General features: G+C 41.9%; 4 protein-coding genes across 5 annotated transcripts; 1 reads left to right on the forward strand and 3 right to left on the reverse strand.

Annotated features, from left to right (window-relative positions):
• The first annotated feature begins 2,204 nt into the window (after positions 1–2,204).
• On the forward strand, positions 2,205–8,949 carry klc3 (kinesin light chain 3). Its single transcript, XM_027280687.1, has 15 exons — positions 2,205–2,305; positions 2,412–2,488; positions 4,118–4,366; positions 4,479–4,544; positions 4,897–5,061; positions 5,465–5,540; positions 6,236–6,381; positions 6,682–6,764; positions 7,044–7,131; positions 7,396–7,497; positions 7,655–7,828; positions 8,021–8,120; positions 8,271–8,451; positions 8,567–8,633; positions 8,757–8,949. The coding sequence occupies exons 3-15, from the start codon at positions 4,157–4,159 to the stop codon at positions 8,838–8,840; spliced, it is 1,542 nt and encodes a 513-aa protein (XP_027136488.1). The 5' UTR covers positions 2,205–2,305; positions 2,412–2,488; positions 4,118–4,156; the 3' UTR covers positions 8,841–8,949.
• Positions 8,950–11,031: 2,082 nt separating this feature from the next.
• Positions 11,032–18,490, reverse strand: ercc2 (excision repair cross-complementation group 2). Its single transcript, XM_027280686.1, has 23 exons — positions 18,339–18,490; positions 18,070–18,169; positions 17,081–17,158; positions 16,918–16,980; positions 16,719–16,832; positions 16,500–16,616; positions 16,238–16,354; positions 16,008–16,131; positions 15,802–15,898; positions 15,550–15,683; positions 15,301–15,469; positions 15,062–15,180; positions 14,721–14,790; positions 14,334–14,403; positions 14,132–14,233; positions 13,860–13,923; positions 13,557–13,678; positions 13,338–13,430; positions 13,129–13,201; positions 12,882–12,952; positions 12,468–12,611; positions 12,109–12,252; positions 11,032–11,689 (listed from the first exon to the last, which is right to left on the reverse strand). The coding sequence occupies exons 1-23, from the start codon at positions 18,341–18,343 to the stop codon at positions 11,597–11,599; spliced, it is 2,283 nt and encodes a 760-aa protein (XP_027136487.1). The 5' UTR covers positions 18,344–18,490; the 3' UTR covers positions 11,032–11,596.
• Positions 18,491–20,772: 2,282 nt separating this feature from the next.
• zgc:154093 (cdc42 effector protein 3) lies at positions 20,773–28,832 on the reverse strand. Its single transcript, XM_010746167.3, has 2 exons — positions 28,686–28,832; positions 20,773–23,040 (listed from the first exon to the last, which is right to left on the reverse strand). Exon 2 carries the CDS (start codon positions 22,609–22,611, stop codon positions 21,670–21,672), a length of 942 nt encoding a protein of 313 aa, XP_010744469.2. The 5' UTR covers positions 22,612–23,040; positions 28,686–28,832; the 3' UTR covers positions 20,773–21,669.
• A 14,683-nt stretch (positions 28,833–43,515) lies between these two features.
• Positions 43,516–57,784, reverse strand: zc3h4 (zinc finger CCCH-type containing 4). Of its 2 annotated transcripts, none has more exons than XM_019265570.2 (14): positions 57,472–57,784; positions 52,864–53,173; positions 52,650–52,757; positions 52,294–52,498; positions 51,575–51,744; positions 50,956–51,052; positions 50,653–50,789; positions 50,323–50,439; positions 49,840–49,951; positions 49,498–49,607; positions 48,842–49,326; positions 48,284–48,600; positions 47,919–48,164; positions 43,516–47,644 (listed from the first exon to the last, which is right to left on the reverse strand). In XM_019265570.2, the coding sequence occupies exons 1-14, from the start codon at positions 57,549–57,551 to the stop codon at positions 45,939–45,941; spliced, it is 4,200 nt and encodes a 1,399-aa protein (XP_019121115.2). In that variant the 5' UTR covers positions 57,552–57,784; the 3' UTR covers positions 43,516–45,938. The 2 variants fall into 2 exon arrangements, with proteins under 2 accessions (XP_019121115.2, XP_027135991.1); XM_027280190.1 differs by lacking the exon at positions 57,472–57,784 and adding an exon at positions 56,234–57,418.
• Between the last annotated feature and the right edge of the window lie 892 nt (positions 57,785–58,676).

The raw sequence follows: 58,676 nt of genomic DNA on the forward strand, positions 1-58,676 counted from the left end.
TGTGTCAGGAGTTGAGTAGCATGTTGACTTAATTAGGCCGATTTTTATCATGTTGTAAAGTGCAAAACAGCATGACCGGGCAACTGAGGCAACATGACTGGAGAAGGTTAGTTGGTCATCAATCATAACCCCAAAGTTTTTCACCACCCTGGTGGGGGCGAGACATAGGGAGTCAATTCTGCTCACTCGGACCTACTTGTTGTATAATGTGTATTAATGAACATAAATGAATCCAAATCAAATGTATTGTTCTTTCTTTTTGTGCTGATGTTTCACTCCACAATAAAATCCACAACTCTCAAACATTTGGCCACCACACTCATCTGCACTATAGATCCAGTTATATGAATATTAACAGCGCATCATTATTCTCCACAGAGTACCTGGATGAAAGTTTGATATTAATGTCAGCTGAGCAGACTAGCTGTCAGATAAGTTTTCTTGGCTTCACATGAACGTCTGGCAGTACGAAACAGCTAGCCGATATCTGTGTACAGGGGCGCCGCCAGGAATTTTGGGCCCCATGACAAAAAAATCAAATTGGGCCCCTCTGTGCAGCTGCTGTCCCCACATCTCTAGGACCTACTTCCCATCAAAAGCTTCACATAACTCTCATCAAAGGCTTGCAACTTTTTTGCGTCTTGTAGTTCAATACTAGTACTAGCACAATATTTACTGCTGGTGATTTGTACATGCATACAGTCTTGCAGTGCAGTTCACTATTTGATGCGAGATTAAAAGCCACCATAAAAATGTGCTAAAAGTCATTTTTTTTACAGTTTAATGTATTTTTATTGTAAAATTTCAAAATGGAATTCTCTACATTAATGAATGATTCAAAAAAACAAAAAGTGAATGAACTTAAAGATATATTTTTTCAATCATAAATTAACTCATCCTCTCAAAACAATGAAAACAGCTTTTTTTTTACAGAATTTTGAATTTAGCTGCAACTATGTCAACATGAAAATAAAGTCGACATGTAAATGGTATTTCCACACCAGGGTTATTATAGTTCTACAAAATAGATCAAGTGATCAATAAATCAACATTTCTGTGTGTCAGGATTTAGTGGGTGGGTCTGAAAATTGACAAGAGATTGACATCCAACTCTGTTTTCATCTCTCTCTTTCTCTCCTTTCCTTCTCTGAAAACCAGATTTTGGTTTACTAAGTGACATTTTGAACACTGCAGCTCTGCAGCATCTAACTGTCACTAAGCACCGTCACTGATAAGTGGCTCAGGCAGGACCATGGTCAATATGGATGAGTATTTTTGGTCATGGGGATATTTAACTTTTACTGCCCAAAACCGTAAAAACAAAGAGATAATTTATTTGAATAATATATATACTCAATGATGATGGTTTGATAATTTTATATTGGTGTTTACCTATTTTCTGGGGCCTGACAGGGGAAGTAAACAACTCCCACTCTATTTGATATGACTCCCACACCAAACTGTTAATAACTTGTCATTAATTGTCTGTGCATCCTGCAGGCAGTTCATCTCTCTGACAGATAGGTGGCCTCATCCCGGGCAGGACATGAAGGCCAGCCCGGGATGGATGAGGCCAGGCGGCCAGGCCAGCCCCGGTGCCGCGGTGTATGGTGGGAAATATGGGATCAGGTAAGCTCCTCAGCTTCATCAGCCTGAGCAGCATTAACTGACACATGGAGGAAGACAGGACACTGTGCCTTCAGAATAAAAGCACTGCTCAAAGGCGATAAACTTGAATTCTACTAAAGTTAGATCATTGTTCCATATTGTTGTCATACTGTAAGATAAACCTTCCATTCACATTGTCTACTGGCGGGAAGATGGAATTAAACCTTTGAAATGCAGCCCTGTTCAGTCAACTACAAATGAAATGATCATTTAATAATACAATCAACAAGTAAGTAAAATATAATAAATAGATAGATAAAAAGTACAATTAATAAAATCAATAAGTAAAATATAATAAATAAATAGATAAAAAGTACAATTAATAAAACCAATAAGTAAAAAACAAATATTAAAAGTACAGAAACTAAAATGTAAGAAGGGTGTCATGAAGGGAAAAGTCGAGCCTGTGGAGACAGAAGCATGGAGGATGTTTTAAATGTGCATTAAATCATGTGAATAACTGCGAGTCCTACACCTGAACATATCCTAAATCGGACTCTAAAGGGACACAATGTGACATGTTGCTGTTTGCAGCTTTACTTTGAAGGTGGGCTCCGGAGCTTGCATGTTCGTGCTGCAGGCTTGATGCTGATGGATCTGTGATGACAGGAGCTGCTGGGAGCCGAGGAGGCAGCAGGTGAATCATTACCAGCTCCTGTGTCTGTTTTTACCGCCTCACCTGTTCAACGTTACACAAACTCTCATCTTTGAGTTTGGCGGAAATGTTCCTCTGTGTGTGACAGGTTCCGCCCTTCACATTAAAAACAAAAACACCAGCTGGACAAAGAGACGGAACCACGCCGCAGACTGGACTTAGCAGGTAGGCTATAAATAACTTTGTGTGGCTCTGAAATGAAGCCTGCGTGTTCGTCTCTGTGCTCGGGTCGTGTTGGATGATATCTCCGAACAAGAAACAGAAACATCTCGTAATGTGACGCAGTCGTCATTAAATCAGCTGAGCGGTTTAAATTTGCATAAAAATACTTTATTCCTGACGTGGGGAAACTGACCTGAGGCCTGTAGCGCCGCCCACAGTAAACAAAGAGTCTTATGTGTGTTAGTCTGTTTGTTGTCATATAGATTAACCTCGTTTGCTTTAAAAGACTCAGAGAGATATCAAAACAGTTTGTTTGCTGATTGTTCTGATGCATTCCGTCACTGGATGATGGACGGATATATTCTGTTTTATTTAGTGTTTTCTTTTTCTGCATGCACTTTGCTGGATTGAGTTATGTTGAGCTTGTTTGACACAAACCAAATAGTTTGGATTAGTAAACGGTGCATGTGTCTTGCTGTCAGATCAGGACCAGAAAAGAGGAAACTGCAGATCAGTTTCAGTTATTTAGTGTTTTAAAGCTGCTGACAGTTTTTGCACCATGTTCTGTTAATGTGTTTTATTGCTGAGTTTCAATACTTGGGCAGAAGTCTTGACCAGCTTTATTACATCTTCAACTCAAGTTTCATCAAGAGTGTTTACTCAGTGAATCCCAGCTTTGTTGCATAATGATTTGATATTTGCTCAGTGTCTTTGATCCAGGTTCATTTTGTCTCCGGGGTCAGTCCACATTCACACATCTTCTCTTTTTCATCTTTTCTTTAAATATCTTCAGCGTTTTCTATTGAACTTCATTAAATGACCAAAGCTGATACAATAAAAACACTATAAAACATTTAAATACTGCTACTAATTATTATTTACACATACAGTATAAACTTTGCTTCCATGTCTTGTTAAACCAAGCTCATATGTTGGGAGATTAAGTTGGCAACTACTGCAGTACTGCTACTACTACAACTACTACAAGTACTACAACTAATGCTGCTGCTACTATTCACTTTTCCACAGCGTCTCCTATTACTGATCATTTTACTGTCACTACTCATACAGCTGCTTCTGCTGCTCTTCTAGTACTACCACTGCTATGTTAAAACTACCAATACTACAACTGCTTTAAGCACTGCTATTATATACTACTACAACTGAATATACCATATATACATATATCCAGTGATACGACAAGTGTCGACACTACTAAGACCACTACTCTTACTGCTACTATTAGCTACTGAATACTTGTACTACTGCTGCTGATTATATTATTGATAGGTGACCACTTCTACAACTGATATTACTATTAACACTTCTACTACTATTGTACTTATTTCCACTACTGCTCTTAAATGGTACTACTAATACTAAGATGTGACTACCACTAGTTTTGCTGTTACTACTGGCATTTCTGCTTCTCTTCCACTCACTTTGCTACTAATACTTTTATTGTATCATTATCTAGAGCCAGAAAAGACCTATCTACTATTTCTGTTACTGCTTTTAAATATTCTCATACTGATACCAGAAGCACTGCTTACTGCTTCTAGGAGCAGAAGTAGGAGGGCACTATAATGACTTATTCTTCTATTAATGTGTGCATCTTTGTGCTGTTCCCAGGTCAGTTGTTGTGAGAGAAGGAATCTCAGCGTTGGAGCCATGTTGTCGGCGGAGGAGATTCTGTGCAGCACGCAGCAGGTGATCGCAGGGCTCGAGGCACTGAGAGGAGAGAACCGCGGTCTGCTGGAGAGCCTTCAGGAGCCGCTGGAGAGTCAGCCGGCGTCGGAGAGCGGCAGCGTGGAGCAGGAGAAGAGCGGCATCATCCGCCAATCACTGGAGAGGATCGAGCTGGGGCTGAGCGAGGCACAGGTACAAATACAACAACGCCAAAATGATAATTTCCTCATACGTGTCTTCTCTTTTTTTCTATGGTGACTAGTAACTGAACACGGCTGTAACCAGTATTTTCATGTCCCTCCAGGTGATGATGGCATTGTCTGCACACCTGGGTTCACTGGAGGCGGAGAAACAGAAGCTGCGTGCTCAGGTAAGATTCTGCAGGAAATAAGAGAGACTAGCAGCTGAAGCGGTAAAAAGACGTTTGGAGGTTTTGATGCAACTTTTGAGTTTTTCAGGAACTTTTGTGGATTTTCTGAAATGTTTTCTTCTTCATGTCACTCCATTGTCCTCTTTTCCTCTCTTACTCCTCTTTTTATTTTTTCCTTCCACATCCACCCTCCTCTTCCTCCTTCCCTTCCTTTCCTTCTCCATCTTTCCTTTCCTTGTTACTGGATTCTTTCTGTATCTTTCCCACCTTCTCTCTTCTTTCCCTTTCTTATTCTTTTCCTCATCTTTCCTTGTCACTTCCTCCGTCTCTTTCTTCATGTCTTCCTCCTCAGGTACGTCGTCTCTGTCAGGAGAACCAGTGGTTGAGGGACGAGCTGGCTGGTGCTCAGCAGCGGCTGCAGGACAGGGAGCAGGAGTTGGTCACACTGGAGGAGCAGAACAAACACCTGCAGTTCATGTCCTCCATACGCAAATACGACCTGGAGGAGCCGCAGCTGGTGAGGAGACGACAATTAAACACAAATATGTGTGTGTATGTTCAGAGCAACAAGAGTTTGGTAGTACTACTTAAAGCTTACTACTGTCAGTGTTTAATTAACAATGTAGAAAAACAACAATGAAAGTGCTTCTTAAAGCTGCAGTAATTTTACCTTATAGCCTCTAGGAGGCAGAATTAGTCCTGACAGATATGTAATGTTATCCACAATGGCACATAGATTAACTATTTGTTATAAAAATTCAGCTTTAATAATTACAAACTGTTAGTCCATTAGTTTTGAAATAGAATTGGCATTCTTACTAACATCCACAATATATTTACACAATATGATGAGATAATTTATCTGCAGTTCCAGCCTGGATCGTGGCATCGTTTTCTGAACTGTTTGTTTCTCACTTCAGGACGACAAAGACACGTCTTCCACCAAAGAGTCTCTGGATGACCTCTTTCCTGCTGAAGACGAGGAACAGTCACAGAGTAAGACTTTCCTGGAGTTTGTGAACGTATTTGTTGCAGACTTTAATGACAGTTTAATAATAATGAACGGTATGTTTTTAATCAGCATAAATGTGACAGTGTTTCACACAGCTTGTTTTTGTCAGGATGGTGTGAGAAGTCTAAGTGGTTTCAAAAGCTAGTGAGAAAGTTTGTTTGTAATTTGGGTGAACTGATCCTTAATTAATATTTACGTGACGCTTCCTGTTTAGACAGTTATGATCATGCATATTGTTTATATGCTAATTTATGACAATTGATGTCTGATGTCTTTGTGTGCTGTTGTTTTCTTCCCCATAGATAAACTCAGGGTGTAACTGTATTGCTGCTGCTTATATTTTTACTCTTCATACACAGTAAAGACATTTCTAACTCTGATGTCAAATTTTGGCCTCTGCCTCACATGCAGTGATAATGAGTTTTCATGTGAGTCACACCATGCCTACAAAGATGGCACTTCTTTATTGCAGCTACAGAGCATGAGATCATTTAAAGCGGCTTTGAATCAAACCCTGACAAAAGTTTAAAGTGGAGAGATGAAAAGTTGATCAAACGTAACAGATTGATTTCATCTTCATCTAAAGTCATTTAGAGCCATCTTTGAAGAACTGCACCTTCCAGACTCGTATCATATTCCTCTTTGCATTTCTTGTATTTGCCTGTTTACTGCTGCTCAGTGTCCCAGCCTCATCACAGTAGTGCAGCGGCCGCAGCCCAGCAGGGCGGCTACGAGATTCCTGCCCGCCTTCGAACGCTTCACAACCTGGTAATCCAGTACGCGTCGCAGGGACGATACGAGGTCGCTGTACCACTTTGCAAGCAGGTGAGAAGGTTGTCCGTGTTGTTGTTATATAACAGCAACAATAACGAGATCTGAAGCATGCACCGGCTCTGGGTTCTTCCTCACCAGAGACATTAAAGCTCCGACATCTAGTTTTCCAAAGTTAGCTTTCTTCTCAACTACAAACACACTGGACCAAAGTGTCAAGTCAGTTTTATTCATATAGCATAATATCACAAATTACAAATTAGTCTCAAGCGACTAATATAATCTGTTTGATACTGTCTATACTACTGGCTCAACACAGGCTTTGTTTGGTGTCATTTCATTATTTTTCAACAGGCTTTGGAAGACCTGGAGAAGTCCTCTGGCCACACCCACCCAGATGTAGCCACCATGCTGAACATCCTAGCGCTGGTGTACAGGTGAGGCCAGTTACCATGGAAACAAATCTAAAAAGACTATTTCAGTTTCAGGCATTGATGACATTATTTCAGATTTTTTCCTGTATCAATGAGCCTGATTGGTTGGGAGCTGTCACATTGTGTATTCCTGTATAATCTATTGCACAATAATCTTTTTCTGAAATCTGAACTACAAATTTTTTTTTTAATATAATGTTAGAACTCTTTATAGGTATTTCCCAAAGTCAAGTGATTTTATATGAAAAGTTCAGAGGTGACCGTCAGTGTTTTTCTCTACAGAGACCAGAACAAATACAAAGAAGCAGCCAACCTGCTGAACGATGCTCTGGCAATCCGGGAGAAAACTCTTGGAATTGACCATCCGGCTGTAAGTTACCTTTCAATAAACTGCTTTAATAACTCCTGACACATCGTGAATTCAACTTGGACTAAAAAATTGATTTATTTGATTTTACTTTGTAAGTAAACAAACCTTTTTTGTCAGGGGCAGCAATGTTTTAGTGTCCTGGGAACATCTTCTTGGCAGGATCTATTAGACATTTGAGAATCTGTCTCATTTTGCTGCCGGGAGTGCTGCCTGTGTGTATATTACATTGTGTATTTGTGTGTGTGTGTGTGTGTGTGTGTGCAGGTGGCAGCAACACTCAACAACCTGGCAGTGCTTTATGGGAAAAGAGGAAAATACAAGGAAGCAGAGCCGCTGTGTAAAAGAGCTCTGGAAATCAGAGAGAAAGTGAGAAAAGACACTTTTATTTTGTTGTATTTCTATTTTCCTAAGAGTTTGAATCTTCCACAAAACACTGAACGTCAGGATTTTCCATGTTTTATCTATCAGACACTGTCATTGTTATGAAAAGAATCATGGATTTTGTGTCTGATCGTCCCCTCAGGTTCTCGGTACAGACCATCCTGATGTGGCCAAGCAGCTGAACAACCTGGCACTGCTGTGTCAGAACCAGGGGAAGTATCAGGAGGTGGAGCAGTACTATGAACGTGCTCTGCACATCTACCAGAGCAAACTGGGACCAGATGATGCCAACGTGGCCAAGACCAAAAACAACCTGGTGAGAAGGAACTGCAGTTCATTTTTACATTTCACGTTTAAAAACAGTAACATCACATAATTTCTGTCAAGATTTTAAATCCATAAAGATGTTAAATTTTAAACTGTTCCATTAGCAGCAATATTGTCAAATTACACAACATTTTGCTCTTTCTAAACTCATCACTTTTCCTGTTTCATGGTTCTTTCTCAGGCGTCATGCTATCTTAAACAGGGGAAATACAGGCAAGCTGAAGCTCTTTACAAAGAGATCCTGACCAGAGCACATGAAAAAGAGTTTGGATCTGTAGAAGGTACGAAACAACAGGAGATGTTATATATCTGACTGTAGTCTGTTAGGATGTAATGACTTTGAAACGCACAGTAAGACACTAGATCACAAAGAGAGCTGGTCTTTGCATAGGATATGTTCATATTGGTTTGTTACTGGTTCTGTCCTCTAGGCGATGGTCGTCCCAGTTGGTCTGGTGCTGAGGACAGCGGCTCCGGCCAGGATGGACTCAGTAACCTGAAGCGCAGCGGCTCCTTCACCAAACTCAGAGAGTCGATACGCCGAAGCAGTGAGAAACTGGTCCGCAAGCTGAAAGGAGTTGGAATGGAGGAAACAACCCCGAGGAATGCTGGGTAATACTCTGATATAAAGATGTTAACTGTGGCTCTTTAACTGTAGCTGAACCAGATCCCTCTGGCTTTTTTTTTAATATATAGATTTCATTATAATCTTCTGTCCTGTTTTCAGAATGAAGAGGGCAAACTCTTTAAATATGTTGAATGTTGGAGCCAGAGAGAGTCAGGACAGCACCCAGGTGAGGAGACGTACTTATTCAGAGCTAAATTCTGCAGAGTTTCTGCAATTACAATCCTAATACTTTACTCTTACCTTTAGCTTATTCTCTAACATCCATCATGTGGTTTGTTTTGTTCCTCAGTCAAGCCGTCTGACAGATATTCGAGGTCTAAGCGCCAGCACACAGAACCTGACAAGACGAAGTTCACTTGGTGGGACCAGCTAACACACACACACCTTCTACATACAACACCTGAACATAACTGGAAGGATGTTCACACGCTGACCATTGTGAGTAATAATCACTCTGTTCGGCCATATCGGATGTCCTACTGTTAAAAAAAAAAAAAAAAAAAAAATAACTGGAAACTTCATAAATCAGTAATATGTATGTATACTTTGACATGCGGGTCTCCAGTAATGACAAATGTTTCCCAAAAGTAATTAGAAAGATGTGGGTCACATGTTGACATATTGACATTGCACTAGAACGTTCCCTTCCTGCTCACTTGAAATCATTCCTTCCTGAATTTAGATTAGTAACAAGTTAAATATGAACTTAAAACAGAAACGGTTTTGGTGAACACAAAACTTAATAATAAATAATATTAAATAATACCAGCATTTATACTGTAAGAAAACAAAGTTTTCACAAATGTTTTGACATTTCTATGTTTGCGTAAATCAATCAGACACAGGTTTAAAAAAGTCTGTACTACAATTAATTTTACATTTGAGGTATTGGGTGTCTCCTACAGCTATTGTGCCCTTTTTAGGTACATTTGTTTAAAAACTGAGTTATTTATATTTTAAAGATGAAACTGGACCATTGACATTACGGATTGTCTCTTTAAAATGTTATGCATTCTCTCTGGAGAAGCACAGGGATGTAAAGTTGTTTGCACAATGATCAAAATGTAAATGTTACATTTGGTTTACAAGGGTGACGTTAAGCTATCAAGTTTGTAAAGTTAAGGAAGTTATTTAAATGTTTTGCCTTTTTAAAATGTGGACGTCATTGTGATTAAAAACAAACGTGTTTACTTCAGCTGTATTGCACCACAGCTTTAAGGACCAACTTAAAAAAAAAGATTAATATATTCCCAATCAATTGTAATGGGTGGTAATTCATCTTGACAGTCTGTTCAGAGGGTTTTCATCTATCTGAATACCCAACGTTATTGTGCCTGAGTCAATGTCGTCTGATGGCCTTCAACTGGCCTTGGACTGAAGTTAAGTAACTTGTCAGCACAGTACCGTTTACTCAAAATGTCACACAAACTGAACATAAAGGAAACTGCGTGACTGTATACAAAGAAGCGAAAATTAGGCAAATGGGCGTCTGTTTAAGTTCAACATGTTTCAACAAACAAGCTTAGACAAGCCAAATAGACGCAAACTGCCCAGAGCCAAAAACAGACATGCACACAGTTGGGGGCTAACCTGTGAAGACGAGCAGCTAAAGTGCAAACCAGAGACACAAGGAGTGAATACTGTTTATTTTAAGATTAGATGGATGGAAATTCAACTCCAGGGATGCACAAATACAAACTATTTGAGTCTATCTGCCCCATAGTGGTAAAATTAGCCTAATGTAGCTTACTTAAGTACATCTTTTTCAATCTGTAATCTTACATTCATGCTTATTCACTGAAATGCCTGAAAAACTCAATTATACAAAATCTTCTTTAAATGACTTAGATTTCTTCGTGCTTTCATTTATAATAGCTAAAATTACTTGAACTAGTTAAAACTTTGCTGCGTGAGTAAAATATATATCTACCTTCCTCCTTTTTATGTTGATACAAGACGGAACAAAACAAACACTCAGGAATGTTCAAAGTAAGATACAGAGTCAAATAAATGAAACTTTCTAGGAAATCTTGAGTCCCTCAAAATTACATTTACCACTCAACCCTCGTGGATTTTATTCCACAGATGTCCTCTGAGGACTGACTTCTATTTTTTTGCTCAAACATACTGTATATCCTATTTTTCCATGATGGAGAATGATTGTATATTTGCTGTGGTAGAAGAGGTCACTGTTTGTTTTAAGGGCTGAAATCGCACTATGTTAGTTACTGTAGCAACTACAGTCTGTTAATGAAATGTAGAAACTGGACTACATCTTTGATGCTGTGTTTATTCTGGTAAATATGAATGTTTGTATTTTATATTTGCAAACTTGAGCTGAAATAAATGACAATAAATTTAACATCCTTGTACACTTTTACTGCATGTTGCATGGAAATAGCTTTTGTTTTATGGCTTTATGCTTAGTTAGTTTTGTTTGAATAGCTGAGCTACATCTTTTTTCAAGTGCAGGTACTTACCCTTTACTTGTTTTTGTCAGGATGGAAAGGCCTCTTTAAAAAAATGATTAACGCTTTTCCAAGAAGAAACACAAAAGTCATCTGTTAAATACAAACATTTATATTCCCCCTCAAAAAAGTACAGAAATATTCATGTTCAGTATAAAATGACAATGTACAGTTGCAGTAGCAAAGGAAACAGTAGTCGTGCCTGTATGACAGACGCCATATGAAGCGATGTTACACTCACAGATGAAATGACATTTCTGTGGTTAATGCAACGTTTTGACCCACTGATGGTGACTGAACACATCTGTCATGTTTGGATCCAAAACTAACAAATGCATTTTTTCACAAAACTCTGGAAATGTTGCAAAACAGCTTGTTACTGTTGTTGATATTTGAGTTATATCCTCTTATTTTGCATCTGTGAGTAATCTGTAATACTGAATACATACACTGAGTATATAAAATGTTAAGACAGTCTCCATAAAGTCCTGAATTTGTTTGGATCTGATGGGATGTGAGTTGTCCTGGTGTGGTGAACTCCATACATCGCCTGCTGTTCGACCCAGTTCTAATCATCGTACAGTAATGACGTCATTGTAACGGCTGCTGACCCTGTCATGGGCGTTGCCATAGTGACGGCATTATGCAGCGAATGTCACCTTCAGGTCTGATGAGCAATCTGGGCGATTTTCTGCAGCATCTCCTCTGACTCCAGCTGCTCGAGAGTTAACAGAGACAGGCCCAGCTGGTCCTCCTGAAGGGAGGGAGAGGTTGTTAGACAGGTGAGTGGTTCATCATCCTGATCAATATACAGCTCTAAGTAACTCAAAATTAAATAGATGAAAGAGTGAAGCTGCTACATACTAAAAACAGACTATTGGCTTAATAAGAGTGAGAAGTCAAATGACTTCCAAACATTTGATGTGATCTCGCTGGGCAAGTTAAAGTACATAAAAAATTACTGATTCAAATCAAAATCCTTTACTCTCTCGTTTCATCGCACCCAATGTTAGAAATGATTGAATGCAGCAACTGCATGTCCTGTCTAGACAGGATGTCCTTTTGTATCTTTTATGATGAAATTGTGATCACAAGAAAATGGTTCAAACAGCTAAATATGCTGAAAATCAGATCTAAAGTGCAGATTTGACAAAGGTGTGCTGTGAGTCGTACCTGTCTAAACGGCTGAGCCATTTGCCGCAGGAAGTGCTTGGAGAGCTGGATGGTCTCGTCCACTGTGAGGTTCAGACTGCCGTCACTGATGTGCTCCTGGATCCAGCGAGGAAGCTTTCCACGTTTGTCTGCTCGGGCATAACGCTGTGGACAGGAGACACAGTCATCACTGATCTTCACTCGAGACAAATCACTCCAAACTTTAATGTCAGAAATCAGAAAACTGTGGTTAGTATAGGGCCTACCAGCAGTGAATCTAAAGCAAGGTGTGCCTAAGATAATATGTGTTTATAGGCATGTTGCAGTATGGTGGGATCAAAAGAAGAAAACGATGTAGACTAGGTAGAAACATTACACACCTTGTCAGCAAAAATCATGAGTCCGTAGTCTGTTTTGCCTCTGATGGCTCTGCCCACACACTGTGCCGCATGACGCATGGCATCAAACGTCAGGAAGTCGTTCTCTCTGATCTGAAACTGATCCCGAAGGTACTCCAGACGAGCCTGAAACACGAGAGTCCGTGAGGAACAAAGATCGTAACGCTGAGTGATGACAGTAAAACTGCCCAATCAGACTGAAGAGAGCAGGAAGAGGACATGAGATTTATATGAAGACATCTGTTCCTCTTTTGACCATGTGAACATCTTCACACACAATTCAGGCACTCAAACAAAATGGCAGAGGGTAAATGTAGTGCGCACGCACGCACGCACACGCACACGCACACACACACACACACACACACACACACACACACACACACACACACACACCTTTAGGATGCGGCTCTGCGTGTAAACATAAGGCACTCCAAACATGATGACTGCTCGGCCAAAGTGGTGCACTGAACAGAAAACAGAAGATTTACAGTTATGTAAAGAGAAAAAATGAACTCAACATGAACACATACACTTTTCCATATAAAACCATGAAGATCTAATTTCCTACTGAATCAACATTTCCCTATAGAAAGTTTCCTCTTGAGTCGTCTCAGTAATCTGCAGCATCCTGATCATTTACCGAAATCGATTCCTTCGGAGACCTTTCCCCTGGCTACAGACAGCAGGATGGCTCCTCTGCCGTTCTCACAGGCCTGAAGAGCAGAGACAGAACATGAAGACATTACCATGATAGCATCTTGTTTCTTTACAGCACTGCTAATGCTGAATTGATAAATGACAGGCACTTTTGATATCGTAGGTCAGTAAGATGACTGGTGACTCTCTGACCTCCTGGTATTTCTCCAGGGCCATGCTCGTCTCTGCAGCATCCGGAGTCTCTATGAAGATCAGCTTGTTTCTCTGGATATTCTCCAGGATACCCTGCAAACAAACAAGTACAAAAACTGAAACCTTTTCCAGATACATCAGTGAGATTCTCGTTATAAGTGAAGATACGTCCAGTCTCTCTCGTGTGTGTGTGTGTGTTGTGTCTGTCCGCACACTGACCTGTTCATACCAAGACGCCACTATGTTTTCCATGTAGACGTAGCTGGTGAAAAACGCCACAATGCCATCGGGAACGATCGCAGACATCTCCAGGAGAAGGTTACCATAGTTACGAATCACAGCTGGAAACAAAAAAAGAAAACACTTAAATTGATATTTATATTGAACAAAGAATAATATGTTTTATTTAACAACTGTTTTGAGATAATAAACATTTCTGTATGTAAATGTGAGATCATCACCAGTGATGCTGCCTTTGGGACATCATGCTCTAGTAAACAATGATGAGACATTTCTACTCACCAAAGTCTTCTCTGGTCTCAAACTTCGAGCTCAGGGCCACCTGATCGTTCCCCCTGCCAACGATCTGTGTGAGAAAAACACAAAAAATGGATTTAAAAAACTTCAAAGACAGTTTTAGTACAGGTGATCGAGGATGTGGCGTTCTGATACAATTTGTCAATCTTAGTCTTTGACCAGTTCCATAAATTGGAATCCAGACACCGTGAGTGTGTCTATGAAGGTGTGTGTGTGTGTGTGTGTGTGTGTGTGTGTGTGTGTGTGTAGTTACACACCAGAGGGCAGAGGCATGTCCGTGCCAGCGTCATGGTGAAAGATGCCATGGTAACTGGGCGGAAGTCGAGGATTTTGGGATAGATGTCCAGTGGAGAGAGAGTCTAAAGGGGTCAAACAGAAGGAGAAGAGAGTCTGCATGATTTCTCTGAAATATCAAACTGTAAACTGAGCAGAGAAAACAAAGAGTGATGACTAACTCACCCCAGAGGTGATAATGACTGACTGGAACCTTTGAAAAACAGGTTTGATGGCTATAGACGGGTCCATACAGCTGAAAGAAGAACAAAGACAGTTTATAATCACACAGGCTTCTGTGTCCTCTCACACATTTGATTATTTGTCTGCTACCTGCACGGTCAACAGGAGTTCAGCAGCTAGCTGAAGTGGGTTGGTGAAGTTTCATCCCAAAATGTGAAACAGATTTTTGAGGCCTCGACACTTTTCGACATGCAGCAACGGGCCGCAGGTCGGATTGGAACCCTGAGCCGCTGCAGCAAAGACTGAGCCTTCGTACATGAGGCAGATGCTCTACCAACTGAGCTAAACGACACCCCATGAGGTTTCTTCATATTTAACATGCTTCCCCACCTGAAGTGCAGCACAGGGTTGGCGATGGTTGGAGTTCTGTCTTCAAAGGGCTCGATGATGATGGTAAAACCTGCAGACAGAGAAAAATTAAATACAAGATACTGTTAAGAAGATTTCAAAGCCACGCATGTTTAAAACAAAATGGACAAACGTTTTGGAAAATATTTATTGAAACAAAAGTACATCGCAAAATGAAAATGAAGCAGAGGCAGAGACAGGAAACATCAACATAACACACAATAAACTTAAATCTGACTTCCAGCTCACATCTTACTGTAACTAATGTCTGCCAGAGTAATATTTCTTAACAGAGTCTGGCTTCAGTCAGAAGTGTTTCGTACCTTGGCTGTATGTGCTGACCAGGGTAGCAAAGTTGGAGATGAGTGTAACAGCTGAGAAGTCTGCGATGTCGGCAATCTCCAGAGTTCTTAGTAAGGACTGTAACCGCTCTGCACAAAACCTGGAGAGGGATGGATAAAAGATTATGAAGAGACAACGTGTCCAAATTGTTTGGTAAGAAGAGAGCAGATAACGTGTGTTTAAGAGGTGAACACACGATCGCTGTGAAGCAGACTCTGACCTGAGAGGCTTGCGGTCGATGCAGACTTTGTCAAATATGTCTTTGAGGAACTGCGGGGCGCTCTCCTGTACGACATGTTGAACCCTCAGACGAGACTTCAGGTACTCCATGAAACGTCTCAGGAAACCAACAAAGTGCTCTGCTGTGCGAATAGTGCCAGGGACGGCCTCTGAGGGAGCAGAAAGAAAAGCTGTGTCAGCTTTTTATCTGAACAAAATTCAACAAGTAAACAATGATGTCCAGTCCTACCTTGAAGAATTTCGTCTGGTAACACAGGATTGGCGAGGTAGACGTCCGTTTCCCTGGCAACATTGGCTTCCTTCAGCCCTTCCACCAATCGCCTGTACTCCTCCTTCAGTTTAGCAGCGTCTGTATCTTTTATCCTATCAGATGGCAGAGGAGGCGGGACAGAGATGACAAAGGGAAGTGAGCGCTGGAGGTAATAACAGGTACAGGTAACAGTTTCAGTGCACTTCCTGTCGACCTCTGCCAGGCTCTTACTTGTGAATGGTGTTCTGAAGTGTGTCCACGTTGTTCTGGCAGCGGTCGAGCGTTCGTCTGGTGATGTTCACACTCATGGAATCAATGCACACGTTGTCTGAAGAGGAAAGAGTCATCTTTACATTAGCTGATGTTAAGATCTCAGTTGACACTTACATAATATATAAATATATATTAAATATAATAAATTAACTTAATATTCTTACCTATATTATGAGCCTCATCAAACACCACTACAGACTTCTTGGCCAGCTCTTTGGACACCAGATCAGCGATCTTAGGGTCCAGCAGGTAGTGGTAGCTGTACACTACTATGTTAGCATGCAGGATCTGAAGACAAGAGAGAAAACAGGACCAGATTCAAGTACCACAACATTATTCTGTAATCCAGTAGGCTACACATTTCCTGTTTGCAGTGGTCTGTACTGCAACGTACTGAGTAGCGTGCCAGATAGTACGGACACCAGCCTTTCCTCCTGCCAAAGTCTTTCAGGTCGTCAAGGTTGTAGATGCCAGCAGGAAGAGGAACCTGTCGGCCGACTGCATCAAACTCCTGCACACACAAACCAGAGCGAAGAGAAGAGGCTCATGACAGATAGGTCACCTTCACACATCAACGAATCAGTTTGGTCTTCTCAAGCAAAACCATCGACTGCAACATGCCGGTCTGAACTGGATGAAGTCAGGTGACTTCTTACCTCATAGAAGCGACATAGAGGCAGGTCGGGCTCGCTGTGACGTTGTGAACGAATGTATGAAGCCGTCAGACTGTGGCACTTCCCATCAACCTCCTTACCGTAGCGCAGAGCGCTCACCTGGACAGAAGAGTGAAGGTAGACGAGCATTTACATTCAGCAGACACAAAGAAGAGCAGACAGCTTGGTTCTGTATCTAAAACACGCTGCAGTTGTTCGAACCTCTGGGTGGATGCAGAGGTTTTTTCTGGAGGAGAGGGCCAAAGCCAGGAAGTTGTTGGTCTCTCCTGTTTGCTTGCAATAAAACTCCATCAGCTTCTTTAGTTCCTCCACGACCTAATCAGACAGCAGATCACATAAATGATACAAGTTCTGATGATTTCTATTCACACATCTGTGATTTCATTTGACAATGACTCACCTTCTCGATCTCAGGAACTGTTCTCGAGCAGTAGATTAGCTTCGTCACCTCCAAAGGAAAGGCCTGAGACAGAGAGAACTTATTAATGTGTCCATGTGGCATCAGCTGATGGAGAGTCAGAGGACACAAACTCCAGCACACATGCATACACTGCTAAACTCACCCTTTGGTACGCAACAATGAGAGACAGCAGAGAGATGGTCTTCCCTGTTCCCGATGGCATCTCCAGGACTCCATGACCCTGAACAGCATGAGAGGACAGCAGTTACCTCCATGAGAGGACAGCAGTTACCTCCACGAGAGGACAGCAGTTACCTCCACGAGAGGACAGCAGTTACCTCCTCCATGAGAGGACAGCAGTTACCACCTCCACGAGAGGACAGCAGTTACCTCCATGAGAGGACAGCAGTTACCTCCACGAGAGGACAGCAGTTACCTCCACGAGAGGACAGCAGTTACCTCCTCCATGAGAGGACAGCAGTTACCTCCACGAGAGGACAGCAGTTACCTCCACGAGAGGACAGCAGTTACCTCCACGAGAGGACAGCAGTTACCTCCACGAGAGGACAGCAGTTACCTCCACGAGAGGACAGCAGTTACCTCCACGAGAGGACAGCAGTTACCTCCACGAGAGGACAGCAGTTACCTCCACGAGAGGACAGCAGTTACCTCCACGAGAGGACAGCAGTTACCTCCACGAGAGGACAGCAGTTACCTCCACGAGAGGACAGCAGTTACCTCCACGAGAGGACAGCAGTTACCTCCACGAGAGGACAGCAGTTACCTCCACGAGAGGACAGCAGTTACCTCCACGAGAGGACAGCAGTTACCTCCACGAGAGGACAGCAGTTACCTCCACGAGAGGACAGCAGTTACCTCCACGAGAGGACAGCAGTTACCTCCTCGAGAGGACAGCAGTTACCTCCACGAGAGGACAGCAGTTACCTCCACGAGAGGACAGCAGTTACCTCCACGAGAGGACAGCAGTTACCTCCACGAGAGGACAGCAGTTACCTCCTCCATGAGAGGACCGCAGTTACCTCCGTGTGTCTGTCCTCACAGAAACAACATCACTCCTTTCTTCCACTGTGAGCCTGTAAACATCATGTGTGTGTTGACCTGAGCTCACAGCTGACTGACTGACTGACCCACCTTAGCGTCCAGCGTCCTCTTCAGCTCCAGCATGTAGGAGTACTGCTCAGGGTAGATGTAGTCATACGGAAAGTACACCAACAGCCCGTCGATGTTGAGCCTGGAATCAAACAACAGACAGTCAGCTGTTTGTGTGGACAGACAGAAAACTGTCTCACACAGACAGAAAACTGTCTCACACAGACAGGTTCGATAACACCTGAAGCTGCGTCAGCTAACATAGCTGCCGCTCAACTCCATGAAAATGTTTTTTATTCCTATAAACTCACTTCATGTTTCAGATGTGACGCGGCCTCTTCTTCGTCCGTCAGTTATCTGGAAACATTCATCGAAAACTTCAGTTATGTGGAAACATTCATCGGTAACTTAACAACACAATGCTGCTGCTTCCGCTTCTTCTTCTACGGCTTCTGGTTTGTTCACATGCGCATTACTGCCTCCGATGGCGGGAAGAAGAATGAATCCTTCTTCTTCATCTGTACAGATAAACGTAGCGTGTTCCTTTGTATGCTCATTTTTTTGTTGACGCCAAAAATATATATATTCCAACCCACGAGTCACAGCGCGTAAATTTACATAAGCTTATATAATATTTTATTTTGAAAGTTCTTACCGGAAGTTATAGTATGCGGACATTGACGCTAACTTGAAACTTAGCTTGTAGTTCCTGCCTATAGCCGCTAGAGGGCGGTGTGACACACAGCGCTGAATGGTGGCGCTATGCTGTATTACTGCCCTCTTGTGGTCACAGTGTTGAACTGCAACACATCAAATTAGTAAAAACAGCGTCACTCACTGCTAATACTTCCGGTAATTACTTTCAAAATAAAAATAAATAAAATACCTAATTTTCTCGTGGTTACTCTCAACTTCACCAAGTGTCAGACTATCAAGGGACATATAGACGGTGATCGGGGGTATCGAAGGAGCTTACAGCTAATGCTTTCTGGACTGACAATTATAATTTAATGACCTTTTTTCATTTAATTTCAACTTGCTTTAGCTTTGTCACTATATGTTGAAAGGATTTACTAGAGAATTTTATTTTGAAAGTCTTTACCGGAAAAGGTTGTATGCTGTCATATCTGCATTGATGCTAACTTCACCTCTTTGGTTGCAGTTCTTGCATGTGGCCACTAAAGGGCGCTATACGCTATACAGTACGTCTTATGGCGGTGAGTGTCGACTGCCCTCTTGTGGTCACAGTGTTGAACTGCAACACATTAAATTAGTAAAAGTAGCGTCACTCACTTCTAATACTTCCGGTGATTACTTTCAAAATAAAAATAAATAGAAAAACCAAATTTTCTCACGGTTACTCTCAACTTCACCGAGTGTCAGACTATCAAGGGACATATAGACGGTGATCGGGGGTATCGAAGGAGCTTACAACTAATGCTTTCTGGACTGACAATTAGAATTTAAAGACCTTTTTTCATTTAATTTCAACTTGCTTTAGCTTTGTCACTATATTTTGAAAGGATTTACCGGAGAATTTTATTTTGAAAGTCCTTACCGGAAAAGGTTGTATGCTGTCATGTCTGCATTGTTGCTAACTTCACCTTTTAGGTTGCAGTTTCTGCATGTGGCCACTAGAGGGCGCTATACGCTATACAGTACATCTTATGGCGGTGAGTGTTGACTGCCCTCTTGTGGTCACAGTGTTGAACTGCAACACATCAGATTAGTAAAAGTAGCGCCACTCACTTCCATCACTTCCTGTGAACACTTTCAAAATAAAATAACGCCATGGACGCGAGCTAAAACAAACATATACATACATCTACTTACATAATTTTCTCGTAGTTACTGTCAACCCGCTCCGAGTGTCAGACGGTAAATTGTGATGGTGAGGTAACGAGAAGGAATCTGCGTCCGTTAGCAAGGCTAACATGTTAGCAGGCCAGTCCGTAACGTAGCTGTTATTGTTAACTTATAGGTGATTGGTGGTGGCAGTGGAGGACCTCGTAACTAATGCTTGCTGGACTGATAATTATCCTTCCCGGACCATTATACTTTCACAGTATAGTGACAAAACTAAAGCGATAAAATTAAGTGAAAGTACATACCGGAAGTTGTAGTATGCTATCATGTCTGCATTGACGCTAGTTTTACTAATTGAATATGTTGCAGTTTTACACTGTGACCACTGGAGGGCGACAAATACTCTTATACTCCTATAATCAATTAGTCAGATATAAAACGATTGTTTTATAGTATAGTATAGTATAGTATAGTATAGTATAATCTACATCTACATTTATACTGATCATCTATATTAACGTGTTGAATTATTACATCATATTTAAAATACAATTTTAACATCCATTGAAGGCATCCAAGTGTCAAAGTAAATAAAACCTACAGATCAACACTTCAAACTGAACATGAACCAGTTATGTGTTAATATTTCAGTTAATATTATGCTCACGTTTAATCACATTTAATCACAAACTTACTGATAAACTCCAGCAGCCGAGTTTCTGGGATGCTGGATAATGGTTTTCAAAATAAAAGTAAACATGAGCACTTTCAAATGAATTTACCAACCTAAATAGTACAATTGATGAGACCTCTTAATAGATACATTATAATTGTTTTTAAATCAAATTAACTAAATCATGTTTTTTTATTTTAATTCAATTATTATTATGCACATGTTTGTTTGTGTTTCTGTGTGAAAAAATGTCCACAAAGCCTCAGTTTTCTTTATAGGAACGTTTTATTCTTACATTTATACATCATAAATGACATTTGAATAATAGGCTACTGTGATAATGCAGACAGTGAGTGTTAGGGAGGCCGACGGTGAGCCACAACATGAGAAGAAGGTGTTGATCTCGATGATCTAGAAGCAGCATGTGTCTTACACTTAAAGCAGTTTCCATCTGTCACTGAGCTGCTGGTATGAAAGGCTTCACTAGAGACCGCACAGCTCACATCCTCATCAGTTACAGAGGGACAGTAAAATCAGAAGTTCTTCACATTTCATCTGGCATTGAAGCATTACAGTAAACAAGTGAAGATATTAATATTCAGAAACATTTAGAACATTTCAGGCAGCCAGAATAAATCAGGACAGAAAATGAGCTTCAGCATTAAAACTCTGTGTTTTGTTCAGTTTAGTACGACTGCATGTGGAATTTAAACTCTGCAGAGAGATTCAGTCGCTGTTCCCACGACAGATAAGTGAGTCCTGCTGCTCCTGAATTTCCTTCACAGCTGCTGATTTCTCAGTCTACAGACACTCACATCTCACTCAGTTGGCAGTTTGTTAACCATTAACAAGCAGAAAATTCTCAGCACAGGTCAGATTAGGAGACAATACACTGCTTAGTGGCTGGCAAAGAAAAGAGGAATGTGTGGTATCAGTTTGACTGCAGTTCTTCTCTTTGTTAGCTTAGTGTTTAAGTGTTCATGAGTCTGAGGTTCAGCTTTGATAAAGGCTCCTAAGGACCAGCCTGTTGCCTTGGCTGTTGTCATGTTGGGCAGCAATGTCTCCACCCTCCACTCCAAAGTTCTCCATCCCTTGTCCTCCTTTAATATCTGTATAAACCATGTATAAAAAATATCTGTACATCATATTAATCTCTCCATTCTTCACAGCTCGCAGCGGTTGTCCTCAGTCTTGTAGCGGTCCATGATACTCAGGACATCCTCTAGAATAGATGGGCCCAGATCCAGGTCTAACCCCGCCATAGAGTCTGACCGGGGCACACCGGAAGAGGCTGTAAGACTGGCCATCTGGAAGGGAGTGCAGGGTGACTCACTGCGTTCACTCCTCAGATCCTCGTTGCTCAGGCCCGCGTCAGAATCTAAGCTGAGGCCCCGGCGTACGTCCAGGGGCCCGCAGTTCTCCGACATGGAGTCCTCAGAGGAGACCTCTGAGAAGGAGCCAGAGGAGGGGACCAGCCTGCGGATGTTGGGGGAGAGGGAGATGTCTCTGCAGGGCTCTGATGCCAAACGGCCAACCAGACCGTTCTCAAAGAGTGACGGAGTCGGGTGCTGCTGGCTGTGGCCGTCTGTGTGACTGTAGCCGTTGGCCTGTTTGTGGCTCGCCCCTGTTGGCTGCTGATGGTGGTGGAAGTGGTTTTGCTGGGAAGGCAGAGAAGGTGGGGAGGGGTCGTCCAGGTGGAGCCGTGGAGGTTTCGGTGGAGCCTGTTCGTGGGCCATGAACACAGGCATGGAGACGGTGTTCTTCAGCAGGCCGGAGGAGGAGTGCTCATAGTGATACCCGTTGTAGGCATAGCTGTGTGAGTCCTGTCTGGGGGTGACGCCATCATCCAGGCGTCTCTCCACGCTGTGCGAGCGCGAGTGCCCGTTCTGTGTCCGGCTCACCGATGGCAGCATGTTCATCTTCCCCTGGAGGAAACCCACGTCTCCAAACATGTCACCTTCACCTTCGGGCCCCACATGGGCGCTGTGACGTACATCACCCAGCGGGGGGCTGATCATATCACCTGAGAGGACATCACGAAGCTTCAGCTTCTTCCCCTTCTTGGGAGTTGTAGTTTTTAGGTACATTGGTGTCTTTGCTGGCATTTTGCTGGTGAGGGGATTCAGTCTTTGAGTATCTGTCGGTTTCTACAGGAGAGATGAAGCGTCAGCAGCAAGAAGCTCTTCTCTCTGTTTCCACTCCCAACTGAGCGACCCGGTCTGTGTTGCTCCAAGTGTGTATACAAGTATTTAGGTCGGTCAGCGTAGCGATAGCAACCCCGGGGGTTGTGCCTCACACTGACATGTGACTCTGGGGGAGAGGAGGAAGGCCTTGACCTCAGCTCAGCTCAGCTCCCTCTGACTTTCCCTCAGACACAGAAAAGCCATTTCCAAGTCAAACACTGCGTCCTTTCCTCCTCAGATCACACACACTCTCGCCTTTATCTCTCCTCACACACAAAGAAGATGGCAGCCTCTGTCTGCTGTTGGGTCGGTTCTTCAGAAGCTTCAGGAATGTGTCATCAACACGTTGATCTGTGAGGAGAAAAAAAAAGGAGTCAGAGATGAAGAGAGAGGGAGGAAAAGCGAGGGGAGATCGATGGGGCAAAGGGGAAGGAAGCAGGAGGTGGGGGGAGCAAGAGGAATGAAGGTGGGAGGAGATTTACAACCTTTTTTTCAGAGAGCCAGAGGACATGATGGAAAACACTCCAGGAATCCCGAGTGTTTGCTAAGAGGGGTCTGCCTGCCCCCAAATTATGTGAAAATGTGTGACTTGAGGTCTTGTGGCTGTTGAGGAGGCTCTTACAGTGAGTCACACGATGAATCAGTGAACAAAACCGCCACGCATTCCCAGAGTCCCCTCAGATTAGTTAGTGCAGACAAAGTGTTGACTTTAAAAGCTTTCTGTGTCCTCGTCATGTGACGACCTGTTATCACTGAAAAATCTGAACACTGTGAATTATGGGATGACAGTCAGGTCACCCTGAGGCTCTGTGATCCTGTGAGCCCAACACCTTCCTAATGTTCCTTTGTATTCAACACTTTAAACATAAAGAAACCCACTGTGGTCAGAGGTTTAGTCATCAATTAACGTATAAAACTAATTATAATCATGCAAATTAGACCGTAGCTCGTTCTGTAATGATGAATACAGATGTGTATTCTTACTTTCTTGTGACTCACACGATGCCTGAATGTCCTTCAGATCAAAGTGATTTAAAATAAGCAGCAGAGCTTTGAACAGATCGTAGATGTTCATCTACGTTCTGACCCGCTTTAATGTTTACTGAGGAGATGTGTGAGGAACGTGTGGATCATTGTGAATCCTGAACCTTAACGTTTCCACCAAATAAAACATAAAATAAGATTTCTGTGTTGTGTCATTTGACTGAAACTTGAAACAGAACGAATAAAACATCTTTGTTATTATTACTGACCGGTGTTTAAATCTTTAAACATTTCAGTAAATTAATGTGAGTGAATAAAAAGTGAAATCACAGAAATAGTTTTAAACTCTTGCGTCATCATCACAGTTCCTGTGAACGTTCACACAGACTCGACGTTCAGGTTGGTGCGTGGGCGAACCTCACAGAGATGAACCTGAGATGTTGGATCATAACACAGTTCATAGCTCTTCATTTAAGTTGCATCTATTCTTCTATGTGAAAATGGTCACGGCCATATGAGCATGTGGATTTGATAACAGCGTCCGCTCGTCTGAAAACCAGAATCCTCCTGTGATTGTGCTCTGGGACAAACTGTCATCAGCTCGACTTTTCTGGAAACCCACAACACCAACTGTCAGTGGTGTTCCTCTGAGAGGCGACCCAAAGCTATATTTCATTTTTGGTGGAGTCGTGTCACTTTGCAGGACGAAGAGTTCAACAGAACTTCATGTGTAGCCCCAGAATGACGTTAGACACCCCGGGGACGACAAGCTTTCACCACCAGCTATCCGGTTTTTCCCGTCTTTAAACACGAACACTGAGACTGAACTCACTGAAAGAGTCTGCATGAACACAAACAGTGCTGTTACATAAAAAGAGAAAACTCTGGAATAACCTTGTCATGGTGAATGTTCATACTATCATGAAGTGGATGAGTTAAATGAAGCTTTATCAGTGTTTGTGGTGTCGATAAATTTACAGTTTGGATACTGATTTGATTTGACTTGAAGACATTGAGGTGATATTTGTTTGTCGTCTATCTGTCAGTGACATACTATTCAAACAGCTGTTAAATGACAAAGACATGAAGTTTCCATCAATGATCTTTTGCTGAGTCACCGTTTCAGCTGGAGTTTGACAGAAGCCGCTCCAGACGAGGGGGGTGAGGCGTGACTCAGCTGATACAACAGACACATTTACTGTAGGTGTGTTGTAATCAGCTCATGCTGACACACATCTGATCAGACACATGTCTGTCACTGCAGAGGCTGCAGACCCACCGGACCAGTTTCTGATTAATCCACCCCAAGAAACTTCACCGTTAACAAAGACACCTCATTCTCAGCCATGAGAGCTGCACAGCATCAGAGAATGTTTTACAGTAACTGGAGCTTTTTTCATGTAGCACCAACATCCATAAACCTACTGTTAGTTTATGATGACATTACACCTGCACCAGCTGTACTTTGTGTTCAGTAATTAGCAAATGTTAATGCACACTTAGTGTCAGCTGGGATTATCAATGTGAGTATGTATGAGCATTAATGTGCGAAGAACCTTCATCTTATTCATGTTGGTGAACCTCATTTGAACTGAATTATATACTGACATTTAATTTATAATAATTCTGCATATTTTATAAACTGATCACATGTTTTAGATGTGAAATCTGCATTTCTTTATATAAGAATAAAGGTGTTTGTGTGTTAGAGATCAGCGATGGTCAGGTGAAGGTAAAGGACTGAGACACACATGACAGGCTAAAGCTTGATCTGAACTCAGTTACATTATTTAGTAAAGAAATAACTTAGAAATAAACGCTCACAGAAGATCGCAGATAGTTAAAACTGTGCCTGAGGTTAGTCCTCGTTCTATTTCTTTATTCATAGGACTGTTCTTCCACTTGTTTCTTTCTCTCCAACATCTATCAACCACAAATGAGAAAGAAAACAGTCTGAAGTCTGTGAGGACGTCTGAGCCACAGACTCATTAGAGATGAGATCTTAAACAGCTCAGTCTAATTTGGGCCTCTGAGAGTCATAAAGAATGAGACATTAACTTGTCAGCCTTCATTTTAACACAAAGAAAAACAATAACAACCTTATTCATACTGCTGAGATCCAAGCAAATAAATGGAACAAATGAATCAAACAACTGTGTTCACAAACTCCCACATCTAATGAAGAGAGGACGAGCACTGTCTGCTCCATTAAAGCCCACGTAAACAATAAAACACACATAAAACACATGAAAATCATAAACAGAACAGAACCAGCCAGAACTGGTTCGGGAGGGTGGAGCGAGTCCTGCTGAAGTGCTGAAGAGAGTTTCTGTGTTTTGAACATATTTCCCATTGATGAATGACGGATTCAGAGGGAGGACGGGATGTGGGGGATCTGCCTTCATCCAAATAAGGGAAATGAAATCATAAATCTGCGTCTGTGAAGTCTGCAGGATGACTAAGCACACACCTAAATCACCTTCCACTACTGCAAAACTACCGAGGGCCTGAGTCACACGTCAGATCTTGTTTATCAAGAAGCCAAAGTTTACATTAATGCTGGCAGAACAAAACTTATTTTAAATGAGCTTTGTGATCTGGAGACACGATGTCACATGATCAGACACTGTCTTGAATATCTAGTTTTGTTTTTGTGACTTTAAGGGTCAAGGTGGTCACGACAAAGCTGTATTCATTCATTTAATCTGAACCACTCAAGCTAATTTAACTATCCGTTTACAGCCTCAATGAACCAACTGTTATATTACTGCACACTCCAACGTTTACACCAGTTTGACCAGTTTTCACTCACAGAAGGTCAGTGAGATAAATGTAGGTGATAATACAGCAGCTCAGCTGTTCTTTTATGTTGTTAAAGAGGTAATTCAATCAACGAAGACACACACACACACACACACACACACACACACACTCCGGTTACTGAATACAAAGTAGGTTGTAAAGACAATCAGAGTTATTCATCTGATCTTATAACTCTTTGATTTTTTTTTGGTTTATGTCTGTGTTCAGTTTGACATGTCTTGGTTAGTTAAGGGGAAAAAGTTGAAGTCACATTTAAGACATTAAATATTCTATATACACTGACATAGTTTTCACATATGCCAGAAAAAAGTACAACCACACACACACACACACACACACACACACACACACACACACACACACCCTAACCTAATTGACCAGTCTAAAGCCTAAAACCAGGTCTCAACCCTCACACAAAGAGACATCCGGTCAGCGTGTCTCTTAGACACTGATCACTGAAGCGTCACTTTCGGGACGCTGCTGATGCAACCAGCCGCAGGAGAGGCTGACCCGACATCTGTTTCTGCTCTCAGGCTCCATTTGGTGCTTGTCTCCACTACAACAAAATCAGCGAGCCACCCGTGAGCCCTGTCATCTTCTGGGACAAACACATACAAACGATCCCCCCTGAACGCACGGCAGCACCGCTCCTTTCATTGTTGTTATCCGCAGTCTCTTGCGTCATGCGTAATTGCGCACAGCAGGCGACTGTTGACAAAAAAGCTTTTTATTCGTCTGCACTAATCCGTTTGTTTTCAGCACAAAGTACTGAAGCTGTTTCTCTGGATTACCTCGTGAACTCATTCTCTTGCTGTGTTTTACTTCCTGACTCGTTTTACTATCAGTGAAAATATGAATGTTCATATTCCTGAAACCTGGTGATGCAGTGTGGACTCACCGAGTCAGCGGAGTCTGACTCATGTCTCACAGAGTCTTACAAATCTGAGAACAGGTTTTGGATCACGTTTCTTTCTAATGAATGCCACCACTGCATTAACCAAAACCACTAATCAAGAACAGAGAACAGGTCAACAGCGCTGCTGAAGCTTAAAGATAAAAGATAAACGATAGTAAGTTCAAGGATAGTGTGTGTGTGTGTGTGTGTGTGTGTGTGTGTGTGTGTGTGTGTGTGTGTGTGTGTGTGTGTGTGTGTGTGTTATGTAACCGCAGCCTCTGAGATCCTCTCTGTCCTCCTGCAGGCTGTCTGCTGACTGATTGGTACCAGTGGAGCAGATCTATCTCTTTCTGGTCTAATCCACGCAGACAGTCACAGATACATCACAGCTATTTCCAATCAGGCAGTAATCCCGCTGATTGGTTCAATATTGACCTTTAATTCGTGTTGTTTGTGTGATCTGCCTTTAAAGGTTCAATAATGTTACATTTCGTGGTAGCTGTTGTAAAATACTTTAAAATATCCAAGTCTGCAGTAGATCACTTACACATACTGTCAGATAGCAGCGGGACGCTGGCGCCCTGCTGTGCTGTGGCAGCAGTGAGAGTTTATTCGTGGATCACCACAGGTAGCAGTAATTACCCAAGTCTGAGTCACTGGATACGTTTTGAAATTGTGCAATATTTCCCGTCGCTGATTTGTTCTTCTTCCTTTTTTGGTGAGTGTCACACAGGAGCAGCCAGGACGCGCCAGATCTGCTCCTGTAACACTTAATCTGCTTAGATATGAGAGCACCAGAACCTGGACTGGGTGAGACTGTCTGATGTAGACTAAATTGTTACTGTGCAGTGATGACTGATGGGTGAAACAAATATAACTTCTCACATGGAGTAACGCTTATAGGCGGACACACTTTACAACAAACAGCCCCTTTATGTAACTTCAGCCCACAACAGTCAATAATATTTCATAAAAACACTGAATCATAATCAGGTGTTAAAATTTAAAGTTTACCCGGTGGATAAAACAAACCAAAGCATCCACATCACAAACTGCGCACGTTGCGCGCGTTGGAACTGAAGGGAGTGTCTCCCGCAGGGTGCCCGAGGCTTTATGTTGACACATGAACTGGAACACTGGTCAGTTTTCCTCTTTTTGTTGGTCACACAATAGAAAACAGTCGGTCTATTCAACAGGTAGGCAGAGTCCAGAGAGCGACCACTGTCCACATTGAAACACATAAAAAGTAAAAGCACCACAAAGAGAAAACATGTGAATTATCGCTGATGTTTACCTTCAGTGTGACACGTTTTCTGTCTCTCTTCTGAAATAAAATCACTGGAGTTGAGTCGTACAATCCACCGACACAGACCTCGGCTTGTGAGCAGGTAAACCTCTTACAGGCGGGTATTAAACTGGCTCTGGAGCGCGCTGGACGGGGAGAGTAAAGGGGGCTCGGCTTCTCTGACAGGAGCGCGTCAAAGCAGCTGCAGTGAGCACAAACAACATCCGGTTGGGAATTTCAAATTAAAATCTTCATCTGGGAACATATGCTGTAAGATGTAATGAGTGGGCACATGGTCGGGATCCATCTAGCCTAGAAATAGCATAAAACATAAAACCTCATTACACAGATGTCTTAAGTAGGAACTACAACACGTGTATTATATTGGCTAATACAAACTACATGTGTGTGGTTTTATTTTTAAAGAAACATTTCTTAGCTTCAGGTTTTACAGTCACTGGCTTGACACCAGCAGACAGCAGAATAAGTAACCAATGAGAGAAGTCTTTAAACAAGTTTGATCACTGTCATATCACGAATTAGTAAACAGGAAATATAAAAAGTAGCATTACAGGTGTCAAAATGAATTTGATCTGACTCAGTTAAAATTGGTCACTGGTTTGACACCAGCAGACCACAGGACAAAAAAACAACAACAGGTTTTTAAATCAGTCTGTGACAATGAACCCATCAGAACTGGTCTGACAAAGAGGACAGAGACAATCTGCATAAAACAATGTTATTGATCAATTTCACCATCAAAGACCAGAAACACTGCTGATGGAGTGCCACCTCTCACTACCTCTTTGATCAACAGGTGTGAAGCCATAAAAAGACAAAGGATGAGAAATAATGCATCAAAACAGATTCATTATTTTTTAAAATGTCATTGTTAAAGTTACATTACGCCCAAAACCGCAGGTGAAACTGACAAGTCATAGTTTTCTGACCACCTGTCCACCTCATACAGCCAGTCAGGGAGCCGTCTTACTGTTGATCTGTGTTGTGACGGACGGTGTGGAGGTGATGAAGGCTCTGTTCTTTCATTTGCTTAACAGCAGGCAGGCAGAAGCCACAGTAGCCAAGCCATTATGATTCAAAAAAACAGGAGCAGTCTCTCACCAGGCTTTGTTTATTGTTCATAGAGGCAACCATTTGTGCAAAAATCATCTCAGTTTGAATAATCCCAGTTGTCCCATAATTGCCAGGCTCCATTTAAAAACCTATCTTTGCAATCTGCAGCTTACAGCTGCCACTGTTTGTAGTGAAAGAGTATTTTTTATTGCTTTTAAAAGCTGCACTAATTCAGTGCATGATTTTAAAGAGGTGAAGCAAATGTGGTCTGCAGAATATATATGTTTGAATTTATTCATCTTTATTAGTCTGCTTCCTGTACATAAAATCCTGCTGGTACGCAACAGTGTCAGGAATTATTTCAGGCTCATGGGAGACAGTGAATTAAACCATGATGGTGTTATGTAACTTGTCTCATCACTAGTACAGAGACCAGTTTAAATATTGTTTACCTTTCTTGACCCTTTGGTTTTGTCTGATATAAAGTCATCACAGGAGCATGCTGTGCAGTTTATTGGCATCTGGTTGCAGAATTTCTGAATAATGAAGCGCACATATTGATATAAGAACTGCAGCTTCAAATATCTGATGTTTGGTCTGTAGCTGCAGCAGCAGTATCTGGGTCAAACAAACACAATGTTTGGTTTGTTTTCTCCACAGAGTTATAAAGCCTCTGCATTATGAGGACTAATTAGGCATTTAAATGGGCCTCCACTTTTTTTACTGCTGGCTCAGTGGAGACTTGCTCGAGCATTAAGTTTGCAGGCACATTCTGGTGGCTCCATCAGGGTTGGCACTCAGCGCAATTACAGCGAGGTAATGAGGATTTAACAAATGAAGAATGCAGACGTTTGCTGTTTGCAGGTTAGTCTGCAGACACATCTTGTTTACAGCTCCTGCAGGATGCCTACAAGGCAAATCAAACCCATTCCCTATTCACTCATCCACTGGTGTGTGCTTTGTGCTCGTCTGCAAAGTACGATGGGCGTCTTTTCCACTGAAGCAGCGTTACACAAAAAGACTGCACACAACAGAAGGACATGAGACGTTACTTTTAGGGTTTCAGACACAACTTTGTTAGCAACACTGTAAGACTTTATTGTGGCCTTGACTGGGGACATCAAACAACACATTAATGTTGCATGTCTGTGTTAGTCTCACAATAATGTTGTTCTCTGTACTACATGTGTTGCTGGACTCTTGATCTCTTCGGGGTTTTGGGTTCCTTGAAGCTCAAAGTTTCATTTTTTCTAAAAACAAGACACACATAGAGAGAACACACACTCCTTATCTGACACCCTGTGAGTGTTTAAAGCCAACTGGAATGTGTAAACTAGATAAGTAGTGAATTACACCAAGTCAAAGATGTGGTTATATCACACAGCAGGGACTGGCGTACGCACACACACTCACACACACACTCAGATATGACATCACCTAAGTAAATCAAGATGTAATCAGTACAGTATGGGGTGGATCTGCTTGAGGATCCATGAAACCATGATGTTCTCTCTCTCTCTAACACACTCATACACACACTCTCCACCAGGCCCCCAGGTGTAGCCCCATGCAAAGACCCTGGGGGAGGTTGGTGTTTCTCCAGCGAGACAAGTCGGGGGTGGTGACAGAGTTTAACCCTGAGCGAAGCTTGAGGACCAATGTGCAGTCTGAAACACTGTGAACAAACTGAAGCGGGAAAAGAAAGGTGGAGAGAAAAAGAGAGGATTACAAGAAGAAGGAGAGAGATTATATTTGTTTGCTCTTTGTAACATGGCACCATCTTGGTTCTGTAAACTGAGCCTGTCTGACAAGACTACAGCCAGAGCCGGTCTGTCCTCTCTCATTGTACGTGATTATGCAACAGGCACATTCAGCCAGGTGGAATTAATTTGTCCCCATGAGACATGCAGTCTCATAGATTTCACAATACAATCATCAAGATTAAACAAAAGTTCTGCTGTTGAATCACTTCCAGTCTCCTTCCCAGAAAGTTTACTGACCTGCTCCTTAAAACTTGTATACAAACTCAGTGAACCCCCTAAATCCACCCTGACATCATGTTGGTTGAATATACATGTTTCTCACAGATGGAGTTATTACATGTAAATACTTCATTTGTTCTGGTCCCAACACTTAACTGACGACATGTCATGTTTCATCTGTGATATTCCAGATGTTTGTGCATGTTTGTGTTTGTGAAGGAATATTAGTTGTAATTCCTTGCATCTTTATGTCATTCTCTGGATTAGTGTCCTAAAGTCCTTTTTGATAAACCCTAACTCAGTGTCTAAATAACTTAAAGATCACCTTAAAATGCTTTGGCCTCAGTCGTCCTGACCCACATAGCCATCCATCCCACAGTGGTTACCAGTGAACGTGGGGTTGTATTTCCATTTCCGAGCAGTGAAACTCATGAGCGACACACAACTGAGACACTGAGTGACCTCATAGCGAGGAATTCTGGGAATCTGTGAGTAAATGAGCCTTCATGTGTTTCCATTTAGTTTGCTGTGATTGAAGCAAACTGCAGAGCCTCGGGGGTGGCAGGCTGAAGAGAGAGCAGAGAAAAAAAGAGGAAATATAATGTAGAAAAGTCAAGAGAAAAAAGAGAAGGAGAGAAAATAGTTTTAACAAACCTTTTCTCATGTTTACAGCTGTGTTTGGGCACAGAGATACACAACTAACAACAACCAGCGAGAGACATGAGAAAAGAGAAAAGAGGCCCTCTGATCAGAGAGATGACCTCAGAGGAAGTAAAGTGGTTTGCAGCTGTTTTCTTCCAAATGATGAATACTCGATCTTGACTCATTGAGCAACATGGAACCTCCCTTCTGTTGACCTTTGACCTCCAGTACTCCCTCTTTCCAACAGTTGAATGAAAACATTTTTACTCAAAGGTGGTTTTCTGATGAGTCAAGAGCTCTATTTCAAAATGAAATGTAAAGGCTGACTTAAAGGACTTGGCAGTGTTAATCATCACCCAACTCTGCAGGTCCACTCAGCTGTTCAGAGCTGGTGTCAGCACATTGTCTTGGTTTTTCAGCCCATAACCTTACTGCTGTAACTCAGTCTCATCACTTTCTCTCTGTAGTAAGCAGCTGTTTCCACCTGCTCAGCACCAAACGGACACAGCTCGTGTCTCGCTTGTGAACATAGTTCAGCATTCAGCAGCTGAACAGCCAGATGTTTCCTTCAGGAGCTGGTGGAGACCAAAACAGAGCTAAACAGAGAGTGAATGTTATCAGGTGGACACAAAGAGACTCAAAAGAATGTTAAGTTGCTCATTGTGACATAACTCAATAAAGTAATAATATGCAACTGTGTTTGTCTTTATTCATCACTTATTTCTTTTCCCAGACGTGCTGTCTGGATTACATTCACAGACAAAGTTCTTTCAACTGAATGAAGTACTGCATTTATCTACCACATTGGAGTCATAAGGAGGGGGTCAGGGTGAGTGGTGACTATACAAAGCCTAGGATGGATGTCTGTAGTCTGCATCCCATGAGTCCTGTGTGGTTTAGTTTATACAACAAAAGCACTTTGGTTTTGGTAAGTGAAAGATCTTCCCATAAATCCTAAAACCTTTGTGTGGCTTTTTCGCCTTGTTTGAAAATAAAGTGACGCAAAGTTGAGATTTACAATTGATCTGAAGTGTTATCAAACACATAAAAACAGAGGAGACTTTACAGATACAGATCGGTTTAGTAAATGTACATCTGGTTAACCTCTGTTAAAGTGCCGTGCACAGCTGCCTTCCTGAGCTTTTCTTTGGAAACCATCTGGGCGGTACTAAATCTTTTCCTGACCTTAACAACCACGGGTTGTGACTAATAGTTTAACAAAGCTGTAGTTGCTATGAGCAAATGTAGAAGATATTTTGATGAATTAAAATGAAATACATTGATTATATGCAATGTCAACATTTTGCGGCTGTTTCTGCTGCCTCCATGTCAAACTAAGTATTTTTGTGTGTGACAAGCTCCTGGGCTGACAGCTGTCAAGTCTGTCCATTTTTACAGCACAAACAATATTTTCTGTAAATTATCTTGACTCAGATGTAGACTGTTAAAGATTATAAACAAAGCATTGGTCATTTTTTACAGTAATTTCAACAACTCACAAAAGTTTCTATATGTGTCACTTTACTTTAACAAAAGAATACTTCTTTTTTTAAATTTATCCTTTGGTGGTTTGATGGTCAAAATTAGCCAAGCATCTCAGTTTTCACAGCTTTCAGTGTTGACCCTTAAAGGAAAGTGGCTTAGATGCTACTGGGTCTCCTTCCAGACGGTGTCTATAAGTGTAGTGGAGCTCTTAGTTTTTCCAGCAGTGTTTTCCAGAGAGTGAGCAGCGAGCGGTTGGAAAGCAAAACAATGAATGATGTAAGAGGACCAAGGGCAAAATAACACGGGACACCGTAAATGTGTCATTCAGGCCTCGAAATACTGAGCTATTAACATAAACACTTCTCAGAGAAACACAGACGCACGTACACAAACACAATGTATCCCCTCCCTGGCTGCAGAGATTACATAACACAGAGCAAGAACACATAAATTAATGCATGCATGTAAACAAAGGTGAAGGTGCACACCTTCTTCACCTCACACACACACACACACACACACACACAGATACACATGTTTAACCCATTCCCCCTCTCTCCCTCTTTGTCCACCCCATCCACGGCTGATCCACCCGCCTCTCCGGCCTCCTTCCGTTCCCACAATCCTCCACTCCTCTCTCTCTCTCTCTCTCTCTCTCTCTCTCTCTCTCTCTCTCCTTCCTCTCCTTCTCCTCTCTCTCTCTCTCTCTCTCTCTCTCCCCCTCTCTCTCTCCTTCCTCTCCTTCTCCTCTCTCTCCCTGTCCAGGCTCAGAGGTCATCCGGATGGTCATAGCCACTGCCCGCCTGGAACAAACACACCGAAATAGACAAAGGCAGAGAAAGAGAGGAAGGGATGGTCACCTCTTTACTTATCACTCAGCCTGAATCAAGCAGGGACACAGTGTGCATATGTGTGTCCGTCCTGACTTCTGCACAGGACTGTTTGAGGGTTAAAGGTCCAGTGTGTATGATTCATGGGAAAGAAAGTTCTCATTAATGTTTTATTACTTGAAAACAAGAAATGTTTTGGTACCTTAGAATGAATTTTTTTATGTCTACAGACACCACAGGTCCTCTTCCACAGAGTCTGCCATCTTTAACTGCCACGTACAGAAGCCCATTACAGAGATGGACAAACTAAACAAGGGGGGTTTGTGTCAAGGAAGGAGAGGGTGAGGTGAGGGGGTTGCAGGCAGCAACTACGTCACTAGATTCCACTAAAGCCTACAGACTGCTCCTTTAAAGCTACATTCAACAATCTACATAAAACATTTCGTCATTAATTATCAAGATCGTTTACTGATCTTTACCAAGAAATAGTTTGGCACATCACCTTTTTTTTTTTTACACTTTTAACACTTTTTGTTTTGTCCAAATTAAATAAACCAGATATCCGTTTGTAACATTTGTAAGCTTGTGTATTAGTTACCATTGGACAGAGCCAGGCTAGCAGTTTACCAGTTTTACAAAATGTCAAATTTTTCCTCGAAGACTCGGTTCAAGGGTTAAGGTCAATTGGTGTCAGTGTCAGGGGCTATATGGAGTGTAGCACAGTTTACAGTACAAACATATGTGTTTATATGTGCGTGATTGACAGACAGAATAGACCTGGGAACCTTAATGGCTAAGCTACAAGACAAACAAACATCCTCATGCCTTGTTGACGCTGGAAAACTTCCAATAGGCCTAAGGTGTATGTGTGTGTGTGTGTGTGTGTGTATCTGGAAAAGTAACACGTTTTTAGGCAACAGTGGGAAACTTGGCAGATGGAAGACTTAAAACTCTCATCAAAGTTTATCTCTGTAAAACATCAGGACTGAGGAGTGGGCGGTGTTTGTGTGTGTGTACTAAAGTGTGTGTGTGTGTGAATCACACTGAGAATAAGAACGTGTATGTCCACTCTTAAACAACACTCAAGAAAGGTAAGTCCATTGCCAGTGTTTACTTCAGTACTGAAGAGTGTGTGTGTCTGTATTTGTGTATTTCTGTTTGTGTGAGTGTGTGTTTTGGAACATGCCAGCCGCAGCCGGTTTTAAATTTATCCTGTGGATTGGTTCAGTCCGCTTCACAACAGGAAGTTAAGATGTTGATGTTGGAGTCTCTGGGAAAAGGGCATTACGAGGCCTGACACACCACAAGTTGTATCGACGTCATTTGAAATTGTTCCCCTGAGTTTCACAAAAATGAGTGCCCCAGTGGATGAACTGAATCTTGAGAGTAAGATGAAAGGACTCGAGCTGAACATAGAAAAATGAAATGGCTCATATCTTTATTTATGCCACTCTCATCTGAGTCTACGAGGTTTGTTTGCCTGCGCCCGTGTGATGCGATAATGCAATGTTCATGTCATATAATACAGACCAGAATAACAAACATTTATATTAATCATATCATATTACTTAATTTAAAGAGAGGTCAATAAACTGAGGACTGCAAAGCTGCCATGATCATGATCACTATCTGGATGAACTGATTTTTTCAGGATTTATCCTCTGGACATCATAAACACTAATGGTAATCCAAAGTAAAGAGATTTAACTAAAAAAAACAGAAATTTCAACCTCATTTTGGTGCCAGACAAAAAGTATGGGAATTACCAAAGACCTGGAGACTCTCTAACAAACCTGTAGAAATGTATAACATGATTTTAAAAAACAGCTAATTTAGATTCAATTTCCATTTATCAGGTACATTTGTATTCTTGCCTTATTCCTACGTGGTGTTGCTTAGTGAAAAAATCCTCCCCCTCATTCTCAAGGCATTAGAGTTGTACTGAGCACTGCTGTGTAAATAAACATTAAGAAAACAGCATGAACACCAGTGCCACAACCTAATAAAACCTCAAAATACACACCAGATGTTTTATAAACTGATTTCACATAACCAAAGACCAACATCAGATTTTTAAGTTATGCATGATTAATTATTACTGACCCATCAAAAGTAAACATTACAGATGCAGATGTTTACATAGTTTCGGAAAATATACTTTCACTGTGGTGAAAAACACTCAGCACCAGTCGAATGACGACATGAACTTTTAATTCATGAACGATTATACAAAGGAAAAAGTTAGGAAGTGAGGAACTGTGCTTCCAGCAGACAGACAGACAGGCTGTCTGGCTTGGGCTCGACTTGAGAATATAATGTTCCTTTTGCCTTTGACAGGAAAACACAGCATTGTTTAGTTTGTTAGCAAAGTGATCCGTCAAGGAGGAGGAATGGGCTCGTCCCACTCTGACCAATATGCTGCATGAAGAGGAAAACAGGAGGAGATATGGAAAGAATTTGTTTTGATGAGCGCGAGGACAGTGACCATCAAACCACAAGTGAAGCATATGGACATGGACCACAGTAACCCCAGCACAAACAGAAAGAAAGGAAAGGAAAGGAAAAGGACAGGGAAGGAAAGTCAATCTAAAGAAAGGAAAGGAGGAGTCTTCCCAGGATGAGAGCAGGGATGGCTGGAATTCTTTCAACAGGGACAGGAAGTAGGGTGTAGGGGGCTTAGAACAGTGTGTGTGTGTGTGTGTGTGTGTGTGTGTGTGTGTGTGTGTGTGTGTGTGTGTGTGTGTGTGTGTGTGTGTGTGCTGTGGCCACATGGGAACTGCAGACTTGACAATCCCAGACTCTCAGCATGACATGACACACAAAGGACACACACATTTACACAGAGGACCGTGACAGACCACATGTGCTTCTGCATTCCCAAGCATTTATCTGTCAGTTCTTATGAGGCCACGTCCACACTAGTCCAGATAACAGGGCTCATATTGTTTCCTAAATCCAGGCACCCATCGGAAGTTGATTCATCACAGGTCATCTCTCATTATAACTTGAGGCTGGTGTTTTTGGCTGCCTGCAAGGCTGCTGACAAAAAATGTCAAGATCTCTGATAAAAAGCACATCCCAAACTAGATCAGGAGCTCAGGAGGACAACTAAACTGGTGTTCACTGACCGCAGGAGGCCCCATGATGACCCTGCAGATTCTGAAAACTCATCTGGAACAGACATCTGGGCCATCCTATTATCTCATGCAGACTTAGTGCTCCTTGAGCCAAACAAGAAGCTATCTCCCTCTTTTAGGAAACATTTAGTAACATTTACACATTATCACCTTATAAGTTGCTGTGTGTGTATTTATCTCAGAGTCACGATGCATCATTAATGTGGAGTTGTGTCTCAGTCCAGTATTCACTCTCCCTTTGGCTTTGTTTTGGACTTCCTCAGGTTTCCTGGGCCTTTGTTTCAGATATGTGGTGCATAAAAACTAAATGCTGTTTCTTTGTGTTTAGTTTTTGCTCTGGGGACAGTAAGCAGACCTGATCCCAGACCATCTGAAAGGTTTGAACACTTCTTACAACCACATACAACTTAAAATGATCAATGAGCCTTTGTACTGCAATTTTTATATTACCAGAGAAGTACTACATGAAACAGCATCAGTTCAAAGAAATGGACTCCCCAGAAGTAAACACTGCTATTGGTCAGCGGCACAAATTTGTATGGTCAACAAGGCTGAATGCTTATTTTAGTAAAATTACATGTTGCTTTGATTGCAAAGACTGATCTGAGATGTATATTTTTACTGGAGATGAGATGAGGACCAGCACACACACACAAACACCCACACATGGAGTCATACATACAGACATAAACACTGCATTGTGTGTGGGCTCAGCTCTGCAGCACTGACTTATAGGAACACACTAATATACACATTCACGCACACATACACACACACACAGGCACCACAAGCATGTGGCTACCACAAAGGCCCCTGTCACATGTTGAGCAGATACATACCAACACAGTGATGTCAGTTTGTTCATCTCAACCTCAGACTGCTGATCTATTCATCAGAAACTCAGCAGCTGAAGGCCACAGTGAACACAGTCCAGTCTCTCATGGTCGATAAACTCAGATTTCTGTGTCTCAAACAGCAAAAACCCATTTGTTCTCTGGGTCCTCTGCTGACATGGGAGTTGTGTGACACTGAATTAATGCCAAACTCAACTGGGTACTTCCAAAACTTTATCATTAGTTTTGTATAGTTTGTACAGTAAAAGAAGACGATACAAGACGGCGAGATTTGTGGTTAAAGCAGAAAGTTGGGCAGCAACAGAGAAGAAGGTCCAATTCTCATGAACATTTGAACTCTCTGGACAAACTATTTTGACTGAAAGAATCATGGTTTGCAGAAAACATGTAAGATCTCAAGAGAATGAAGTTCTTCAGACTTTTAAATATGGAAAATGCTTGATCTGAATGAACTTGATCAGTAACCCAAACAGTGACGCTGCCTTGCAAAATAAAATAAGTCATTGTACTGTTGTGTGATTGACAATTTAATATTAACTGAATTGTCCTGACGCTGTAAACCCCACCCTCCTGGTGCTCGATGGTGAACAAATGAAACTCTAAGAATTGTTTGCATCTCCTGTTTCACTGAAGATAAATGTTTAGCACTCTTTGCATAGTTGGACATTGTATCTTTCCCTGAAGATAACAGAGAAGTTGACCCTGATATGTTTTTGTAGACTGTTCTGAGATTATAATTTTGTGATCACACGCCTACATGATGATTATTGCAGACAACAGGATATGAAAACAAGCAGTAACAGCAGAAAGCACAAGCTGGAAACAACTAAATGTTAGACTTGAAGACTGCTGCTGTACCAGCAGAATCCTGGCTCACCTTTGGATTGGCTGACTGCATGGTTATTGACTGAATATAAATAAAAGCCTTCCTTTCACTGTCACTATTTCAGCCTATAAAAGTTAGAAAAGTAGAGGAACATGTCACTTTCTCCACTGCTCTGTCCATGTTTTTGATTACATTAATTTGAAGTTGATTCAAATATATAACAAGAAAATTTGGTTTATGGGTGGAAACATTTTGTAAATTTCTCATTTGAGCATAATCCATAATATGGAGCAGTCATAAGTAACAAATCTTGCTTGTCAAAAGACATATACATTACATATACATTATAGCTTCTGCTACAACTATAATATGAATATATAATTCAGCATTCATTCACAACTCTTAATATAACTTGTTTCTGTCAGTTTAAATTACAAAATAATACCCTGTGGTCACAATGTGACCATCAGATTATTTTCTTAATGTGGTTCCTACTATATTACACGTATATAAGTCAGCTAGTCTGAAAGGTTCATCATGAAGATCACATTGGTCTAGTGTTCAAGTTCAGGTTTTAATAATTATTAATTATTATTAAATAAAATGCTAATTAGGTTAGTTGACACAGTACAACAGCTGACATTTCAGGTCATCCATATCGTCCATGACATACGCGTCCTACTGATATAATAACAAGTCATAACACAATGTTGGTGGCGTATGCAGTGTTTTATCTCCTGAGATGTCAGCTCCAGCACACACAGTTCCTACTGGCCTAATAAACAGGATGATAAAAGAGCTTAAATATTGTGTAAATATTGTACACCATAAAAGCAACATCAGATGTATTTACTCGAGACTGTGAGTGGAATTTGCCACAGGTGGTTGGTGCAGTTTCACAGTCTGAAAGTCATGGTCAAGTGAACTCAGCTCGACTGCCTCATAAAATAATGAGACAAAGACAGAGAGGGAATCAGAGGCAGGAATAATCATCCGTACATTTTTGGCATTGAACAGACACTCTTATCTGGAGCAGCTTACAACAAGCAACTCACAGAGACAGATTCCCAGACTGGACAGCGTGGGCGCCGGTTGGATAGAAAACTATTACAGGAAAACAATGTGTGCTTCACTTTTATTTTCTTTTTGACACAGATGATGGCATAAGCTGAGCTGTTTTTAAATGCTGTTCAGTTGTTTTTGAGAAAAGAAGGTCTTTAATAGTAATTACGTGTCCTCTGGGTGGAATAAATCTCCATTATTCCCTAAATCCTGACGCCCCCTTTCTGTTATATGCAGAATGTGGGAACATTTTGCAGTATTGTGACATCTATGAAGCAGTGATACCCAGGATAATGAGACGGACAGACACAAACATGCAGAGGCATGACACATCCTTTGAATGAAGACTGAAGATTCAGCCGAGATATCAACGCTGGTGTTAACACACGGCGCCCCCACAATTGCAGAAACAGCACTGCAGCTGAGAGGCCAACAATCTCCAAATCCTAGCCCAAGTCATCCTCTAAGAGGATCAGATCTTCTATATATACATGCACCACAGGTAGCTTCCCTGAACAAGAAGCTAAGCAGATTACTCATGAAAGATGCAGTGAACACACAGCTCATCAGTGTGTCAAGGAACTCTGGGAAAACACCAGGAGTTAAATAGTGCATGGAAACAGAAAACATGGACTCAGTAATATTTCTAAATGATTGCACCATATTGGACAAACATACCATGGAATTATTATTAGAAACCACTGAGACACCAAGAAACTGAAGATATTAAAACACTGAAATGAAACTGAAGATTTTGACTTTAAATTTAGATATTGTTTGGCTATTGTATTCTTTTGTTAGACGTGCGATGTGTGTAGGGAGGTGACAGGAAATGAGGGGAGACAAAGATGAGGAAGGACATGTAACAAAGGTCCCACTTGCTCGATTTGTTTCACAATGTAAAGTCGTCCAACAGATAGAAAGATTTCACTCCGTCTTATTTGTTTATGCCAATCATTCTAATGTTTGTTCAATAGAATGAACGTATAAGAAACTAATGAGATAATCCCACATGTAGCACAAAATACAGCACATGCAATTTATTCAGTAACTTTAACCAACATATTGTATTGTGTCATGATGATATACAGAATTTAAATATGTAAATATTTAACACAAAAAATACAGTAGTTGGAAATGTGTAAACGTATGAATAAGTCTATGTACGTATAATTATGTATATCTGATTGTGTACAGTATTATGTGTGTTCATGTACATGTGATGATTGTTTGTGGGTTGAATGACCGTTATGTGCACAATCTGAACTACCTGGCCCTTCAAAAATAGTAATACAGTACAGTGATACTGTGCTGCATGAAAACTGATGCATGAAAAAACGAACCATTTCTCATGTGACACACTTCCATGACTGATGGTTTCACATCACAGGAATTCACCTGGATTTATTATGACTGCAGGACTTGTATGTGTGTATCTGTGTGTGTGTCTCTGGAACTACTGTTGGAAAAAAATGATTCATACGGCAGGTACAATATGTGGCAAGACCTGTCTACTCTGCTGTGATGTCAGGTCGCATCACTCTCTAGCTGCAGGCAAGTTTCCAGTTATTTAGGAACATTATCATTTTCAAATATTTTTGGTATCAGTTATCAGAGGTATCAGAGTTCAGTTGAAATTTGGAAAAATGAGTGACTGTGTTAATGACGTTGGAGGTTTGTGTTCTGGTTTGAAAATCCCTGATAAGGCCGTCTCTAACCGTTTAGCTGATGAATACTCAACAATAATAAATCATGTCTCAGGGCACACGTTGTCCCAGAATACTTCCAGGATCACGTCAGTGAGTTTTTATTTCCTCAGTAGTCTCCAAATTTCAGCCTCATTTAGCATCTTTGGATCTTTGAGTGCAGTTTTAACATTGCAGCTTCTTAATCTTTTAGTCACGCACACAACATCCAATATTTTATCCATGGAGAACATCTGCTCTGAAGATCAAAAGAGAGAGATAGTTGTGTACCCAGTAAACTGGCAGCTCTGTGTGTGCGTGTGCATGTTTGTGAGTGTGATAGGAAACCTTTGAGGTGCTGGATGAATAGTTTGTCTTCCTGGAGCCAGTGTTGCAGGATGGGAGGGGAGCAGGAAGTGAATCACTAGAGGATCATAGTTAACCAGGAAACAGGCCGTGCGCTGCTGGGGTGCTGATCCAAATCCACAGAGGCTGAACCCGAGAACCATGCAGCGCCAATCACTGGAGGCCTAAAAATAGTACGGAACAATATCAGAAAAGCTGACAGCAACACGCCTGCCTGTGAAAAATGAAGAGATTCAGGAAAGATAGTGGGTCAAAGGCCATTTTCAAATAATTCATTATTTAACTGGGGAACCAGACAAGAGGGGATACAGAACAGAACAAGGGAAAGAAAACTTAAAGTCACGGGAAGGAAAGGTCAATTCAGTGACCACGGCCTCAGCCCGCCTGAATAGACCCGATTTAGTAGACCCCACCCGTCTGGTTCTCTAAGTAGCTTAAAATAAGCATTAGTGGTTCTGTGTATTCAGAAAACACAGGAAAACGCTAAGCAATCCCATTCAAACTAAAGATTTTAGATGACAAAGGACAAAACCAAACAAAAACTGTGGTATTTTAGTCGACTATGACGACAGACGTGGCAGCTTCTACATCTTTAGCTGCTTCTACTTTCAACAGACTGTAACAATAACAGGATTATATAATTTATAGCCATAGTGTCAGTGTGAGGCTGTGATACTCGTCACTCCAGGAAAGACGTGTGTTGTTTTATAACTAAAAAGATGGAAACAGCTTTTCGGAATCCGACTGCAAGTAGGGCAAAAATGTACTGTTTGTTCAGACACGTCATGTTTATTCAGACACGTCATGTTTATTCATTTCGATCTAAGCTTCACAAGCACAGCAGATTAAAAAAAGGTCAAATGATTCAACTGAGGCAACACAAACAGAAAACAGCATTTTAACTGGTTGATCATGTATCAACTTTATTTAAATACTTTGACAACCTCACCTACAGTGTACAGTTAGAAAACTCCACTCCTCCAAAGACAGGATACTGTTCAGATTTACATAGCAAGAAAAAACTAACTTATAAAACAACAAAGCAATAAAGGAAAGAACAAATCAACAATAACTTTCACACTTGCTATAGCTGAAACTCAGCCTCCTAACAGGCTTTTCCTACCTGCAGGAGGGAACCATAGTGAATTTTGTTAGTTTGAATCCTTATACACAAAACCAAATAAAAAAATATGTCTTTCTCCTCTCTTCACACTGTTGCAGGCTGCCTACATCCCACTGAGGTGAGCAGTAATCACATATTTCTGACATATAAAACGATTCAGTTCAAAAATGAGTGAGGAAGTATATTTACCCAAGTATAAAAAATAAATTAAAATGATCAACATTTATACACAAGACAGTCAACAATCCTGACAGCTGTTATACAATCTTAACCCTTCTGGGAGTCAAAAACATCTGTAAGCTCCACTACAGTGACCCCACATGTACAGATTTTCAAACAAATCTGGTAATGAAATAACTGGCTCGGGAACAGCTTGCTTATCCTCAGCCTGATTCAGATGCTACTCTAACTTCTGACTGTTTACTGTTTATGGTATGGTAAGGTAAGGTAAGGAGTAGAAACTAAGAAATAAGATTCTGGAGAAACTATTTTAACATTTTAAATTGTGAATCCACCCCAGCTGAACACTGATGTGTGCGCTTCATTTGCTGCAGGCCTGAGAGAGAAAACCATTTTTAACACAGATCATGTCAAAGTCTGTAATTTGAAGGCCATGGTTCCCTTCATGCAGAGCTCAGACTGACAGTAGAGGGAGCACCTGCACAGATCAATGCAAGATCCATGCATTAATTGAACTTTAGGTCCAAGTTTAGTTTGTCACATTGTCACCAGCCACTAAAGCCAAAAGCTTCTGAACTAAAGACTGCAAATTATTCCAATCCACCAACCAATGGCAGAAATATACAGCCCCTCTTTTCATTCTTAACAAGAGAGTTATTAAAAACAAAATAACTACAAGCTCAAGGCTAGATGGTGAATTCTGACCATGGCTGACTGATTTCATACTGAACCTTTGAAATCAACTTTTATGCAGAAAAAAAACATGTTTAATGTTTCCTTCTGAGGCTCTGGCTAACCACCATCCAAGTAAAATCTGCCAATGGAGAGGGACATGGGGACGTGTTTGTCATCAGTTTGAGCAGCGAGGTCTATTTTCCATACCTTCGACATTAAAGCTACAGAAGTTGTCATTAAATGTTCTCCACTGACCATTCACAAACCGATTAAACTTAATGTGAAAACCTGTGAATATGACAAACAGGGAAAAGGAAAACAGTGGCTTAGTGGTGAGAGGCAGTACTGAAAGGTCACAGGTCACTTCCTGTACCAGCAAAACTTCTGTTTTGAGGAAAAGGCTAGACATGTGAAATTAAACAGTACATGAACAGGTGGCGGAGCTAGAGACATTAAAAACATAGATACAGGATACCTTCGAGGGCAATAAACAGTGCAAAGAAGTAGAAAAATAAATACTAAAAAAGCAGAATATAGATTTAAACTTTAGGTATTTGCAAACGTTTCTGCAGAAAATGTGACATGGTGACTCATGATGACAAAATGCATGCTAAACTGAGGACTGTTCAGGGGGGTTAAAGAGGACAGTGAATGCAAAGGCAGTGACATAGAAGGTGATTTGAGTCTGATAGGCAACTGAGTTAAAAGAGTTGCCTCAGTGCTGTTGATTTAATCACAAAAAACACCACAAATAAGCAATATTTTGTTGGGAAAAAATGAGATGTATCCCATTTTTTCATTGTTGCCAAGAGCATAGTCAACTTTGACTGTCAAAAATACAGACGAGCACATCGAACAGGTTAAAGATGAGGAGAAAAATTCACAAAAGAATTGAGCAGGTACTGAAATGAAGAGGATAAGGAAGAAGCTATGAACTTGTTTGTTCGATGTAAATGTGTCTTTGCTGTCTCAATAACTGTTTTCTTTAAGGATTGAGATGAAGAGAATACATATATTTATACATCAATAAGTCTGCTTAAAATAGAACTTTAGAGATTTCATTTTAAACCCTTCCCATAACCCAAGAGTCTTTTATAGAATCTGAATCTGCAACACTGTGATAAAGAGCATGTGTGTGTGTGTGTGTCAGAGAGTATGCTGTGCATGAAACATCGTTTGACGTCAGTTTGTTCACAAAAGTTTGTCTTCTTAACCAGTCTTATAGGCAGACGCCCCAGTGCACTTTTCTTTCTCTTTTTCACTGATCTGTTCAGTGTCCATAAATGTTAAAACAAGCCCATGTTGACCACATAAGGGGCTTTTGGTTTGATGGTTGGGCGGTCACTGGCAGAAGGGGGAGGCGGTGGGGTCAAAGCCTTTGAAAACCTCCTTCAGTGAGGCGTTGTCCTGATCTGTGGCTGCCTGGTCAGACTGCACCGGACTGTTGCCTCCAAAGGGGCTACTCGTCCCGCCAGGCTTCGATGCTTGCTTTACCACGCCAAAAAGAGAGGATACAGGAAGGTTGTGGACACCTGCGGGGCCCTGATCTGCAGCAGCTCCAGAAGCCCCCTGACCTCCAACTGCAGCTGCGCCCGCTGCAGTGGGCCCTCCCTGGGCTGCAGAGTTAGGCGAGGGTGCAGGCTTTGGCCGGGGCCTGTTATAACTGTTATATCGATCAGTCCCTTGCTCTCCACTTTTCTCTGGCTCTGGTTGGTCCAATGCAGACTTACGAACAAACAGGGGTTCCTTGGACTTCGGTTTACCTGTTGTGGGCTCACTGGGTTTGGATTCTGTGCTAGCTGAGTTGGGGGAGTTGTTAGAGCCACTGTTGGTACCAGGGCTGCCTGGTTTGTTAGTCCGGGGGTCATATAGACTGATGCTGCTCAGCACACTGGCTCCCCCTGGTGCCCCAGGTCCCACAACACGCCCTGCCCCACCTGAGGAGAGCAGCCTTGGGTCATATGGGGCAATGGTAGGAGGAGAAGAGGAGCTAGATGTTGTCGCTGGAGAGGTAGAGGAGACAGGAGGAGGTGCAGGATCTGTTGGTTGCTTCAGTGCTGACTTCTGAGGCTGCAGACGTGGGTCTGTGGGGCCTTTACGGGCCACACGGGGGTCAACAGGTTTCTCTGCAGGTGTGGGAGGCATGGGGGGAGGTGTACCCAGAATCGACACAGGGGCAATAGGGGGGGGTAGGAGAGGAGGGGAGGGAGTCTGGGACGGGCTGGAGTTGACAGTCTTCAGGATACGAGACAGCAGCTCAAAGTCTGGGAGGGAGGAGGAGGAAGATGTAGAGGGAGCAGGAGGGTCCAATGAGGGAGGAGGCTGTATGGGGGGAGGCTGCGAGTGAGGGAGTGATGTATGGGGTGGCTGCTGAGCCCGAGACAGACGTGGGTCTATGGAGGAGACAGGAGGGATGCCTGGTGGGAGCGGAAGGAGGTCCTGCTTAGGGATAGGCAGTGGAAGGAGATCTTCAGGTGACCAGGTGATGGTTTTAGAGAATGCCGGCATGTGGAGAAGAATATCTTTCTTAATATGACTGAACTGCTGCAGCTGTGAGCGTGGATCTCTTAGAGCCATACCCATGAGCGGGTCCAAGGGAATCGGCACTGGCTTGTCCCGGAGAACGCGCTCTGTCTCCTCCTCATCTGCTGCCGGAGTCGTAAGTGGTGGGGGCTTGTAGACTAAAGGAGGCTCCGGTTTAGGAGCAGGAGGCGAGAGGGATGTGGATCCAGCTGAGGCAGCGGCAGTTAGCCGGGCTAACCTTGGGTCTGCAGGTGGTCCAGAGGAAGCTGGAGCAGGCATGGAGTGGGTAGAGTCTGAGATCTGGGCCGACTCTGCAGCACGTGCCAGACGTGGGTCCCGAGCCAAGCGGGGATCTGCTGGCCGAGCCGGAGCGCTGGCAGTAGAGGCCTTCTGAAGGCGAGGATCGCTTGGGGGGCCATCAGGTTTTGAAGGACCCTGAGTTTGTTGACGGAGCGTCTTCAAAATAGAGGTCACACTTCCACCACCGTCCTCATCCTCACTGGAGTACCAGTTCCCTGAGTCACCTAGGAAAGAAGGACAGACACGTTTAATGTGTGAATTCTGGAGTAAGTTATAATTTCCAGACACTAATTTGATTAACCTTGAAGGCACCTTTAAAAGGTGTCATGTATGAGGATTCTGTTGACTGTTTGGAACTTTTATTAGATACAGCAATGAAACATTTATTTTGCAGGGGTCCTTTTAAAGAATTAAAGCAAACCTATATCTTATTCTACTGACAGCCACTCGTTATTATTGTGAAATAAACACAAATATGTTCAGATGCTTTTCCTCTACCTTCAGTGTCTCTACTCTTCTCTGCTCCTCCCTCTGCAATTCTGCGAGCTCTTTCTTCCTCTTCCTGCTGCTTCTGTTGGATCCTCATAAATAGGACGCGCTGTGCTGGAGGCAGGAAGTCGGGCACAGAAATCCCTCCCTGATTGGCTGATGCTCCATTAGAGCCTTCTTGGCCACCTGACTGATTACCAAATTTCCCTGCTCCTCCTCTCTCGTCCATGCCAGGAAAACCTTGGTAGTTATCACCTAAGAGGGAACAGCAGTCATCAGTACAGAAACTGCATTTTTTTCAACCATCGCAATAATTACAGCTTTATTTACCTTATTATTAATTATTCTGATTGATTACTGAAATTTACTCTCACCTTCTTGCACCACTCCCTCCATGTTTATACTGTCCTGCTGATTGAAGAAGTTATTGAAGAAGTTTCCTCCACCCTGAGGAGGGCCTGGAGGCATAGCACCACCATGTGGAGGTCCGTCACCAGGTGCAAATCCTCCCATCATGGGTGGTCCACCAGGTCCCATGTTGGGGGGGCCCTGGTTCATTCCAGGGGGGCCCATGTTCTGCATGTCAGGGGACATCATGCCTGGGGGAGGAGGGAAGCAGGGGGGAGGGGCACCAGGGGCCCCTTGGGGTGGTGCTGCAGTTTGACCCTGATTGCCACTGGGAGTCTGGCCCCTGATAAAGGAGAGAGAGCCAGAGTTAGTATTCACAGAGTGAGAAATCAGGAAGAGAAAACTTACACCTAAAACATTTTTTTTGTGTCTTCACAGGTGAAATATTCAATATCTCAAAGATAAAATCTCTGTGGATCACTGTGTTAGAGAATTACATCTGTCACTCTGAATAAAATCACTAGCTACATTTTCTAAATTAAAAGATTCTCTTTTATTCATCATGAATTCTTCTGGTCTCTTACCTGACGGCCAGTTTCTGAGCCAGCTGTCCGGTTGGCTGAACTTTAATCTCAAACAATGAGGGGATCTTCTTCCCTGCACCACCTCCTCCTCCTCCTCCTCCACCTCCACCACCACAAGGAGGTGGAGGGCCCATGTGTGGAGGAGGGACATTGGGATTTGGGGGCCCACCTTGGAAGGGAATTCCTTCAGGGCCATGGACAGGGGGACCAACACAGGGGTTTGGCCCAGGAACAGGCCCTGGTCCTGGGGGACCTTTGTTGTGAATGGGCCCCTGGTTAGGTCCAGGAAAGTCACCAAAGTCACCCACCGGTGGGCCACCAAATTCCCCAGCCCCTGTGTTGGTGTCTACAGGAACAGGCCGAGGAGGGGTGGGCAGGAGGCCAACTCCAGGAGGGGGTTTGGGGAGAGGGTTGATCCCCTGTTTTTTCAGCTCTTCCACCTCCTTCTCATCCTCAGCTCCAGCTTCTGCATCCTCTGCCAGCATCTAGAAAACAGGGTCACAGAGACATCACTGATAAGTTTACCTGAAATGTTTTCTAAAGCATTTCTAAAATCAAGCATTGGTTCACGTCGGTAAACAATTTCTTTAAAGAACCAGCGTGTATTTACAATAATCATGAAGAATGTCTAATTTGGTAGTGTTACGGGATCCTACCTTATTGAGCAGCTCCTGTGTGTCATCATTGAGCGCTTCATGGGAGAACATGCATTCGTCGCCATTGACACAGTTCCCAGTGGTGTGGAAAAGCTTACAGGGGAATTCACGTAGCATGGGAATCAAGGAGAAACACTCACAAAGATACTGGACAGAAAACTTTAAAATTTGAATTCTTAGGTTAATGCAAACTATTATGTTTTCAGTGAGGTAACCTTAACTGGCTTTACTGTTTCTAAGAATCTGTATTCAGAGACAAATGAACAGATACACATCAATATATCCAGAATTCCTCTGTACTAATAAAGACTCTCTTTGTATGTGGTGAGTAGTAAAGGATATCATGCATGTAAGGACAGTGGTCCGCTCGGGCACAAAATCCAGTGATGTAGAACTTGCACAGCTCCTTCTTCTTGGGCAGCTCAATGTCGTGGCTGAAGTTGCAGTGGTCCCCCTGGTGAGGAAAAGGCCTTAATGAAATGTGTAAGGCTCATGACTGGCAAGTTTAACAGAGCTGCCAAAAGATGAGTGGATAGGACCAAATAAACGATTTTCCTTTTATTCTGTGGTACCGTTTAGATAAATTAAATGTAAATAGTTCTTTGCATGTTGCTACAGTTCACTGGTGCCAAATTTCAAAAATTTCTTTTAGAATTATTTGAGTTTAACCATATTAGACCAAGGTTGGTTCTGAGCCATTGGCCTTGAAACAGTTTCAATATTATATAATATTGAAATATATTATATATATATAATTATACAGGCTAAAACTGGGTTGCAAACATCCTTTTTTTAAAAATTTGCATCACATTTGTGCCATCTTACCCAGGTGCATCTCCCCTCAATGTAGTACTTGCAGATGGCCTTTCCTTTCTTATCCTGGTGCTTCTCATTTTGATTCCTCCGCCCGAGTCCTGGACCATCGCCTCCTCCACCTCCATCCTGAAATACATAAACGTAAACAGAAAGAGAGAGCAGCGTGTCAGGCAATAAAAAGAAAAGTGAAGATTCACATAACTTTAATGCTCAAGTCTAAAAAATATTAAAGAATGTCTCCAGATTTTAGTGAAGCAGCCTTCATTTGCTTTGACCTACTTTAAATTATCTGATTAGTTTCAATTGCAATATCAGGACACAGAATTACAAAGGCCTTACCCCATTATCCATGTCTCCGTTGTTGTCGTCATCCATCCCCATGTCACCTCTTCCTCTCCCACGGTTTCGACCCCTTCCTCCTCTGATCATACCACGTCCTCCTTTACCCCTCCCTCTTCCACGGCCGCCTTTACCTCCTGATGTAGGAATTAAAGACGGTGACAGTGGATGAGTTTTTGAGCAACACTATCACTGTCTTTGAGTGACCTAAAAGAGCAACTGAATGAACCGTGTAGATGTTTCTTCAAGAAAGAAAAAGACCAAACACAAACACAAACACATACACCTGAAGTCCGGACTCACCTCTGCCTCTGTCTTTGGACTTCTTGTACTGATTGAGTTCTTTTGAGTAGTCATCGTAGTCGTCATCCCCCATGTTGTCATAGTCATCATCTCCATACTTTAAGGACAAATTTAACACGTCACTTAATAACAGTCAATTACTTGAAGATTCTCAGAATATGACTTCACTATCAGCTGGGAACCAAAAGTTCTTAGACATTGTGGCCAGAGTGTAGCTGGTGGTTAGAGAGTTTGTAAAGGACGTTTAACCCCTTAATTTGTTTGGTTTGTTTTGGGAAATGAAAACACAGCAACAACACTGGGAGGTTTCCAAAGATAATTAGTATTATTCCATTAAGACCACCAACAGGCTGGATTTCTCGGTGCTGAACAGCAAGAGGGAATAATCTAGAATCATGACAGATTTTCCATGTTTGTCTAACCCAGAATAAACAACTTTCTTAAATAACAATGTGGAAATGACGACATCAAGTGTTTTTTGTTCCCTGGAATGTTTCCATGTGAAATATATTTAAACAACTGTGCAAATACACAAAATACAGCAAGAAATAACAACTTGTTTCGTAAACTCTGACCAAAGCAGAGGGACATAGCTTTCATTCTGAATTCTAAACTTCACCTCCATCTCATCTCCATATCCGTCTCCATCATCGTTGTCTCCTCCCATCTTTCCTCCTCCTCCTCCACCACCACCACCTCGACCTCCTCTTCCTCTGCTTCCACCTCTTCCCCTCCTCCCTCCCCTCATTCCTCCACGACCTCTCTGGTTCTTCATGCGACCTTTACCCCCTACAAAGAGACAAAGAGAGAAATGAGACCAGAGTAAGCTACAGAGGCAGATAAGTTTCCAACATATCTGTGGAATTTGGATTGATAAGAAACTTTGGGCAAATTAGCTCCTTTGTCTGTTCACAACTGTGCAAACAAAACTGAGTGCAAAGTAACATAACAAGCGTATGATGTCAAATCTGCTGCATAGCTTTTGTCACACAGGGACACACAGTGTCTGTTTGCTTTCCTAAAGTTCGGTTAAAAACTTTCAGTACAAACCATATAAAACATATTCTACACCATCAAAGTATAATACTATGGCTAAATAAATAAAAGCACATTTTTATAAATGTAGTTTAAGAAAAAACAGGATGTTCCTACAACATCTGGCCTCAAACGTACTTCTGACATTTTGTGTATCACCATTCAGACACTCTATCCGCTGTGTTTAGTCTCTCTAAGATCTGGATTGAATCTCAGCTGGGGAAATATTTGGCACATAGCAGACTATGTAATGAAACAAGTATTTTTTTAACTTCAACAGCTTTAACCCTGCCGTGGACTCACCCCGTCCTCCACGGCCACCTCCTCCCTCTTTGGCCTTGCGGTACTGATAGAGCTCCTTCGTGAAGTCATCATAGTCTTCTTCCCCCATGTCCTCCTCTTCCTCTCCCTCGTAGTTGTCCTCTTCATACTCATCGTAGCCTCCATAGCTCTGCTTATCCATTTTCATGTAGCTGCCTTTCTTTGAGCCACCATAGCCCCCATGAGACTAGAGACAAGTAAATGCATTGGGTGATTTTACTCTCCACAAAAAAGAATACTTAAATCCTGACATATCAGGGATGCACAGAATGTTTTACTTAAAAAAATAACCTGATTAAGTTACATTTGTTTTGTTGTTAATGTGGAGAATGACTTACAGAAGGGGGGTACTGTGGACTGTATTCTCTGTATTTTCTCTTTTCACTCGGGCTGTAGTCAGAGTCATCACTGAAGTCTGAGTGGTCGTCATCAGAAGATGCATGGCGCTGAGAGAAAGAGCCAAACATATATTCAGGGAGGGAGTCAATACGATGAAGTTTTACAGATTCAGATCGATGATACAAATAACTATGGGTCTATTTCTGTTCTTACTTTGTGTTTTGATTTGCGTTTCTTCTTGGCCCTCCTCTTCTCCCTTTCTCGCTCCTTCTCTTTCTTCCTTTTCCTCTTGCGACGGTGGGATCTCTCGTCGTCTGAATTGCTGCTGGCATGGCGCTCCTTACTTCGCTGAGGCCTTTCTCCGGCCCCTTCCCCTTCTGCTTCACCTCCTCCACCTGCCTCATCACCTCCATCACCACCTGCTCCTGCTGCTGCTGCAGATGTACCACCACCCATCTCCTCCTCCTCCACATCTCCCCCATCATCTTCCAGCTCACCCTCCTCCAGTTCTCCATCCTCTGGCCTGTATATGTGAACAACACACATTGAGAGATGTTACATATCTCATCTTCTCAACGGCTGTGGCTCAGCCTGCCAGCATCTCTTAAGTTTAAGGACATACATTTAAAAAATGTAGATGGATAAAAATGTATTTAAAAAATAAATAAAAGTGAACATTTAGTGGTTTGTTTTCCAGCTGTCACAGATACATCCAATGAAAAACAGAGTACAGAGGCTTTGAACGTTGGCCAGACATTAAATCTGTTTACGGATTAATAATTTACCCAGTGACAATGTAAAAGTTGCATTGTTTTCATTTGTGGGAGTCAAACTAAGTTCAAAAGAGTAATTGTCTGAAGAAAAATCAAGAAACATCGTAGCTTGGAGTGATTACATTAAATTAAACTAATTAAACATGGCTTTTGGCTCACTTGCAGTTCTGTGAATGTTATTCTTGAAGCACCTATTTGAGGGAGATTTCTGACACTAAAAAGGAAGGTTATATATTTTGTATCTCAAGAACACCTGACACACTTTGAAAGACAAATACTGGTTTGATTCCACTGTGTACTGCAACTGGTGATTCATATCGAGCGACAAAACGCAAGATTGTGTTTTTTGTGTGTACCTGTGACTCTGCCAGGTGTATTAACACAGCCCCACTATTTCTCACAGATGTTTGCCTGTCTAAACTACTGGTGAACACATTTGGACTGATGCCACTACTTCACTACTTCACGCTGTACAAGACATCAAATGAGGTCTACACAACCAACATATCGAACACTGTAACTAATGTGCTGTTACTGTGGTCAACTACCAGGGCAGGACCTGCACATGAAGCAATGTGAGCAAAACCATGAGATCCTAAATGACATGGATCACATGCAGGCCTCTTCCTGCAGTGACTAACACACAGTGAAGACAAGTGAGGGAGGATGCGGTTTAAAAAAAGCAAAAGATCTTTTAATTTAGAAAAGAGAAAGGTAATGTAACCAGTCTGGAAGCTGCCATTAAACTAACTTCCAAAACAAAGATGGTTTTGAAATTAAAACTGATATTAGCATGTATGATGTTTTCCTTTCCTACCAGCCACCGTTTTCTAAGTGCCAGTTTTATCCAAGCACAAGATCCCAACCAACAACTGACCATTCATATTCTTGACAAAGTTACATTGGTCATTGTTTTGTCTGCTATTTTCTTTGCCAAGGATGTGATATGATTTATGGCACAGGCTAGGAAAAGATTTTCATAACCATAAAGAAACGCATTTGATGAGATGTAATATTTGTCACTTCTTATTTGAATAGTTTCTCCCACAAAGGCCGACACCCAAAGTAGGCTGACAAGTACTGCCTGCAGCAGGCTGGGAGTGAGGCCAGAGGCCAGGCTGATGTGAACAGGTTTCCACTTATTCATTCACTTGACTACCGCCTTACAATATTTGAGTACTCAAAGACTGGTTTTGTTGTGCCAAGAGCAGCCCGTGAAATGAAGCAAAACAGGTGGTAAGTCTACCTGCTTTGAGGCAAAATGTCAGCTGCACTATATGTATACACCGAGCCCCACCACATCCTCAGCATAACAGCTTCCTCTGGGGAGAGCACAAGAACCAGCCTTGATAATCTGTGCTGTGTCACAAACTAAATATTAATCTACAGAGCAAGACAGCCATGAGCCAGTAAATGCTACTCTTTTGCTACTTTCTTTCATCCTTGGAACAAAACGAATACACTAATAGCTTACACAACTTTGTATTTCCTGACCTAATAGAAGGAGAAACTATCAGGGCCCTGTGCTAGAAGATAAGTTTACAAAGTTATGTGGACAAATCTGCTGACTAAAGTCCAGAGATCTTCTTTCATCAGTCTCCTTGTTCCAGATTTGTGGGAGTTCCAGGTTTTACACAGCAAATTTATCCAGATAAATTAGTAAACCTGTTTTTCTTTAGAACAGATCCCAGGTATAAAACCTTTACTCTAAAGACAACATCCTGTAATCTACTGTTTGCTATAGAACTCTATCCTGAAAAACAACAAAATCTGTCTTCATATTTAGGCTAATTTGATTTTGGTCTGAGCAAAAACCAGAATGCTCTCCCTGAAAATAGTTTCTCTGTTACTTTAACCATCTTTCCTCTGTCGTTCTGTGCAAAGTAGCTTCAAAAGTATGTGTTTGGCAAATATCGGCTCAGTACAAAAGCTCAGTATCAGATCCCAACAACCCTGGTACATTTTTCTCCACATAATTTAATATCAAACTATCAAGTTTTGTCTCCTTGGCTCAAATGCTTTGCTAAACTTTAAGTTCTTTGTCCTGCATCAGCAATTGGCTTGAATTTCACACACCAAAAAGAGCAGTATCATCTCAACAGTCAAATCACTCCTCTACCTCACTAATGGTGTGTGCTATGAAGCTGGCCCATTACTCCAAACCAGTCAGAGTAGGACACACGGACCTATCACAAGGAACATTTTACTGACACAATGGAGGGCTCTCTATTATAGCACATGGATTTGGATGGCAGGTTGCTGTGAAAAGGGAGTGGCTGGGATTCATTATGGGCAGAAGCTACACACGCAATCACCTGCTGCCAACAATGAACCACTTTGGAGAACCTTCAATACAAACAAACTATGTGCAGACTTCTCTATGCTCAGCCAAGAAAATGTACAGGTCAGGTCAGTGTTAACTGAGGAGTTACTGTAAGTCTACCAACACAAACCTAGGCTTACCAGACCTGTGAAGAGGAAAGACTGTTATTTACTTAATACGTTATTGATTAGACCCTACCCAAGTATCATTACACTGCTGAAAACTAAGTGCAATGAAATTCATGTAAACTATGCCAAACAATTTTCCATCAACACTATACCAACCTGATGATTGTATTAATCAACACGCCCTACTGATCACACAACTGTGAGGAGTCCAACAGAGCACAAGATTAATCTGGTCTATAAAGGATGACTGAATAAAAGGATTCACCATGCATTATGGCACATTATTAGCTCAGTGGATGAGTCCACAACTTAATTATTTCTAGAAGCAAAGGGCCATGATTAAAATGGGGAATACTTACTGTGACAGGTTTTCTTCACATTTTGCACTCAAAACCATTGAAAGAGGTTTCTCCCTAACCTTTCAGGGACACTAGTGGGGTCTGTGAGACTGTGGGGCCAACTGGGTAACATAAAGGACATTTGCCAACTGGGGACTGTGGAAAAAGGGAACTTTGTGTTTGGCTTGAAACACTTCTGGGATGCTTTGCAGACGTTTTACACATTTTGGGGACTTTTGTGGATGTTTGGAGTCAGTGTGGGCACGACTGTGAATAAAGTGATGTTAGACAAATATTCATGAGCAACAAGCAGCACAAACGCGTTTCAAACACTAGCCATTGTAACAGGATTACTCTGTACATTTAAATGAGAGAAAATCAATAATGTGAATACAGTTAACATTTAGAACTTCAAGGGATCAAACCCCAATAATTTCAGGGTGTTCGGGAGCTGAAAATAAAGCTCATCAGAGTGTTGTTTGGGTAAAAAGACGACGACTCGAACACAATTTGAAGTGCGTCAAGTTGCTTTGCATTTAAGCTAACTCACGCCGACTGAACGAACGCGTTTGAACGATCAGAATAATTAAATATCCGATCGAAAAACATCAAGAAAGCTGCTTTAACGTTAGGTGATGCTAAATTTAATTCGACGACGTAGCGATTGGAAATGTCAATGATTAGCAAGTTATCATTAACACGAACCGTTAGCATTAGCTTAGCTTCTCCTTCCGTTGGCCGCATTAGCCAACGAGCTAATGTTGCTAAGTTAGCCTGACAGGCCCGCCGTTAGCACAAAAACAACAGTTTGTATTTTTGTACTTTCGTAAATCACAGTAACTGTCACACCCACACAATTAATTGAATTAACGTTGCTAAATCAGTAAACTATTCTCAACAATGGGCGAGTAATTAACCGATGCTTTATAACCGTTGAGTTTGCTAGAATGGCGGTGAAAGTATGATTGATCAGCTGTTTCGACCTCGGCTTTTTCTCTGCAGACAGTTGGCTTGAGTCGATTGATCGCTGATTGTGGTAACGTAATAAAAATTAAGGGAATAACGTTATCCCCGGTGATATTTGGCCTCCCAGTTGGCGTTGTCGTGTCAACATGGCGTTCTTTACCTCTGTACTCGTTTTCCAGAAAAGGCGAGTTTAATCCCTCTGACAGAAAAAGAAAAAGAAACCCGGGCTTTTTGTGTAAAAGCACAGGACAAATAAATAATTTCATTTAAATATGACTGTAGAATTACTCGACCTTTCGTCAGTCAGGAGACTGTTGTGTTCGTGGTTGGTAGTTGGGGAGTTTGGATGGACAGTCATGCTTTCCACAGCCATTTCCTCTAGCTACATTGAGGTGCAAAAAATTACAACTCGACACTGGAATCTACTGGCTTATGCGTCACTTCACTAGGATCTAGTTGTTTTTGATTTTAGGAAGAGTTTCTGTTCATAGTAGTAATTCTCCACTACAGTTGTAAGAGAAATATGATGAAAGTGAGTCCTGACGTTCTCCGTCCTACTGTAGCGATGTGAAATGACGACTGGTGGACTTAAAATGGCCGACTGTCTTCTCCTAGGAGAAAGGGGGCGGTTTCTCCGAGGGTGACGTCACGACGAATAACGTTCCTGTACGCGTCTCACGGAAATTACCGAACGGGGAACGAGATGTGTAAAATGAGCCCCCGAGTTTGTCTTGCAGGTGCACGGCAGAGCAAATAGTAATGAGAAACTAGGTAAATACCTCCAGCCATATTCGTTTTTTGAAATGTAAAATACACAGATCTAATTTGAAGAGCATTTTGTTTGCGAAATAAAACTTTGTTGTCGGTTATGTGATCTTTTTATAAGCAAAAATAGGTAGACTAAACAACATCCACAAGACTAAGTCAACTTCATATCAAGCCAGACACATGTTAACCTGTTATAACCAATTCAACACAGCATGCAATAAATACAGATGGTTTTCTGTATGTAAATGTATTTTGAAATATAAACCACACTGGCACAAAATCAACCAGAAAATATCTTACATGTTGACAGAGGCCCTCTGTGGGACCACAGTGCATAGGTACCTGTCCTATCTGGGTTAGTAGTTACACTGTTTGTTTTGTGGCCTGCCAGAGAATAAGAGATAAAGCCAGTATGACTAAAACAGAGATGTGTCTTTATGTAACAGTAGGTTTAATAGAAAACATGCACACGTATCCTGGAGGCCCAGGCAGGCTCCTGTACTCTGATGAAATAATGCTGCTGGCTATAAGGCCAATGTAGAATAGCTGGAAAGTCTAGAGCTTAGTTTAGGACTATTTCTATTTTTATTGTTTGATTGTGTATTTATTTATTTTGTTGTTTTTCCACCTGAAAAATGACTGTTCGTAAAAGACAATACTCGGGGAAAAATTCCCCCACAGTCAGCCAGTTAACAATAGAACAAAAGCTGATTTAACGGCTGATGTTTCC

Source organism: Larimichthys crocea, chromosome VII (assembly GCF_000972845.2).
Source record: "Larimichthys crocea isolate SSNF chromosome VII, L_crocea_2.0, whole genome shotgun sequence".
In the NCBI taxonomy this organism is placed as follows: domain Eukaryota; kingdom Metazoa; phylum Chordata; class Actinopteri; family Sciaenidae; genus Larimichthys; species Larimichthys crocea.

Coding starts and splice junctions, on each gene's coding strand:
- zgc:154093 (XM_010746167.3), bottom strand. CDS start 22,611: ATGCCAGCAAAGACACCAATGTACCTAAAAACTACAACTCCCAAGAAG.
- klc3 (XM_027280687.1), top strand. CDS start 4,157: ATGTTGTCGGCGGAGGAGATTCTGTGCAGCACGCAGCAGGTGATCGCA. Junction 4,367..4,478: donor TGGGGCTGAGCGAGGCACAG/GTACAAATACAA, acceptor ATGTCCCTCCAG/GTGATGATGGCATTGTCTGC. Junction 4,545..4,896: donor AACAGAAGCTGCGTGCTCAG/GTAAGATTCTGC, acceptor CTTCCTCCTCAG/GTACGTCGTCTCTGTCAGGA.
- ercc2 (XM_027280686.1), bottom strand. Junction 16,981..17,080: donor TCATTGTTGCGTACCAAAGG/GTGAGTTTAGCA, acceptor TCTCTGTCTCAG/GCCTTTCCTTTGGAGGTGAC. Junction 15,684..15,801: donor CTTCAGAACACCATTCACAA/GTAAGAGCCTGG, acceptor GCCATCTGATAG/GATAAAAGATACAGACGCTG.
- zc3h4 (XM_019265570.2), bottom strand. CDS start 57,551: ATGGCTGTGGAAAGCATGACTGTCCATCCAAACTCCCCAACTACCAAC. Junction 51,053..51,574: donor GATATGGAGATGAGATGGAG/GTGAAGTTTAGA, acceptor TTGTCCTTAAAG/TATGGAGATGATGACTATGA. Junction 50,790..50,955: donor GTCCAAAGACAGAGGCAGAG/GTGAGTCCGGAC, acceptor TTCCTACATCAG/GAGGTAAAGGCGGCCGTGGA.